Source organism: Tasmannia lanceolata, unplaced genomic scaffold (assembly GCF_043159265.1).
Source record: "Tasmannia lanceolata isolate RefF3 unplaced genomic scaffold, GAP_Taslan_0.1 ptg000018l, whole genome shotgun sequence".
Classification (NCBI taxonomy): Eukaryota; Viridiplantae; Streptophyta; class Magnoliopsida; order Canellales; family Winteraceae; genus Tasmannia; species Tasmannia lanceolata.
In genome coordinates, this window is record NW_027518695.1 from 56356818 (window position 1) to 56428906 (window position 72089).

Below are 72089 nucleotides of genomic sequence, written 5' to 3' on the forward strand. Positions count from 1 at the left end.
ATTCTACGAGGTAAGTTCCATGTAAATCCAAGTCTCTTCTCTCCTTATTGACTACTTACACCACTAATCTACTAGGTAGGTACCTACAACCAAACAGAGCCCTTCTTGTACACTTGAAAATTGGTGTGCACTTTCGGTCATGGCCGACAAGGAGCATCACACTATAGTAACGGACTTAATGAAAAGCAAGCTTGATTGTGGCCACACTACATAAAAGACAAAGAAGCTATAATTATTCTTCCTGATTTACGTGTTCTAGCCAACAAGACACCACACATTAGAAAAAAGTATAGATCGATCGAGAAGCTCCAAAGCAAGATTAGAACTCTAAGGCTCAATTTTGTATTTTGGGAACCGATTGTGAGTCGAAAACTGATTATTGGACTCAAATTTATGTTTAATTTTTAGTCCATTAATCAATTTTGGACCACAATCAGTACTCAAAATCCAACACAAACAGGACATAAGATAACAGCGAAGCTGACATTAGAAATGTATTGAGAGATGCAAACTATGAAACAACTAATTAATTCAACTAGAGTATAAGATTCAAAGTAGCGAGATGATAAATTTGTACCCCCCTAGGATAATTCGCACCCCTCTACTATGAATTGACGTCAAAAAGGGTAAAATAGAAGGTTATGTGCAAGACTTTAATGCTTTTTGACATCGATTCCCGTTAAAGGGGTGTGAATTATTCAAGAGGAGTGCAAAATTATCATCGCCCTTCAAATTATTTAGAAATATTGATAAGGATGAAGGTACATTCATCAATGGAGGTTCCAAGTGAGCACCACATGTGTTCATCTGATAGGATCCGTCAAACCGACCCCACCTTGATCAAATGACTTTAGCCTCTTCATTCTATTGGGCCTCATTTAGATTGTTTGTTTCAGATTTTGAGAATTGATTTGAGTCCAAAAACTGATTATCGGACTCAGAATGGAGTTAAAATTTTTAGTTCGATAATCAATTTTGGACTCAGTCAATTCTCAAAATCCAAAACAAAAGGTGCCTAAATTATTGATTTCATAAGACTTAATCTTATGGACAAGATGTGCAGTTTGCAAACGTTAAGAGAAAGAAATTGATAGAAGGTGGGTGTCTCTTAGGCTCTTTTTTAATGTGCAATGTTTATATGATAGGATCCATTGACCTAAAAAATTGTTGATTGGGATGGTCGTTTAGTGAAGAACCAGAGAAAGAAGCAACGGACTAACAAATCGTGATTTAAAAAAAAAAAGCCACTAAGATGGTTGCTTCTCTAGAACATGATAATAACTAAAAAGCCTCTGGTTTTTTTTAGCACAGAGACCCTCTTGCAGTGGGGAAAAACAAGTAATGGATCATTCTTTTGACTAAAATGGGTGTAAACAAATTTTACACAGGAAGAAAAGTAAGTTTGATTGTGACTGCCAGACCAAAAAGAAAAAGATGCAATAATTCATCTTTTAGATTTATGTGGCCAGCCAATATTAGGAGCTTCAAAACTAGTGCATGATCATGAGAGATTGGCCTCCCATCTTGTCGAATAGGGTGTGTGAAACTGGACTCAATCTCATCTAGTAGGGGCTGTGAAATGTGACACGACCTTTGCCAGTAGGGGCTATGAAACTGGACGTAACTATGCTGGACCGATCGCCAAGTGTCAAATCGTCCTTCACTTGGGAGGTGACAGTGGCTATAACTATGTCTAATGGGTATTTTTTTTTCCTTTTACACATAGTATCATGAAATCCTGTTGTTGTTTCAAATATTGTTTTCCATATTTTGGTAATGAAATGATTGTTGTCAAAGTAATTGTTGCTTTCCAAATGCTCTTGTTCATGATTTGTTATACACTTGATCCATCGAATATAGGATACATGCTTACCTTTCTCACTCCATCATATCTTACATTTCTCAGATTTCGAGGAGTAGCTTGGATTTTGCATTGCGGGAATTTGGGGGCAGTGAGGATTAGTCGATAGGGCTGATGTTAGGGACATTCTTTACTTTAGATTGGTAATTTATTCAGATAATGAGAAATACTTTTACTGATACAGTTATTGTTTATGGCGGACAGTTGTTGTTCGTGAATCGTGGAGACTTGTTCATTTGGAATAATTATGGTTTAATTTAGATTTCTATTAGATTATTGTGGATATTTTGTGCTATGCAGGTCAATGCACACAGCGGTGGGGCTGTGTGCGGGTGAGCGGCAATGAGCACTACAACATATAAATGTTTCTCTATTTGTATCTTGGTGCATTTTTTGGCTGAAATTCTACTGTGCATTATTTGATGAAACTTATAGGGAAATGTTATCCACGCTACTGTATTTTGATGAGGGCACTCCTCACTTTATTAGAAGTATGGTATGGCCCTCACCATAGGATGATCCAAACCGTCCATTAGATGGGCCACAGCCTAAATAGGTTGTGCCCCAAAAATCATTTCCATAGGTTGATCCTAACCCTCTATAGATCAGAGAGTTAGGATCAACCTATGGAAATATTGTTTAGGGCACAACCTATTTTGGCTGTGGCCCATCTAATGGACGATTTGGATGATCCTATGATGCGGGCCATACAGTACTTTTAATAAAGTGAGGAGTGCCCTCATCAAAATACCGTAGTGCTGATAACATTTCCCAACTTGTATTGTATTTTTGAAATTTCAAGCATATTTTCCGATGTCTACTCACATCTTAAGGTATGGCCTTTGCTACTGATCTTTGTCAAAGTTGCAGTTCTAAAAGCTAGGCCTAATATTCCCTTCAATAACATGCGCTTCCTTATTGGTGGAAGTGATGAGACCACCTACCATATTATGAGGGTCTCATATCACTTCCACTATTAAATGCACTACAAGTCTTCACCCATTCAACCCACACCGAATTCTGCACCACTGTTAGAAAATTTTAAGTCAGTTATTGACTCACCAAGTCGACTTGGTGTTGGCCATATTAAGTCAATAGAAAACTTCTCTTACATGTTTATAAGAAACTTGCTGCATCAATCATTGGCTCAACCGTATCTTTTACCATACTTGGTCTAAGTTGGAGTTTACAAAAATTGTTCCGAAGGGATGAAGTTGGGTGGCTAATTTACGCTTTTTTCCTATTGAATCCATCAGAAATATATCAAATTGCTGATTATGCAGATTGAACTGAGACTGATTTAGTTTATAATGAGCTTGAATAAGATTTCCTAGTCCTAAACCTTATAAAGCCTTCCCAATGTATTCTGGCTGTGGCTTCGTTTACTTGTCACCGTTTCCTTTTTCTTTAATTCTATCATTCTGAAATGTATGGCTCTTAACTGTGAAAGACTTCTCTTTTTATGATTTTCATTCTATGTTCTTACAACTGTTTCAAGTTCATCGGTACACATACAGGAATGATAACATGTTCTTACACTGAGTTTGATTATTGAGAGTTCTCCCCCTTTTGCTTCATATTCCTTTGTCATCCTTCAATTTAAAGAACCTGTGTACTACTTGGATATCAGCGGTTTACTTTTAAATTCTTGATAATCCTCTTATTGTTTCCCCTTCTTCACATGTTGTAATTTGTGAATTATGTATTTATTTATAGTTATTTTACCCTCATTTTTTGGTACTTACCGTTTGGGAGGTTGACCGAACAACACGACACCAACTTAGCTTTTGTCCGGTAGTCATCAACACCGGCATCATTAGAACTGTCGGCTAATGTTTTTCCTGAGGATTACTAGCGCACAACAAAAAAAGAAAAGAAAAGAAAAAAAACAATTAGGCGGCGTTCGACGTTCCTGAACGCAGACGACGGTCATCCCGCCTATATTTTACACTGCCAAGGGTCTTGAATGGCGGCCAAAGTATATGAAAATTATAAAAAAATAAATATAAAAATAAATGAGGGGCAGTCTGGCAATTCAGATTTTTGAAAAAAAAATACAATTAAAAGATGTGTAAATCCAAAATTGGGATACAATGAATTACCTGTAAGCAATCCACAAACAGCAAATCCTTTGGATGTGCGACCAATAATAACAACAATTACTAGCTGGGTCAAGCGATGAAGTATTCCTTACAAAAAAGAGTGGAGTTATCCACAAAACAGCAAATCCATTGGTTGTGGAACATTAAGTATATTTTACAGAAATGATGGTGCATTCACTATCAATATCATAAAATCTTGTGATTCTCACACTCGAAGAAATGAGGGGAAGGGGAAATTTGGGGCAGAATTTTTGGGGGGGGGGGGGGGGGGGGGGGAGAGGGCTGAAAAATAATGTGTTTAATGAAGAGGGGGAGGGGTATTTATAGGGAAGAGAATGCTTGGATTGCTAAAGATGGAGTTAAGGAAAAACAAGGGTCATGATTGAAAGATTGGAAATTAGCAATAGTGCAATGGTGGGGATCCAAAGAACCGTAATATTCTCTTTCCAATCTTGGGAATGTTTTTTTAAGGCAAGAGAAAAACGTCCAAATTCTTCTCTTTGTGACCAATGGAATGTCTTTCAATGGTAGAGATGAATTGCCAATATTTAGAAACAACTCCAATGAATGAGATTATGCCACTTGTGCCATATTTTCCTTTTTTTTTTTTATAAATTGAGAAAGAAAAGGAGATCAATTGGAAACTCCCATATTGGACGTGCATGTGAGTGGAGTGGAAAGAGCTTTGAATGAATGATTTCTTTGCAAAACTAGGAAAGCAATTAGGATAATGACAAGTGTTTCAACCAAATTTTGCAAATCAAGAATAATTGGGAACGTCCAAATGAGTAGTGAAAGCTGGAATTTTAGCAAGATTTGTACTCAATTGGAAAAAGACAAATGCCCTTTTTTAGCTTTAGGCAATTCTTTTGGCCAATGTGCTTGAAACACACATTTCCTCTCATTATACAAAATTAGCTCAAAATCTTTTAAAATATCAACCCAAAGCCTTGAAAATAGGAAAGTGGACATCATGGAACGTTTTCCCAAGCATGGGAAAACGTGTGGGAGGGGAGAGAGAAAGTGCGGAAAAAAACTCAAAAATGTCATTTTCTGAAGATTTTGGCGTCCGATTTCGATAATTTTTTCGCCTTTGGAATCCTTGATTTCTCCTCTTTCATTTAAGCCCAATATTGCCATAGAAATACTGATTTTGAAATTTTCGACCAATGAGAGCCGTCGATCTCCATCGGCAAATCGGTTTTCCAAAGATTGGGCAAATCGGTGATCCAAACGAACCAACCGATTCGATCAATCTTGGATCAACGATTAAACCCTTTAAACCAAGATATCAAAGCCAATTAAGACATTAAAATGTTTTGTTATCGATGATTTAATGGGATAATTTCGACGGATCTCATTCGTCCTGCCTTGATCCGTAACTTTTCACTAGATTTTCGCTTAATTAAAGTGACCCAATGTTTAATCCAAATTTGAGACCGACCTTGATGAATATTAATTTGAATAAATGATCACAAATCCTTGGTGAAGAAAGACACCTATGAAAATCAGCCCTCGATCTGACGATTTACGGAAATTGGATCTCGTAATGGAATCAGGGTCCGGGCTGTGAAGTGACCCTAGCTTATTTTGTCCCGATTGATGATCCGTAAAGTCAGATCGAGATATTAATGTCTTAAAACATATAAATCCATGATAGAGGGAATCTTATATGGATTTAACACTTTAAGCCACCAATCAGGGTATTTTTCCCATTTTTCGGATCTAATTGTCTTACCAGGTATATCTCTTTTATCATTTTGGTTTTCAGGGAATGTGAGGATGCATATTTTACCAGTGAAATTCTACGGATCAATATATTAGGTTATTGTTGGTTAAGGTGTAGCAAAATGAGGGTGTCTACACCTCTGTCTTTAGAAATTTTTCCAGTGTTTTAGATACTCTCAGACCTTAGCCCCTATTTGTTGCTAGGGCGATGAAGGTGTTAGCCCAAGCCCATCCATAGGGGACTCGTTTAGTCCAATTAGCACTTTCCTCATTTTTTTGTAGACTTGCTCAGTCTTTTGGATACCCTTCAACATTAGGAGTCTTATCATTGCAAGGGCAATGAAAGAGTCATCTAAAGCCCTCTTTTGGAGACAAGCTTCGTCTCATTAGAAAATCACCCTCATAGGAGACTACCTCTAGTCTCACAAGTTACACCCTTGCTAGTTGAAGACCAACTTGGTCTGGTAGTTGCCCATACCTTTTTTATCGTTGCAAGGGCAATGATAAGGTTACTTGGAGCCCCTCTCAGAGTTTAGGAGACTTGCCTAGTCTCGATGACACCCTTATTTGTCCTCTCTTCTATAGGATACATGGCATGTCTCATAAGCATCAGCTATTATTTTTCTCTTAAGAGACTAGCCTAGTCTCACTAGCATCTTTCTCCCCTTTTATAGAGCTACTGGTTTCGAGTCTGCCCTTAGCTAGAGTTAGCTAGATAGTCATTTTTAGCATAGGAGTCAGTCCTTCAGTTTCAGGAGTCTGTCCTATCATCATAGGGGTTAGGATTCTGTCCAACCTCTCATCAAGTCATGTGATTTTATCCACTCCTGCAAGGTATAGGATGTTGTCCAACCCTTGCTGTAAGCCCAAGGGTCTACTCTCCTATCTTGTTTTGATGATTCTAAACATAATTGATTGTGTTTTTGAATACTAATCAATTTGCTTCGAAGTGTTGTGTTTGAGATAAGATTGATCATTGAAGAAACCAACACACAACATGGTCATGCTTGGAGATATCCCATACAAGAGTCAAAGGAGCTAAGTGAAGCTCACCTCATCTCTCAAGCAAGCATACACAAGATGGAAGATCAATTGAAGACCAAGACTAAAGAGAAGTTGAAAGCTACATAGGTATCATTGTACATCCTTTCTCTTTAGATTTTCAAGTCAAGGCAAAGTGTTTTCAAAATGGTTTTCAAAGAACACTTAAGAACTTAAAATGCATTAGTGAATGGTTATGTGGTGGACCAACATGTTGGGACCCTCATAAACATTCCAAAATAACCATAGGAGTTGAGTTCCAAAAGCTAAAAATCAAATTTGCAATAAAAATCAAAAACTGCGGATTTTTAGGCTTCTCGGAACTCCGAGAATTTTTCTCGGAGCTCCGAGCTCGGAACTCCGAGAGTTCCCTCGGAACTCCGAGAAAAGGTCCAGTAGCATCTGGACACTTTCTCGGAACTCTGAGACAATTTCTCGGAACTCCGAGAAATGGTCCAGTAGAAATTTTATTTCTTCTGGCCGTTGTCTCGGAACTCCGAGAATATTTCTCGGAACTCCGAGAATATTTCTCGGAACTCCGAGAATTCTCGGAACTCCGAGAATGGTTCTCGGAACTCCGAGAACCTCGCGACAGACTAAAAAATAGCCGTTGGGATTCAAATTAATTATTGGTTTTTGATATTTCCACCCCCAAACGGTCATATTCTTTGGTGTGGTTATATATACAACATGTAGAGAAGTTTTTCACTCTCTCTTGATCTTTGAAAAACATCCTTAAGCATCAAAAACATTTGCAATTTATTTTAGCTTGAGTTTTTGTTTTTCATCCCAAACTTGCCTTTCACTTGTGAATCTTTTGAGTTTGGATATAGTACTGCTTTCACTTGCAAATCACCATCTTTGAAGAGCAATCAAGGGTCTACAAAGAGCATCAAGCTTTCAAGAAGAAGCCAAGCTATTCTCTTTCAAATCTAGTGTAGGTGGCTAGGGCATTCCCTTTTTAATTCCCTAGAGAGCAACCGCTTAGAACTCGGCGGAGAAGGAGAGTCTTTGTAAAGGTGTAAGGGCATCCTTGTTTAATATCCCTTGGATTTGTAACCGCCTCGGAGCCGGGCATCGTGGAGGTCTCCTATAGTGGAATCCCTCAAGTGCGACCTTGAGTAGAGTGGAGTAGGCCGTTGGCCGAACCACTATATATCGGTGTGTCAATTTCTCACTCTTGCATTTCCATTATTGTTTTGGTTTGGCATTTCACTTTGTTCTTTCAATTATATTTGCACTAACCAAATATTTATTTAAGTGAAGAAAAATTCCAATTAGGGTTTATAGATAATTTTCAAAAGGCCTAATATTGAGTTAAATTCAATTCACCCCCCCTCTTGAGTATTTCAATTGGTATCAGAGCCTCGTCTCTATTTTTTTTGAAAACCCTAACCGGTTTAGAGTAAAGATTCAAAAATGGCAAACTACCCTCAACATCATGAAGGTTATTCAAACACTAGGCCACCCTATTTTGATGGTACAAATTATGGTTTTTGGAAAACTAAAATGAAAATCTTTTTAACTCAAGACTATCAAATGTGGAGAGCAATTAATAATGAATATATCCTACCCACAAGAAATTTAAATGATTGGACCGAAGCCGAACAACAAGCTTCGAATTATAATGCCAAAGCCATGAATTCTCTCATTTGTGCTCTATCTCCCGGAGAATTCAATAGAGTATCAAATTTGAATTCGGCTAAGGAAATTTGGGACACTCTAGAAGTCACCCATGAAGGAACCAATCAAGTTAAAGAATCTAAAATGAACCATATTTTTCGGCAATACGAACTTTTTCAAATGACACCCGATGAAACAATTGCCGACATGTACACTAGATTCACCAACCTTGTAAATGGATTAAGGGGACTTGGAAAACAATTTTCCAATAGAGATTTAGTAACTAAAATTCTTAGGTCCCTACCTTTGTCTTGGGAATCCAAAACCTCCGCAATCACCGAAGCCAAGGACATGAACACTTTGAACCTAGATGAACTTATAGGGTCCTTGATCACACATGAAATGATTTTCAAAACAAAAGCACCCGAAATCGAAACTAAAATCGAAAAAGGAAAAGGAATTGCTTTTGCTTGTAATGTAGGTGAAAGTGAAGATGCAAAGGAAGACATCGAGGATGAAGTAGCTCTCCTAACAAGAAGGATCAAGTTCTTGCAAAGAAACATGGGAGGCATGAGAAATAGAAGGACCAATCCTCCATTCAAGAAGAAAGAAGAAGTTGGTGATGGATCTTCTCAACCCCGATGTTACGGTTGCAAGAAGCTTGGACACATTCGCCCGGATTGTCCACTCAACAATGAACCTACTTCAAACAACCGCTTCAAGAGAAGAGAAGGCAAGAAAGGAATGTCCGCCACATGGGATGAGGAGATTGAAAGCGAAGGCGAACAAAATGATGGGGAAGATTGCCTATTAGCAAGAAATGTGTGCTTCATGGCCTCAACAAACGACAACAATGAGGTAAACACTTTAAATGATGTCATTATCTTACAAGAAGTTTTAGATTCCTTACAAAGTGCAAATGATGAACTTGAAATTCAATTTGATAAAATTGCATCACTTGAAAATTCTCTTGCTAACATGACAAAAGAATTTGGTTGGTTAAAAAAGGATCATGAATTCTTAGATAATGAAAATGAAAAATGCAAAGTAGAGATTCATGAGCTAAATGCTACCATTAAGACTTTGAATGAAAATCGACAAAATCTTTCTATTGAAAATAACAAACTAAAGCATGAAAACGGTAAACTATCTTTTGAATATGATGAACTCAAGAAACTCTTTGAAAAATTTGAAAATAGTTCATTAAAATTGGATAAACTTGTAAATCTTCAAAGAATGTCAAGTGACAAAAGTGGACTTGGACATAGATGGAATACCACAATATCTAACTATAAAAACAAACTTGAAAAGACTTCCTCTAGTAGTACCAAAATTTGCTTTTATTGTGGATTGTTAGGTCATTATAAAGTTGCTTGCTTGCATGCTAAACAAGATAAGATCAAATTGAACTCTAAAGTGAAAACAAATGAACATAGCAAGATTAGGAAGATTTGGGTACCTAAGGGATCTCACTTGCCTATTCCTATGTAGGTATGCCTTAAAAGCCACAACAAGAGGAACACATGGTACCTTGATAGTGGATGCTCTAGACACATGACCGGAGATCTCACTCAATTCGCATCCCTATCACTCAAGGATGGTGGAGAAGTTACCTTTGGAGATGATAAGAAAGGAAAAGTCAAAGGTGAAGGCACCATAGGTAACTCTACCTCTCCCATACATGATGTACTCTTTGTTGATGGCTTGTCCCATAATCTTATTAGCATTAGTCAATTATGTGATAATGGTTTTGAAGTTGTCTTCAATCCCGACAAATGCATTGTTAAAAATAAGATAAATGGAGAAGTAAAATTCATAGGGTCTAGAGACAATAACATTTATACAATTGGACTAGATGATCTTAGACTCCAAAAAGTGACTTGTCTAAATGCCATTAGTGAGGATTCTTGGCTATGGCATAGGAGGTTGGGTCATGCCGGAATGGATCTCATTTCGACCCTCTCCTCAAAAGAAAGTGTTAGAGGATTGCCTAAGTTCAAATTCATCAAGGATCACATTTGTAGAACTTGTCAATTAGGAAAACAATTGAAAAGCTCTTTTGCACCTAAAAATATGATTTCAACTTCCTACCCTTTGGAGCTACTTCATATGGATCTTTTTGGACCAATGAAGACTAGTAGCCTAGGTGGAAAGAGGTACGTGTTTGTAGTTGTTGATGACTACTCACGATTCACATGGGTCATATTTCTAGGACATAAAGATGAAACTTATGAAAACTTCCTAACATTATGCAATCAAATTCAAAATGAAAAAGGTGTTGCCATCTCCCACATTAGAAGTGATCATGGAACGGAATTTGAAAATGTACACTTTGACACTTACTGTAATGAACATGGCATTAAACATAATTTTTCCGCACCTAGAACACCTCAACAAAATGGAGTAGTAGAAAGAAAGAATCGAACTCTCCAAGAAATGGCTAGAACAATGTTGCATGAAAATGATCTCCCTAGATATTTTTGGGCGGAAGCGGTTAGCACCGCTTGCTATATCATAAACAGGGTATACTTAAGGCCAATCTCTAAGAAAACACCTTATGAGCTTTGGAAAAACTTGAAACCAAATAAAAGTTATTTTAGAGTGTTTGGATGTAAATGCTTCATTTTGAACATTAGAGATAATTTACATAAATTTGATAAGAAGTCGGATGATGGAATATTCTTAGGGTATTCTTCTCATAGCAAAGCATATAGAGTATTTAATAGGAGAACCCTAGTAGTAGAAGAATCCATGCATGTGACATTTGATGAAAGAGAGCCAACACCTCAAGAAATGCCACATGATGAGGATGAACCCGTTGAACATATTTTTCCAAAATTGAGTGCTCCTCCTCATGCATCAACAAGTCATACATTACCTAGTGAGGAAGTAGAAAATGAAAATGATGACTCATTGCCTAGGGATAGGAGAACATTGGTAGATCATCCTGAATCCCAAATCTTAGGTGATGCCACATTGCCAGTAAGAACTAGATCTTACTATCGTAGTGTGAGTAACAATCTGGCGTTCCTATCCGAATTAGAACCAAAATCCATCAAGGAAGCTGAAAAGGATGAATATTGGTTGATGGCTATGCAAGAAGAGCTAAGTCAATTCGAAAGGAACAAAGTGTGGAGGCTAGTACCTAGACCTAGTGATCATCCAGTCATTGGCACGAGATGGGTGTATAGAAATAAATTGGATGAAAATGGAATTATCACTAGGAATAAAGCTAGGCTTGTAGCCCAAGGGTACAATCAGGAGGAAGGGATAGATTATGATGAGACATTTGCTCCTGTTGCCCGTATGGAGGCTATTAGGATACTTTTGGCATATGCATCTCATAAAGGATTTAAACTATATCAAATGGATGTCAAAAGTGCCTTCCTAAATGGCTATATCCAAGAGGAAGTGTATGTTGAGCAACCTCCAGGTTTTGAAGACTTCAAACATCCAAATCATGTCTTCAGGCTTGATAAAGCTTTATATGGATTAAAGCAAGCTCCTAGAGCTTGGTATGAGAGGCTTTGCACTTTCTTAGTTGAAAAGAGATTTGAGATGGGAAAGGTAGATAAAACCTTATTTATCAAAAGAGAAAATCATGATATCCTCCTTGTCCAAATCTATGTGGATGATACCATCTGTGGCTCAACTAATCAAAAATTGTGTGATGAATTTGCAACCTTAATGAAAAATGAATTTGAAATGAGCATGATGGGAGAGTTAACCTACTTCTTAGGACTTCAAATTAAACAATACAAAAATGGAATATTTTTAAATCAAGAAAAATATACAAAGGAGTTATTAAAGAAGTATGGCATGGATAGCAGTAAGACATCAAGAATTCCCATGAGTACTACTGCTAAGCTAGAAAAAGATGAATTTGGTAAATCTGTGGATCAGAAACTGTATAGGGGTATGATAGGTAGTTTGCTCTATTTGACAGCCAGCAGACCAGACATTATGTTTACTGTCTGTCTCTGTGCTCGATTTCAATCGGATCCTAAAGAATCTCACCTATCGGCAGTTAAGAAGATCTTCAAGTACTTAAAAGGAACCCAAAGTCTAGGACTGTGGTATGAAAGATCATCTTCCTTCACTCTCATCGGATATTCAGATGCAGACTTTGCTGGATGTAGAGTAGATAGGAAAAGCACTAGTGGGACTTGCCAATTCTTGGGTAAATCACTTGTTTCATGGTTTAGCAAGAAGCAAAATTCAGTAGCTCTGTCCACAACAGAAGCAGAATATGTGGCAGCTGGAGCTTGCTGTGCTCAAGTCCTATGGATGAAAAGCACATTGATGGACTATGCAATCAAAATGGAAAATATTCTCATCCAAGGTGACAATACTAGTGCTATAAGCTTAACAAAGAACCCCATACAACACTCAAGAACAAAACACATTGAGATTAGGCACCACTTCATCAGAGATCACTCACAAAAAGGGGATATTTGCTTAAAATATATCAACACTGAAGAACAATTAGCGGATATCTTTACAAAACCCCTTAGTGATGATAGAATTTGCTATATCCGAAGTGCCTTAAACATATGGAGTGCGGATCAAATCAAAGAAATTGCCAAATAAATACTTTGTGCCTTTAACCAGCTTATCTATATAGTATTTATATATATAAATCTTTGTTTGATAGTATCTGCATGAATGAGATGTCAAATTTTTAATCTTAAAAATCACTCAATTGATATTCTTAGCCTTCTTAGTTTTTCTAAGTTGGAGAGGTATCTTCACTTTAATTAAAATACCTAACATCTTGACATATGTCAACATCTCGATCATGAACAGGTATATGTGCATTACTTGGTTATATAATTTTATACCATAAGCATTGATTCAGGGGGAGTTATCCACTCCTATTTTTTTTTTACACCCTTTCTGTCGATGACAAAAGGGGGAGAAGTTTGAAATTGATTATCTATTCAATTGACTATATGCACCACTTGCTTATAACTTGTATCATTTATATGTGTGCATATATTGAGGGGGAGTTCTAGTATTCACTTGCCTACTATGTCACTCCACACACACCTCATAATCAATTTTGTTTGTCATCATCAAAAAGGGGGAGATTGTAAGCCCAAGGGTCTACTCTCCTATCTTGTTTTGATGATTCTAAACATAATTGATTGTGTTTTTGAATACTAATCAATTTGCTTCGAAGTGTTGTGTTTGAGATAGGATTGATCATTGAAGAAACCAACACACAACATGGTCATGCTTGGAGATATCCCATACAAGAGTCAAAGGAGCTAAGTGAAGCTCACCTCATCTCTCAAGCAAGCATACACAAGATGGAAGATCAATTGAAGACCAAGACTAAAGAGAAGTTGAAAGCTACATAGGTATCATTGTACATCCTTTCTCTTTAGATTTCCAAGTCAAGGCAAAGTGTTTTCAAAATGGTTTTCAAAGAACACTTAAGAACTTAAAATGCATTAGTAAATGGTTATGTGGTGGACCAACATGTTGGGACCCTCATAAACATTCCAAAATAACCATAGGAGTTGAGTTCCAAAAGCTAAAAATCAAATTTGCAATAAAAATCAAAAACTGCGGATTTTCAGGCTTCTCGGAACTCCGAGCTCGGAACTCCGAGAGTTCCCTCGGAACTCCGAGAAAAGGTCCAGTAGCATCTGGACACTTTCTCGGAACTCCGAGACAATTTCTCGGAACTCCGAGAAATGGTCCAGTAGAAATTTTATTTCTTCTGGCCGTTGTCTCGGAACTCCGAGAATATTTCTCGGAACTCCGAGAATTCTCGGAACTCCGAGAACCTCGCGACAGACTAAAAAATAGCCGTTGTGATTCAAATTAATTATTGGTTTTTGATATTTCCACCCCCAAACGGTCATATTCTTTGGTGTGGTTATATATACAACATGTAGAGAAGTTTTTCACTCTCTCTTGATCTTTGAAAAACATCCTTAAGCATCAAAAACATTTGCAATCCATTTTAGCTTGAGTTTTTGTTTTTCATCCCAAACTTGCCTTTCACTTGTGAATCTTTTGAGTTTGGATATAGTAGTGCTTTCACTTGCAAATCACCATCTTTGAAGAGCAATCAAGGGTCTACAAAGAGCATCAAGCTTTCAAGAAGAAGCCAAGCTATTCTCTTTCAAATCTAGTGTAGGTGGCTAGGGCATTCCCTTTTTAATTCCCTAGAGAGCAACCGCTTAGAACTCGGCGGAGAAGGAGAGTCTTTGTAAAGGTGTAAGGGCATCCTTGTTTAATATCCCTTGGATTTGTAACCGCCTCGGAGCCGGGCATCGTGGAGGTCTCCTATAGTGGAATCCCTCAAGTGCGACCTTGAGTAGAGTGGAGTAGGCCGTTGGCCGAACCACTATATATCGGTGTGTCAATTTCTCACTCTTGCATTTCCATTATTGTTTTGGTTTGGCATTTCACTTTGTTCTTTCAATTATATTTGCACTAACCAAATATTTATTTAAGTGAAGAAAAATTCCAATTAGGGTTTATAGATAATTTTCAAAAGGCCTAATATTGAGTTAAATTCAATTCACCCCCCCTCTTGAGTATTTCACTTGCAGAGTCGAGATTCTGTCTACCCCCCGCAAAGCATAGGATTCTGTCCAACCTTTGCGGGATATCAGGAGTATGTCCTACCCTTATGATGATAGAATTCTGTCCTCTTGAGTCAAAAACATCTAAAAAGTATAAAAATATTCAAAAAAGTCTTGAGTCATTAGGAGTGTAGTTAGGAAAATCTGTTCCGAACTACGTTGGCTTGATCCCTTTCCATATGGTACGTAGTGCAGCTTGGGATCTATATCCCAAGTCCGGCGAAACCTTTAAAAATAAACATTTCAAACCTTTAAAAAATACAAAAATTCTTCAAAACCTTTTCGAAAAGATCTTCCCCTAGAGTTGGGAGTCTGTCTTAGATATTTGGGGTGTCTTAGAGTTAGGAGTCTGTCCTGGTTATGTAGATGCTTTGTGTGTCTTGTCGTGTGAGTGTCCCTAGAGTTAGTAGGCCTCGAGTCGTGGTCGGTTAGACACTTAGTCGAGCCGATGGCTAAACTAGGAAGCACTTAGTTAACCTATGATTTTTCTTAGGACACACAGCCAAGTTACACATAGGATATAGGAACCACCTGCATTAGCTTAAGGCTAACCAACTTGCATTAGTTAGGGCATATAGGGAGTCCTAAAAATTACAATTCACTTGAACTTAAGCAATAGCACAAGAAGCTTTAAAAACTAGTCAGGTCTAGTTGATCGAGTCTAAGATAGCGGTCTTAGATGGTTAGGCATCGTAGTTTAGAATAGGTCACCGAAATATGTCGACTCTGATTCTTCCCGAGGCCAGGATACGTAGAGTAGTCGGGATGGATGGCCATCCTGGTCCGAGTCAAGTATCACATTAGAGTCTAGGATTTGTTGTGTCGAGTCGTCAGTGGAGTCGAGTTATGTTGTGTTGTGTGTTTTGTTGTGTTTTCTTACTTTCATGTACAGACCTTATATCTTTAGCTGTAGCATGCATGTGTTTGCCCATTAGAACTTAGACACCAATTAGGCATGACACTCATAACATAGCTATTCTTAGTTGATATTTCTTTCATTTCTTTTGTGTGTGCTTATTATTCATCTCCGAGATATGCATAATTAGATAGACGTCTTCTCGGAGATATTTGTTTCCATTTGACATGGCTTTCACCCAAAACTCTTCAAAATCAATAAATAAATGGCATAAGAGACCAGGTGCTTGCACTTGGGCGGGTGAGGTGCTCTTCGGACCTTCCAAATTCGTAACCAGGCATAAACCTTCTTTTATATCTCTGGTTATCCATTGCAACAGAGCATAGTATGGGATCCAAGGCCTACTTCATTGGATGGCGACTCTTCTTTGTTTAAGATACGTCTCAAATTCGGGCTAGTCCCCAAATCGAGAGGTATCTCACCTTTCATTGCCACTCATGCTGTGAGAGGCAACCTTTTTTAGAGTTCCTTGGTAGAGCTCTCCTTCACGTGGATGATCTAGAGACTCTCGGGGGCTCGTCCCCCGCCTCTCTCGAATCGGGGTCCATAGGCTGGCGACTCTGCTGAGGAGTTCTTGAAACATTGTCTAACTCTGTTAAAATGCCATTTTAATTAATTTTGAAGAAATTTGGGCTAGAATCAAGTAAAATGGGAACCTTTTCGTTAGAAGCGAGGGCATCAAATAGGTGCGTAAATAAAACAAGGGTTCACACACCACTCTCATTCCTGCATATATACTCTGTTTTGTGGTTACTTTCTGCTATGGTTTACTGTGGATATACTATCAGATTACTTTCGGAGAGATACTATAAGTAGGAGCAGTGAGGGCTATACCCGCCTTCTAGCGCCACCGCACCAGTAGTATCTCAACACTTGGACACTTTGTGTGTAAAACGGACATAGTTCGTATGCTGGGCGATAGTCACAGCGTACAAGTAACTATGCAACCGGCCAGGTGGACCTCGCAGACATTACTCTCTCTATATATTGCATTGTCCTTTTGTTTGCATTTAGGGACGAACATATGTGTTGCTTACACATATGGAGCCTAGAGTTAGGGGCCTTATCCTATCTTTAGACTAGGGCAGCTCACTTTATGTGGCTACAGACGCAGTCCTAGTACACTCACCAGTCTGTCATGAGTCAAGACCTCCTTGACTCCGCTATATTAGACTAAGGATGGTGCCCCTGGTTAGGATGTATATATGTATATATACCTATTTATATTGATTATTAGTTCAGGACCTTCATATTTAATGAGGTTTCCCTATCTAATTCAAATCAACTATATCAATCCAATTTTCAGATTTAGACCTAGCATGTGGCTCTTTCTTTGCCCCTCTTATGGCTATGGTTTATCTTTCGATCTATTGATGGTAAATTTGATCCTTAGACTCGGACCTACTCATCTTGTGAGGCTTCTTGGTCTAAGTTTACCTTTGATATCAATTCATTTCTCAAGATTTGGACCTGGTCAGTGGCTTCTATTTTGACACTCTTATGGCCATGGTCTATATTTTGTTTCGTTGATGATAAATTCAATCTTTGTATTTCTTGATTATTAGACCAGGACCTACTTCTTAGTAGGAACTTCTAGTCTAAGTTGATCAAATATTTTCCTCCATCATGCAGATCTGGTCCTTGACCCTACTTTGTCATTATTATGGCCATGGTCTATCATCCATTGACTATCCATTTGATCCGTGTTTATCATTTATCTTTTTACCCTTAGATCATATCGAGATCATTGGTGGAAAAGTTTGATCCTGCTTGTATCTGTGGGACCCGGATCCCGCGAGAGGGGTGGGGCGCGAGCCGCCTCGCACTCTCTCTCTTGGTCTCTCGTATCCACGCGATTGGCGTGTGCATTTTAATGTTGATTTGAATTAATCTTTCCTGTGAACTTGGGATCACTAAGGCAATCCGAATTCCACACGAAAGAGACTGACAGAGTCGCCACCTAGATGTGGGATCTAGGGCCCGTAATTAACCAGAAATCTAGACTCGCTACCTGGTTACGAGAATGGAAGGTATGGGGAGTTATCCGCCACATGCACCATTCCTGCCCGATAATCGGTCTTCGATTCCAAAAGCTAACTCTTTTAAATTTATTTTAAATGGCTCATTCGACTCTATGTTAATGTGCGAACTAAGTGACATGCATCCTATGATCTAATTTCAATGTGAATCCTAGATGTGTATCTTGATTTATTAATTTGTCTGGATTCATTCTAAGTGAAAGTTCTCCTAGAATTCTAATTTCATGGAAAGCCCTAAATGATTTGATTAAGCATTTACAAGAAAATTAATATCCAAAACACCATAATTTGTTGTGGTGCCGACTCGCGGGTGGTATGCCATCAGACATCCAAGCTGCCTACGTACCCAAGCCTCACTGGGATCAGAGTCGACGTAGTTCGGTGCACCTAAGCTAAGTTACATATGCCTAACTCAACTAAGACACCGACCTAGACGGGATTGACTGTTTCAACAGTTTTAGGAGAAGTTATTTAATTCAAGTTGAGGATTTTATTATCTTAGGATTTCATCTAAGATGCTATATGATTCTCATCTAAATGCAAATGGTCCCTTAGACTAATGCAGGTTTGCCTTACATCCTAGTTTACTAGGCTTGTCCTAGGGAAAGATTGGGTGACTAGTGTAACTAGACCTATGGCACGGTTGCTATACATAGCAAGCGTCCGTGATGAGACTGGACTCCTAACTCTAGGACTCTCTAAAACTTAGGACACGACACGACACCGGTGTTCCTAAATTGGGCTCTAAGGGTCCTTACGACGGAAACCGTGATCCAACGGTTCCGAAAGACACAAGACAAATCGATTTAAATTCTCGAGGTTAGTGAAAAAAAAAAAATGGAAGAGATGATGAAATAGTGTGAGGGAATGAGAAAGATAGAGAAAGGTGCGACTGAACTTGGGAGTGCCAAATTGCCTACGTACCCCACGATGGGGATCAAGCCACACGTAGTTCCGCTGGGGAGGTTGCTTGGATTTTGGAAAACAGGATTGGTATTTGGATCAGGAATCGGGTTTGTATTTGAGCATTGGACTTGAGATTCAGAAACATTGATTTAGCAATGGGATTTTGGAATTGGGAATTTGCATCAAAGAATTGAGCGTATAGGAATCATCAAGGGTTTGAATTTTGGGAATTCAAAATGGGCGGGCTTATGAGATTCGGTCAAATGGATTCAGACATGCGACTCAGATTGTGTTGGGATATGACTTGGTTAGGCAAAAGGGAGGAAGTTCTATTAGGTGTAAAAGGGCATTAGTAGAATAGGGGAATGACTCGGTTGTGACATGGAAGGCCGCAACTTGGTCGAATGCGACTCGGTTGCATTGGGATGGGTTGATTAAGGAATTGGATTGAGTCAACTAAGGGGAGAGTCCAATCGGTTAAAGAGGTTGAGCATACTCGACTAGAGAGTTGGGTCAACTCGACTAGGGAGGTTGGCTAGAGTTGACTCAGTTGAGCTGGGTTGGGATCCCACTTGGATGGATTGTATTGAGGCGATTTGACTTAAGCCGCAGGTGGCCTGGCTGGGTTAGATTTAATGTAACCAGATTTATGGATAAATGGTGTGCCTCAGTGAGTGGACAAAGGTATGGCTTGGGTTGATGTGACTCGGTTGAGTTGTGCTAGGGTCAGGTTAGGTGGGGTTAATGGTTGAGTTGGATTGGATTGGGTTAATGGTCAAGGTCAAGTGCGGGTTGACTTGGCTTAGACTGGATTGGAACTGGTTGAGCGTGGATTGGGGTGCGGCTTGAGGTTTGGGTGGTTGGAGTATCTTAGGAACCAATAGGGCAAAGCGGCTCTTAAGGGGAATGAATTAATTGGGCCGAATGGGCCCGATGGCCGGGTTAACTGGGTTGGCCGGGTCTATTGTAGGGGTGTATGAGGGTACTGTTGGGTGGATGAATGAAAGGCATGTGGTGTATGATGTGTGGCTATGGTTATAGGGTTTAAGGCTTATGGGTATGGGTTTAGGTGTGGTTAATGGTTAGGTTGGATTGGGTTAATGGTTAGGGTCAAGTGAGTCGGGTCTAAGTTAGGAGCAAACCCGAGACTAGCCATGGTCTAACTAGGAGGAAGCAGGGTACAAACCAGGGTGCGGACCAGGGTGCACCAGGGTGCGAACCAGCAGGGAACCAGGGTGCGAACCAGCAGGGGAACCAGGGTGCAACCAGCAGGGAACCTGGGTGCAACCAGCAGCGAACCTGGGTGCAACCAGGGTCTAACCAGAGTGCGAACCATCAGGGAACCAGGGTGCGAACCAGCAGGGGAACCAGGGTGCAACCAGCAGGGTACAAACCAGGGTGCGGACCAGGGTGCACCAGGGTGCACCAGGGTGCGAACCAGCAGGGAACCAGGGTGCAACCCGCAGGGGAACCATGGTGCAACCAGCAGGGAACCTGGGTGCAACCAGCAGCGAACCTGGGTGCAACCAGGGTCTAACCAGAGTGCGAACCAGCAGGGAACCATGGTGTGAACCAGTATCGAACCTGGGTGCAAACAGCAACGAACCTGGGTGCAACCAGGGTCTAACCAGAGTGCGAACCAGCAGGGAACCAGGGTGCGAACCAGTATCGAACCTGGGTGCAACCAGCAACGAACCTGGGTGCAACCAGGGTCTAACCAGAGGCTAACCAGGGGGAACCAGGGTGTGAACCATTAGGGAAAAATAAAAATGAAGATAAGATGGGTTAAGAGAAGAGGGAAACATGTATAACTTCAAAGTCTACCATCAAGAAGAATGAGTAAAGATTGATCCTAGATGCTTCCTAACATGGTTTTTCTTTTAAAGTAAAAGATATGCATGAAAACAGACCCTACATAGAATTGAAATAAATGCCTACCTCTTTGAAAACCCACTTTGTGTTTGATTTTTCTTTGATCTTAATTCCTTGAAGATGATTCCTTGCTTGATAATGACTGCTTTTGATATATATCACCCAACGTATCACCCGATCCGGCAAGGATGGCCGAACCCTTGAAGAGATGAGGGAGAGGGATGAATTTTCTAAGAGAGGGATTCTTTTTCTTCTTTTTCTTGGATGGTGGGATGAGAGGGTATTTATAGGAGAATGGGATAGGAGGTTAGGTGAGGTTAGGTGAGGTTAGGTAAGGTTAGGTGAGGTTAGGTAAGGTTAGGTGAGGTTAGGTGAGGTTAGGTGAGGTTTGGGTGGTTAGGATGAGAGGAGAGGTTAGGTGAGGTTAGGTGAGGTTTGGATGGTTAGGATGAGAGGAGAGGTTAGGTGGTTTTGGATGGTGAGACCCAGGTCAAGATCTGTCATTGATCTAACGATTTACGGAAATCGGGTCTCGGAATGGAATCAGGGTCCGGGCTATGAAGTGACCCTAGCTTATTTTGTCCCGATTGATGATCCGTAAAGTCAGATCAAGATATTAATGACCTAAAACATATAAATCAATAATAGAGGGGGTTCTCACATGGATTTAACACACTAAATTCACTAATCAGGGTATTTTTCAATTTTTCGGATCTAATCATCTCACCAGGTACATCTCTTTATCATTTTGTTTTTTTTCAAAAAATTTGAGGATGGATCAATATATTAGGTTATTGTTGGTTAAAGTAAAGCAAAATGTGGGTGTCTACAGATGCCCCTCTTTGGTAGAGACGACGTAGTCATCGAATACCAAAGTCAAAATGACAGAACCATTTTGCGTAGCTTTAATCGACAAAGGACCCCCTAAACACAATGCAACCTAATATAATGCAAGACCTTAGATGAAATCCTAGAATTGGAATGCAATAAAACAAACCCGCTGCGGTGCCGCTGGCAACGAGAGAAATGGGATACCATTTTCAAATGGATTTTCGGAGGGAAAGGAATATCGCTTTTGAACAGCTTCAGAGGAAATGAGACGTCATTTTCAAATGGTCTCAGAGAATAATGGATGACTTTTGAAAGATTCTTAATGAAAATGCAGCATCATTTTTGAATGGGCTTGGGCAAGATGAAATACCGTATTTATACGGATTCCAAGGAAATGAGACATCATAGTTGTATGATGTTCAAAGGGTATAAGAGACCATAGTTGTATGGATTCGAAGAGAATGAAATACCGTATTTGTACGGATTCCAAGGAAATGAGACATCATAGTTGTATGATGTTCAAAGGGGATAAGAGACCATAGTTGTATGAACTCGAAGAAAATGAAATACCGTATTTGTACGGATTCCAAGGAAATGAGACATCATAGTTGTATGATGTTCAAAGGGGATAAGAGACCATAGTCGTATGGACTCGGAGAGTGAAATACCGTATTTGTACGGACTCCAAGGAAGCGAGATATCATATTTGTGTGATGTTCAGAGAGAAAATATCTTTTTCCAAATGGATTCAGAGAGATATGATGATTTGAGCTTTGAGAGAAATCGAAATTTCCAATTAACAACTTTAGAAGCAAAGGATTTAATAACACTATGCAGCAAAAGAACTTCAGGGCTTAAATATGGGATGCCACTTCATTAGCAATCTGCCTCAGTTTGAGGCATTCTAACCTTCTTCTATTCGTTAACCAGAGATTATTCTTTCAAAGATCTTCGTCATTCGTGACAGCGTCACCTTTTTCCAAGTTCCTCAGAACCTGTTAATGAACCTGCCTTCAGAGTGATTGCACCCTACAACAATTCTAAAAATAATTTTTTTTTTTTTTAAATAGAACTACAGACACTTGTAATAAAAACACAAAATAAGAAAGATTACTCCAGTAATCTCGTGATGCTTCTGACTTATCAGTATTTTCTTTTGGGTTAGACTAGCCTCTTTTAAAGAACGTTTCTCCATTGATAAACATCTTCACTTATTTTTAATACAGTGATACCTCATATATCTTTCTATCAACTTTCAGATTGCTTCAAAATTAATGCCCCTAGTTTCGAGAATCATTGTGTATTAGCTTCGCCTGACCTACCGCGAGTTCAGAGGTAGATGTAATTCTTCTGGCGTGAACCCCATCTTACCACGACCAAGTCTTCCTTTTTTGGATTTTCAACTTGGTGGACCGCTCGGCCTTAACTTTTGCCTGAATCGCCTTTTCAGGTTTTCGACTCAGCGGGCCACCCCCTTACCTTTTGCCTAAGCCGCCCTTTCAGGTTTTCAACTTAGCAGGGGAATGATCCTAAATTTTGCCTAGATCGCCTTTTCAGGTTTTTCAATCTAGCGGATCTTCAAGCTCCATTTCTTTTCTTTTTTATTATTTTTTTTTATCTTCTTTTCTTTTTACTTGAACACCAAAAGGACTTTATAGGTGAGGTAGGGCTTTTCAAAGAATGGCTTAAGGTTTTGCAAGGGTCTCGACCGAACCTATGAACAGGTTGCCTACGTATCCCAGTGTAGGAATCAGATCATGCGTAGTTCAGGGCGAATGCCCCTAGTATATTGGGATTTGAAGGAAAATTTTATTTAGGCTCAAAAGGGTTTGCAAAAGGTTATAAATTTTTTGATTTTTGGTTATGAATTTGGGATTTATTCGGCCAAAGGACGGCCTTCTGATGTTCAAGCATAGAACCTCTTGAGTTGATCAAGATTTGTTGGTTCTGGCAATATTTCTCCATTTAAATTACGGAGCTTGACGGCTTTTCCGGGTAAGATTTGGTCCACAATGTATGGTCCTGACCAATTTGGTTTGAACTTGCCCCTTGGGTCAAACATTGGTGCTCGATTCTCTTTTAGAACAAGATTGCCTTCTTCTAAATCTCTGACCTTAACCTTTTTATTAAAAGCACGGGCTATTCTGCGCTGATAACCTTGCACATGGTAAAGCGCCTTTAATCTCTTCTCGTCTAGCATGTTCAACTCTTTATACCTGGCATCTGCCCATTCATTTTCTGGTAACTTGACTTCAGTCAATACTCGGAGCGAAGGTACACGGATCTCAACAGGTAGCACTGCTTCCATCCCGTAAACAAGAGAGTAAGGGGTTGCCCCAGTTGAAGCCCTAATTGATGTTCTGTAAGCCCACAAGGCGTATGGTAACTTATTCGACCAATCTTTATAAGTTTCTGACATTTTGCTAATGATAGTCTTGACATTTTTGTTTGCAGCTTCTACCGCTCCATTTGTCTGCGGACGATAAGGCGAGGATTTATGATGCTTAATCTTGAACTCTTCGCAAAGAGAGATTACTTCCTTCTTGAAATGAGATCCATTATCTGAGATAAGTTCATGGGGAATTCCATATCTGCAAATTATGTTGGTGCGTATGAATTTAGCAACTGATGAGGATGTAAGCTTTGCATAAGAAGCGGCCTCAACCCACTTGGTGAAGTAATCAATAGCAACGAGTATGTACTCGTGACCATTAGACGACTTGGGAGAAATCTTGCCAATGATGTCAATTCCCCATACCGAAAACGGCCAAGGAGAGGTAAGAGAATGCAATTCGGTGGGTGGTACATGGATGAGATTCGCATGTATCTGACATTTATAGCATCTCTTCACAAATGTGTGACAATCTGCTTCTAATGTCGGCCAATAATACCCCAGACGTAGGATCTTCCTTGCCAACATCTTCCCATTCATATGAGGCCCACACACCCCTTCATGAATATCTGCGAGAATTTCTTCTGCCTGATCTTCAGTGACACATAAGAGTTGAATTCCATCGAAAGACCGTCGATACAACTCTCCTCCACAAATGACGAAATTAGCTGCCAATCTCTGCAAAGTCCTTATTTCTTTACTCGACGCCTCATTGGGATGCCCCTGGCCTGAGATGTAGTTCTTTATGTCTGTATACCATGGCTTTCCATCGGGACATCTTGCAGCTATTTCTATAGCATCAACATATGCAGGAGCCCATTGCTCTTGAACCGTGATGGGCCTCATCTTCATATTGTGAGGTATGTCAATCATGGAAGCTAACGTTGCTAAGGCATCGGCGAATCTATTCTTCAACCTTGGCAAATAACTGAAAGTGACGCGTTGAAATTGCTTAGCGAGAATATCCAAGTATTCATGATATGGCAATAGCTTTTCTTCTTTGGTTCTTGTAGACACCCCATTTTGTTTTGTTTTAATCAACAAATAAATTAGTGTGTTAAATCCATGTGAGAACCCCCTCTATCATTGATTTATATGTTTTAGGTCATTAATATCTTGATCTGACTTTACGGATCATCAATCGGGACAAAATAAGCTAGGGTCACTTCATAGCCCGGACCCTGATTCCATTCCGAGACCCGATTTCCGTAAATCGTTAGATCAATGGCAGATCATGACCTGGGTCTAACCATCCAAAACCACCTAACCTCTCCTCTCATCCTAACCATTCAAACCTCACCTAACCTCACCTAACCTCTCCTCCCATCATAACCATCCAAACCTCACCTAACCTCACCTAACCTCACCTAACATCACCTAACCTCACCTAACCTTACCTAACCTCACCTAACCTCACCTAACCTCCTATCCCATTCTCCTATAAATACCCTCTCATCTCACCAAAGAAAAGGAGGAAAAAAAGAGAAAAGAGGAGAGAACCCCTCTCTTAGAAAATTCAAGCCCTCTCTCTAGACCAAATCCCTCTTCTCCATAAGTTTGCATGGAATATCGTCTACAAAAAGGTATGTCTTTTGGAATTTTATTTTCTTTTCTATATTTGTAGGATTGAGTGTTGTTTTGCGTATATTTTGGTTGATGTCATGTTTAATTTTGTACTAGTTTGGCCTTGGTCATGTTCTCACTTATGCTAAATATAATTAATGTGTTAGGGTCATTAGAACCTATTTGCGATGGGATGTTGAAATCATTAGCTTGTTAGGGAATTTAGATTTCTTTTGGGAAAACAATTCATTAAAAATTTTGAACATTTACAAGAAAGAAAACTTGAATTTTACATGAATTATCAAAACCCATTTAATTTGGCTTACAAAACCTCCATCTTTCAATTGATAACAACAGCCCCCACTCCAATTTGATAACAACAGCCCCCACTCAATCTCAAGAACCCAATATCCATACCCCACCTTGCCAAGTAGATAAAAACAACCCCTTTTTCAAACATCCCATTTGAATCTAATCTCAGGCCCATTCAAGCCATTTTTCATATTCACCGTCTTTTAATCACTAAAAAAATAAGAACTATCAAAAGAAAACATGGGGGTGCCAATATCATTCCCGTCATAGTGCTAGCTGTTAGACTTTAAACAGATTTTTCGACCTCTAAACAACAGAATCGTGGGAAATGGTTAACTACAAAGTCGTAGATATTTTCGTGCCGTTTCCAACGAGTATTCGTGCTAGATCAGACAGCGAGCGGTTAAAAAGTTAAGTCCAAAATGGTTGCGGCACACCTTTAGGCATTTCCAGTTTAATGTTGCTGTCCTTTTGTTTGCAACACAAATTCGAACCTCTAAATCACAGATTTACAAACAATGGAGAACTACAAAGTTGTAGCCCTATAAAAGATCTTTCCAACGCATGTTTGTACGTTGAATTTGGCCAAGCGGTTAAAGAGTTACGACAGTTTTAGTGGGCTGCATTTGTCAGATCTTTTAATGGTCAATGGTTTGTCGAATTTGTGCAATTGTCAAAACTTGGTTGTGTTAACGTCATTTTCCAAACCAAAATCGAAAGACATTAATCTAAAGTACATCCAACCTAAAATTAACAAAACTAAAATTCACCCATTTAAAATCCACTGATAAAAATCCGTTAAAAGCCATTAACCAAAAGACCACTAAAAATTTCAAATGAAACTAAAACCTTCTAAATAAACAACTTTAAAAGCTACCAAACACACTAAATACCTTCAGATAATAAAAGCTTCAAGAAAACTCTAAAAGTTTCCACAAACCCAAAAGAATTCGAGATTCCCAAGAGCCGGTGGATTCAAAATTCCTTTAGGAACCCTTAGAGCCCAATTTAGGAACACTGGTGTCGTGTCGTGTCGTGTCCTAAGTTTTAGGGAGTCCTAGGTTTTAGGGAGTCCTAGAGTCAGGAGTCCAGCCTCATCACGGACGCTTGCTATGTATAGCAACCGTGCCATAGGTCTAGTTACACTAGTCACCCAATCTTTCCCTAGGACAAGCCTAGTAAACTAGGATGTAAGGCAAACCTGCATTAGTCTAAGGGACCATTTGCATTTAGATGAGAATCATATAGCATCTTAGATGAAATCCTAAGATAATAAAATCTTCAACTTGAATTAAATAACTTCTCCTAAAACTGTTGAAACAGTCAATCCCGTCTAGGTCGGTGTCTTAGTTGAGTTAGGCATATGTAACTTAGCTTAGGTGCACCGAACTACGTCGACTCTGATCCCAGTGAGGCTTGGGTACGTAGGCAGCTTGGATGTCTGATGGCATACCACCCGCGAGTCGGCACCACAAACAAATTGTGGTGTTTTGTATATTAATTTTCTTGTAAATGCTTAATCAAATCACTTAGGACTTTCTATGAAATTAGAATTTTAGGAGAACTTTCACTTAGATTGAATCCAGACAAATTAATAAATCAAGATACACATTTAGGATTCACATTGAAATTAGATCATAGGATGCATGTCACTTAGTTCGCACATTAACATAGAGTTGAATGAGCCATTTAAAATAAATTTAAAAGAGTTAGCTTTTGGAATCGAAGACCGATTATCGGGCAAGAATGGTGCATGTGGTGGATAACTCCCCATACCTTCCATTCTCGTAACCAGGTAGCGAGTCTAGATTTCTGGTTAATTACGGGTCCTAGATCCCACATCTAGGTGGCGACTCTGTCAGTCTCTTTCGTGTGGAATTCGGATTGCCTTAGTGATCCCAAGTTCACAGGAAAGATTAATTCAAATCAATAATAAAATGCACACGCCAATCGCGTGGATACGAGAGACCAAGAGAGAGAGAGCGGCGGCTCGCGCCCCACGTCCCTCTCGCGGGATCAGGGTACCACAGTCTGGCGACTCTGCTGGGGACCACCTAACTTCATTAAAATTTCAAAAGATAATTCATTTGAATTTAATTTAACTGGCTCATAAAAACTCTATACTTGTTAGATTAGTTTGTCTCGTTTTATTTTCTCATCACATTTTACTCGAACTTAATTTAACAAAACCTGAAGGCATCATAGATTGCGCGAACTTATTGCACACACTTACATCACTTGCATCTAAACCCTTGCATTTCACATGCACACACGTCCTATTTTAGGAACCCGGAGTGTTATCTAGCATGGTTGACTGGGATTTCATCACCTGGTGCCTCTGTGCTAGAGAAGCATTCCACCCTTAGCCTAGTACCTTTATGGTGCGTAAACGGATCTCTTGTTCACGTACTGATACGCCGGACACTGGTACAGTATATCGAACATGGATTCGCGCTAAGGGGACTCTTGGCCTTACCCCTAGATTAACCCACACATGCATGCAGTATACGAACACATGTGCACCACATGTGTGAGCCTAGTTTAGGATATCTTACCCATTTGTGTCTAGATTAGGCCGTAGTCCATCTTCCAATGGCTACGATCGGTCCTAGGTACACAAACAAAGTCATGAGTCGAGATCCTCTCTCCACTCCGCTAGATTAGGATTAGGGTTGATGCCTTCAGGTAACACTGTTAAAATGTGCGAAGACTAAAAACTTTTCCTTTGGGGTTAGGATATAAATCCCATCATTTCCAAAGATCTCATAGGATTAGTTATTCTTAATCTACCCGTTGAAAGTAATCCTATGCAATCTCACATTTTGATCATGTGTCTATCATTCGTCTCTTGTGGGATTCGATTGTGTCTTCATTGGCGGAAATTGTGTCTCAATCATTTGATCATGCAATCTTGATGATCCAATCTTGCCTGTACCCTTGGTCTCTTCCTCCTCTAGGGGATACCTTTTTCAAGAATATTTCTGCTGAATCCTTCAGAGTTTACTCTCATAATCCTTGAACGAGGGGCATTCCCCGCGTGCTGTCATGTCATCATTGCTGTGTGTATTTGTTTTGAGGAACCATCATTTTACCTCTCGTTCCTTATCTAGTCGTATCATAATTATCATGTCAATCATAGAAAGGAGAAATTCCCTGAATTTCAAGCTCGCATCTCGTGTTTATTGTTCCTATGTCAGGATTGCTCACTGCTGAAAATCCAGGAAAGCTTCTTGGGTTTGAATCTATTCGTGGCCAGTGAAGAAGCTAATTCCCCATTTTCTTTGGAAGTCTCTCTATCCACTTTTTCCTACCGATGGCCGATTCTATGGAAAATTTTCAGCTCTTTCATGTCACAGAAACCCTGGCCCAGCTCGTCCAACTGATGAAGGAATTGAAGGAAGAAAATCAATTCATCAAAGCTCAACTTACTGAGAAATTTGGTCCAACCACTGTTGTCTCTAAGGGCAAAAATCCGAGCCTCTCCATGGTTATGGGTTTGGAAGAACTAATTGTGAATCTCTCTAGACAAATGGCTGCGCTAACAGAAGAAGTTCATCAGATGAAGCAACAAATGCAAACCTGGTATTGTCAGTCCCAAAGTTCGAAGCATTTCGCTGACAAAAATACCAAAGTCCAAGGTGTTGTTACCAGAAACTCTATCTCTCAGCACCAGCAGGATTTTATTGGGCCCTTAATTCTTGAATATAACCAAGAGCCACCATCTGAGACTACTAAAAGAGAATTCACTGACTTGCCGATCTCGCGACCTGATGCTTTGAAATGGTTGCTCAAGGAAAGAATGATAACACTATTGGAATCAGAGCCTGTTCCTAATCCTCTTCCCAGTCCTGGGACCTTCCAAATGAAAGAATTTTGTGATTATCATTTACGTCATGGTCATGCAACTGATAAATGCCTCAGCTTGAAATATGATATTCAAGACCTTATAGACATGGGGCTCCTCGACCCTCAAAATCTTTTGTCAAGCGGCGAAGCTTCATCCTTTCCTGATGACCACAAACCGTGGTTTGAGCAAATGAAGAGAAAGTCTCACGATAATCACGACCAGCAATGTACAGTGATGAGCCCGGTCTCCATAGGTCAGGAAATCAAAGTGGCCACAATACATGGGGTTTATAACAGAGGCAATTTTACTTCGAAAAAAATCAAGGAGTTACAAAACCCTATGGTATTCAAATACAATCAGTTAACGGCAACACCTAAGCAAGCGCTCAAGAAGGAATTTACCCCTCTCCCATTTCCACCATCAGTCATTTTGCAGCAAGGGTTAGCTTCAGGTCACATTACCCTACCCGGCATTAGGGCTCCTCCTAATCCTTTACCAGCAAATTGGAGAATGGACCAGTATTGTGAATACCATAGAGGCCCTGGCCACCTTACTGATAATTGCATTGCCTTAAAATTCAGGATCCAAAAGTTGATTGATGAAAAAAAAATTAGCCTACCCGAATCATGCAGTACTGCCGCCAGCCGATCGCAATGCTTAGATAACTGAGGGTTCAAAGAAGCACAGGCCCGGTTGCCATGAAAAGAATCAGAAGTTGAAAGTACCACTTATGAGCCAGCTTTCGCCGAGCCTCCGGAGCTAGACAGTTGCGGCAGTTAAAGTTTTAGTCGTTTACTATTTTATGTTGAGTCAGTCATCATGGTCAGTGCAATTGTTGAGTCCGGTTTTACAGTTCAAGGTTAATGCCTAGTCCAGGCAAGTTATCGTTTGCTTTTCTCTTTATTCAGAGTTGTGAATCCTGAGCATGTTCAGGATAGGTCGTCAGATGTAACAGCCTTTCCTTTAAATAAAATTTCAAGTTTCAATAGTTCACTTGTGTCTGTTTCTTAAGTATGCTTCTGATCTTAAAGTAAGACTCCCTCCTCAAATGAGGACAAAATTGACGAAACTCCACTTGAGTCACAGCAATTACTTGAACAAGAGGAGGAGCGCCAATCTCAGCCTTTCAAAGATGAAATTGAAGTGGTAAACACTGGCACTAAAACCTTGATCCAGTAAATGCCGATTGAAAATACATTACCCTCTAAAGAGTGTGAAGAATTGATAAAATTATTTCAAGAATAAGAAGATTGTCTAGAAAAGCTACAACCGATACCAGGGGCAAGACATAGATGGAAAGCTCAAAGAAAATGAAGAAAGTGAGAAGATATATGCTATACAAGGGGCATAGAGTGGAAACAACTTTCATATTTCCAATCAATGACCTTGGTTCTCAAATTCATAAAGCCAACAAATTCAAGATGAAAAGTTCAAAAGCAAACAATGAAAAGTGATCATCAGATATCGAGAGTACGAATCCATAGATGGAGGATGTCAAAGAACAAGTTTCGCTCTATGAAAGTCAAAAGCACGTATTAGAATCTTGAAAGAAGAAGATCCATTATCTCTTACCTGGAAATGCCGTCAAACTCCGCGAAAAAAAAAACAAAAGAGAAAAAAAAAATAATCAGTACCAGAGGGACTCTAGTAACCTAGATCGATTCCCAATCTGAACATCGAAAGGCCTCCTTTGGCCGATTAAATCCCAAAATCAAAACCCAATGTCAAAAGAATACCGATTTGCAAACCCTTCGAGCCTAAATCAAATTTTCTTGAAAACCCATCAAACTTGGGGCATTCCCCCGAACTACGCGAGACCTGATCCCTATACTGGGGTACGTAGGCAACTAGGTTGAACCGAGTTCGGTCGATTCAAAAAGGAAAAGAAATTCAATCCTTTCAAAAATAAAAGAGAGGGACAAGTTCCAAAAGAAGAGAAGTTAATTGTTCCAGAAAGAAAAGAAAAAAGGAAAAAAAAATCAAACAATTTATCTTCAAACTAGGGGCATTCGCCCTGAACTACACACGACCTGATTCCTACCTTGGGATATGTAGGCGACCTGTTCACAGGTTCGGTCGAAATCTTTGTTGAGCCTTAAGCCATTCTTTGAAAAGCCCTATCCTACCTATAAAAGTCCTTCTGGTGTTCAGAACTAATGAGCTAGGTCCTGAGATACAATAAAAAAATGAAATGATGATGAATAAGAAAAATAACGGAGTTTGAAGATCTGCTAGACTGAAAACCTGAAAGGGCGGTCTAGGCAAAATTTAAGATCATTCCCCTGCTAAGTTGAAAACCCGAAAGGGCGGCTTAGGCAAAAGCTAAGGGGATAGCCTGCTGGATCGAAAACCTAGAAAGGTGGTTCAGGCAAAAGTTAAGGCTAGCGCGGTCCGCCAAGTTAAAAACCCTGAAGAGGTGACTTGGTCACGGTAAGAGAATCAGTATAAGAAGGCAACAGCCGGTATCAAGACTGAAGATCAACTGAAGTTCAAGCAAATTCAAGTGATATCCTCAAAACTGGGGGCATTGGAGCTAAGCAATCCTAGGAGTTGTAATTAAATCATTGAGGCATTACTGTTTTAAGGAAAAAGTCCAGTGTTTACCAATTGAAAAAAATATTCCTTGAAAGGATAGACTTACCAAATAAAACGTTAACTAAGTCAGAAGCATTACTGTGTCTGTCAGTGTAGTTAATCAATCGTTGTTATTCTATGTTCACTCCTTTAGAGCTCCTCAATCCTTTGAGTAGTGCCTTTTATCTAAGTTTTCTATTTAAAAAGAGTCAATCGTCATCCATATGTCTAAATGATGCAACTGTCTCGGTGAAGGAGGCCCGGCTTCGCCAGCTCCCTGCGATTGTACCTGAAAGAGCTTGAGAATCCAGTCAAACAGCTTCATTTCAAAGATGATCAACTCAGAAGAGTTCAGAAGTAGAAACATCAGAAAGCCCAGCTTCCGTAAAAAGATCATGCCTCAAAAAGGCATCTTAAGCTTGGAAGAGCCTCAGATGCAATGATGGTCGAGCCAATTTCTCAGAAAGATGAACCATTAAAATTCAGAATTTCCTTCCAGTTAGTTAAATACTATCCTGGTCAAGAAATGTTTATCTAAACACCTATCAAGAGGCAAGTCCCACTTTTCCATGATTATATCCAAGAGAGCCGTTGTTCTAGATTACTAATTTTAAGTGTCTTGTTCAAGGTTTCAGTTATCCAAATCCCCAAAGACAAGACCAGCAGTCTCTTTGAGAAAAATCTTGTTGAAGTTTAATAAAAGTGTTTCTAATCCATTCTTGTTAGTAATGGTTCTTCGGTTTGCCGTTTCATCATTCGTCACGGTTTGCCGTTTCATCATTCGTCAAAGTCCTAGTTTCCGATATCTTTGTCAAGCACGATCTGTAACATCCCCGATTTCATTAAGTTCAAAAAATCAAAAATTCATCAAATCCAATCCTATGTCAAATTCAAGTTCATGAAAAATCTCTAAATTCTTCATTGTTGAATTCATCAATCAAAGCTATCTTGTTTCCTTGAGCCCGTTTGTGAACGGTGCCTCATTTTCTGAGTCCATTTGTGAATGGTCTCGTGTTCTCCTTGAGCCCGTTTGTGAACGGCGCCTCATTTCTGAAGTTCATTTGTAAATGGTCTCATGTTCCCCTTCATCCCGTTTGTGAACGGTGTCTCATTTTCTGAAGTTCATTTGTAAATTGTCTCATATCCTCTTCAAGCCCGTTTGTGAACGGTGCCTCATTTTCTGAGTCCATTTGTTTATGGTCTCATGTCCTCCTTGAGCCCGTTTGTGGACGGTGCCTCATTTCTGAAAAATCAAAAATTCATCAAATCCAATCCTATGTCAAATTCAAGTTCATGAAAAAACTCTAAATTCTTCGTTGTTGAGTTCATCAATCAAAGCTATCTTGTTTCTTTGAGCCCGTTTGTGAACGGTGCCTCATTTCTCGAGTCCATTTGTAAATGGTCCCGTCTTCTCCTTGAACCCGTTTGTAAACGGTGTCCCATTTTCTGAGTCCATTTGTGAATGGTCTCGTGTTCTCCTTGAGCCCGTTTGTGAACGGTGCCTCATTTCTCGAGTCCATTTGTGAATGGTCTCGTGTTCTCCTTGAGCCCGTTTGTGAACGGCGCCTCATTTCTCGAGTTCATTTGTGAATGGTCTCGTCTTCTCCTTGAACCCGTTTGTAAACGGTGTCCCATTTTCTGAGTCCATTTGTGAATGGTCTCGTGTTCTCCTTGAGCCCGTTTGTGAACGGCGCCTCATTTCTCGAGTTCATTTGTGAATGGTCTCGTGTTCTCCTTGAGCCCGTTTGTGAACGGCGCCTCATTTCTCGAGTTCATTTGTGAATGGTCTCATCTTCTCCTTGAGCCCGTTTGCGGACGGTACCTCATTTCCCAAAAATAAAAATTCATCAAATCCAATCCCCGATTCAAACAAATCCAATCTTACGTCAAATTCAAGTTCATGAAAAATCTCATGTCCTCTTTGAGCCCTTCTGTGAAAGGTGCCTCATTTCTCGAGGCCGTTTGTGAATGGTCTCGTCTTCTCCTTGAGCCCGTTTGCGGACGGTACCTCATTTCCCAAAAATAAAAAATTCATCAAAACCAATCCCCGATTCAAACAAACTCAATCTTACGTCAAATTCAAGTTCATGAAAAATCTCATGCCCTCTTTGAGCCCGTTTGTGAACGGTGCCTCTTTTCTCGAGACCATTTGGGGATGGTCTCGTCTTCTCCTTGAACCCGTTTGTGAACATGTTTCTCATTCTCTGAGTCCATTTGTGAATGGTCTCATGTCCTCTTTGAGCCCGTTTGTGAACGGTGCCTCTTTTCTCGAGGCCATTTGTGAATGGTCTCATCTTCTCCTTGAGCCCGTTTGCGGACGGTACCTCATTTTCCAAAAATAAAAAAATTTATCAAATCCAAATCCTTAATTAAAAAATAAAAATAAAAATCCATTCCTACGTCAAATTCAAGTTCATAAAAAAATCCCTAAATTCTTCGAGCCCGTTTGTGAACGGTGCCTCATTTCTCGAGTCCATTTGTGAATGGTCTCGTCTTCTCTTCGAACCCGTTTGTGAACAGGTGTCTCATTCTCTGAGTCCATTTGTGAATGGTCTCATCTTCTCCTTGAGCCCGTTTGTGAACGGTGCCTCATTTTCTGAGTCCATTTGTGAATGGTCTCGTGTCCTCTTTGAGCCCGTTTGTGAACGGTGCCTCATTTCTCGAGTCCATTTGTGAATGGTCTTGTCTTCTCCTTGAGCCCGTTTGTGAACGGTGCCTCATTTCTCGAATCCATTTGTGAATGGTCTCGTCTTCTCCTTGAGCCTGTTTGTGAATGGTGCCTCATTTCTCGAGTCCATTTGTGAATGGTCTTGTCTTATCCTTGAGCCCGTTTGTGAATGGTGCCTCTTTTCTCGAATCCATTTGTGAATGGTATCGTCCTCCTTGAGCCCGTTTGTGAACGGTGCCTCATTTCTCGAGTCCATTTGTGAATGGTCTTGTCTTCTCCTTGAGCCCGTTTGTGAACGGTGCCTCTTTTCTCGAATCCATTTGTGAATGGTATCGTCCTCCTTGAGCCCGTTTGTGAACGGTGCCTCATTTCTCGAGTCCATTTGTGAATGGTCTTGTCTTCTCCTTGAGCCCGTTTGTGAACGGTGCCTCTTTTCTCGAGTCCATTTGTGAATGGTTTTCTATCCTCCTTGAGGCCGTTTGTGAACGGTGCCTCATTATCCAAGTCCATTTGGGAATGCTTCTTATCCTCGTTGAACCCGCTTGTGAGCGGCGTCTCATCTCCTTCTAAAAACTGTTTGAGAGCGATCTTTGTCCTTTCCCTTCAGAATCCATTCGAAAATGATATCTCATTCTCTAATTGCCCGTTTGTGAACGGCGCCGCATCGAGTTTTTATTATTATTCAAGTTCTAGGGTTTCATCTAAGGTTTTGCATTATGTTAAGGTGCGTTGTGTCTAGAGAGTCCTTTGTCGATTAAAACTACGCAAAATGGTTCTGTCATTTTTAACTTTGGTATTCAATGACTACGTCATCTCTACCAAAGAGGGGCATCTGTAGACACCCCATTTTGTTTTGTTTTAATCAACAAATAAATTAGTGTGTTAAATCCATGTGAGAACCCCCTCTATCATTGATTTATATGTTTTAGGTCATTAATATCTTGATCTGACTTTACGGATCATCAATCGGGACAAAATAAGCTAGGGTCACTTCATAGCCCGGACCCTGATTCCATTCCGAGACCCGATTTCCGTAAATCGTTAGATCAATGGCAGATCATGACCTGGGTCTAACCATCCAAAACCACCTAACCTCTCCTCTCATCCTAACCATTCAAACCTCACCTAACCTCACCTAACCTCTCCTCCCATCATAACCATCCAAACCTCACCTAACCTCACCTAACCTCACCTAACATCACCTAACCTCACCTAACCTTACCTAACCTCACCTAACCTCACCTAACCTCCTATCCCATTCTCCTATAAATACCCTCTCATCTCACCAAAGAAAAGGAGGAAAAAAAGAGAAAAGAGGAGAGAACCCCTCTCTTAGAAAATTCAAGCCCTCTCTCTAGACCAAATCCCTCTTCTCCATAAGTTTGCATGGAATATCGTCTACAAAAAGGTATGTCTTTTGGAATTTTATTTTCTTTTCTATATTTGTAGGATTGAGTGTTGTTTTGCGTATATTTTGGTTGATGTCATGTTTAATTTTGTACTAGTTTGGCCTTGGTCATGTTCTCACTTATGCTAAATATAATTAATGTGTTAGGGTCATTAGAACCTATTTGCGATGGGATGTTGAAATCATTAGCTTGTTAGGGAATTTAGATTTCTTTTGGGAAAACAATTCATTAAAAATTTTGAACATTTACAAGAAAGAAAACTTGAATTTTACATGAATTATCAAAACCCATTTAATTTGGCTTACAAAACCTCCATCTTTCAATTGATAACAACAGCCCCCACTCCAATTTGATAACAACAGCCCCCACTCAATCTCAAGAACCCAATATCCATACCCCACCTTGCCAAGTAGATAAAAACAACCCCTTTTTCAAACATCCCATTTGAATCTAATCTCAGGCCCATTCAAGCCATTTTTCATATTCACCGTCTTTTAATCACTAAAAAAATAAGAACTATCAAAAGAAAACATGGGGGTGCCAATATCATTCCCGTCATAGTGCTAGCTGTTAGACTTTAAACAGATTTTTCGACCTCTAAACAACAGAATCGTGGGAAATGGTTAACTACAAAGTCGTAGATATTTTCGTGCCGTTTCCAACGAGTATTCGTGCTAGATCAGACAGCGAGCGGTTAAAAAGTTAAGTCCAAAATGGTTGCGGCACACCTTTAGGCATTTCCAGTTTAATGTTGCTGTCCTTTTGTTTGCAACACAAATTCGAACCTCTAAATCACAGATTTACAAACAATGGAGAACTACAAAGTTGTAGCCCTATAAAAGATCTTTCCAACGCATGTTTGTACGTTGAATTTGGCCAAGCGGTTAAAGAGTTACGACAGTTTTAGTGGGCTGCATTTGTCAGATCTTTTAATGGTCAATGGTTTGTCGAATTTGTGCAATTGTCAAAACTTGGTTGTGTTAACGTCATTTTCCAAACCAAAATCGAAAGACATTAATCTAAAGTACATCCAACCTAAAATTAACAAAACTAAAATTCACCCATTTAAAATCCACTGATAAAAATCCGTTAAAAGCCATTAACCAAAAGACCACTAAAAATTTCAAATGAAACTAAAACCTTCTAAATAAACAACTTTAAAAGCTACCAAACACACTAAATACCTTCAGATAATAAAAGCTTCAAGAAAACTCTAAAAGTTTCCACAAACCCAAAAGAATTCGAGATTCCCAAGAGCCGGTGGATTCAAAATTCCTTTAGGAACCCTTAGAGCCCAATTTAGGAACACTGGTGTCGTGTCGTGTCGTGTCCTAAGTTTTAGGGAGTCCTAGGTTTTAGGGAGTCCTAGAGTCAGGAGTCCAGCCTCATCACGGACGCTTGCTATGTATAGCAACCGTGCCATAGGTCTAGTTACACTAGTCACCCAATCTTTCCCTAGGACAAGCCTAGTAAACTAGGATGTAAGGCAAACCTGCATTAGTCTAAGGGACCATTTGCATTTAGATGAGAATCATATAGCATCTTAGATGAAATCCTAAGATAATAAAATCTTCAACTTGAATTAAATAACTTCTCCTAAAACTGTTGAAACAGTCAATCCCGTCTAGGTCGGTGTCTTAGTTGAGTTAGGCATATGTAACTTAGCTTAGGTGCACCGAACTACGTCGACTCTGATCCCAGTGAGGCTTGGGTACGTAGGCAGCTTGGATGTCTGATGGCATACCACCCGCGAGTCGGCACCACAAACAAATTGTGGTGTTTTGTATATTAATTTTCTTGTAAATGCTTAATCAAATCACTTAGGACTTTCTATGAAATTAGAATTTTAGGAGAACTTTCACTTAGATTGAATCCAGACAAATTAATAAATCAAGATACACATTTAGGATTCACATTGAAATTAGATCATAGGATGCATGTCACTTAGTTCGCACATTAACATAGAGTTGAATGAGCCATTTAAAATAAATTTAAAAGAGTTAGCTTTTGGAATCGAAGACCGATTATCGGGCAAGAATGGTGCATGTGGTGGATAACTCCCCATACCTTCCATTCTCGTAACCAGGTAGCGAGTCTAGATTTCTGGTTAATTACGGGTCCTAGATCCCACATCTAGGTGGCGACTCTGTCAGTCTCTTTCGTGTGGAATTCGGATTGCCTTAGTGATCCCAAGTTCACAGGAAAGATTAATTCAAATCAATAATAAAATGCACACGCCAATCGCGTGGATACGAGAGACCAAGAGAGAGAGAGCGGCGGCTCGCGCCCCACGTCCCTCTCGCGGGATCAGGGTACCACAGTTCTCCACTCTCCTTGAGTTTGGCAAATGATTAGCTTCGAATCTCCATATACGTCAAGATTCTCTATGCCTAAGGCCAATGCAGCCTCAAGCCCAACAATGCATGCTTCATATTCTGCCATATTGTTGGTGCAATTGAATTGTAACTTAACGGCAACGGGGACATGCTCATTTCGAGGCGACACAAGCAATGCCCCTACTCCTTGTCCTGTTTGGTTTGCTGCTCCATCAAAATAGAGGGTCCAACCAGTTTCTGGATACTCATCTTCAACCATCATGATCTCTTCATCTGGGAACATCGGCTTGAAATGCTGACTTTCTTCTCGGGGTGCTTCCGCCAATTGTTCAGCAATGGCTCGGCCCTTTACTGATTTTTGGGTTACATGAGTGATGTCAAATTCAGACAACAATAATAACCATCTGGCAGTCCTGCCTGTCAGGGCTGGTTTTTCAAAGAGATACTTCAGAGGATCCATCCTCGACAAAAGCAGGACCTTATGTGATAAAAGGTAATGCCTGAGTCGCTGAGTGGCCCAAACCAAGGCTAAGCAGGTTTTTTCTAGGACAGTATACTTTTGTTCATACTCCAACATCTTCTTGCTAAGATAATACACAGCCTTTTCATGCTTGGTTTCTGGATCTTGTTGTGCTAACATACAACCCATTGTGGTTTCTGTTACTGACAAGTAAAGCAGCAATGGATGCCCCGGTATCACTGGTGCTACTATCGGTGGCTCAGACAAACTTTGCTTTATCTTTTCAAAGGCCTGCTGACATTCCTCTGTCCATTCTTTGGAAGAGTTCTTCTTTAAGAGCTTAAAGATAGGTTCACAAGTTGATGTCAGATGAGCGATGAATCGCCTTAGGAACTGTATCCTTCCTAGGAATCCCCGAATTTCCTTCTCGGTTCTAGGCGGTGGCATCTCCTGGATAGCCTTAATCTTCTGAGGATCTACCTCTACACCCCTTTGACTCACCATAAATCCAAGCAACTTACCGGAGGTAACCCCGAACACACACTTGCTAGGATTCAGGCGAAGCTGGTATTTGAGAATTCTTTCAAAGAACTTCTTAAGGTTCGGGATATGATCTTTCCTTTCCTTGGCTTTTACAATCATATCATCGACATAAACTTCGACTTCTCTATGTATCATGTCATGGAGCAAGGCTGTAGCTGCTCTTTGGTATGTCGCACCGGCATTCTTAAGACCAAATGGCATTACCCGATAGCAATATGTCCCCCATTGTGTAATGAACGAGGTCTTAGCCATGTCCTCGGGTGCCATCTTAATTTGATTGTAGCCCGAGAAACCATCCATAAAAGATAGTAATTCATGCCCGGCCGTATTGTCCACCAAGATATCGATATGTGGTAGAGGGAAATCATCTTTTGGACTTGCCTTGTTCAAATCCCTGAAATCTACACACATTCTCACCTTTCCATCTTTCTTCGGTACAGGTACTATATTTGCGAGCCATTCTGGATATTCCACCACTTGCAGAAATCCAGCATTCAACTGCTTAGTAACCTCTTCTTCTACTTTCAGGACCCACTCAGGCTTCATTCTCCTTAGCTTCTGCTTTTTAGGTTTAATCCCAGGCAATAAAGGTAGCTTGTGCTGAACAATGTCTTCGCTCAACCCGGGCATATCTTTGTAGGACCAGGCAAAAACTTCTTTATATTCCTTAAGTAGGTTTATTAATTCATCGCGCTCTTCAGAGGATAGAGTATTTCCAATTCGTATTTCCTGTATTAAATCTTCTGTTCCGATGTTTATAATTTCGATTTCATCTTTAAGAGGCTGGGCTCGGCGCTCCTCCTCTTGTTTGAGCATATGCTGCAATTCAAGGGGAGTTTCGTCGATCCCCCCTTCCTCATCTGAGGAGGGAGTGTTATCATTATTATTAAAGTCAGAAGCAAACACAGAGACATACTGAGAATCAGATTTCATTGAATTGAAAGAAGTTACATCATTATCATTGGACTCATCCTGAACAGGTTCAGGATTCACATAGTAAATAAACTCAGAAAATGACTCGCCTGGACTAGGCACTGACACTGATTCACTCGACTTGACTAGACTTGACTTAGCAATAAAATAAGATGGAAAAACATCAGAACTCCAGTTTGAAAGATTTTCTGTTGCAGGTGCAATCTGACTCTGAGGTTCAGTAAAGGTATCATTACTCTGAATAACTGCCACTAGCATATCTTCACAATCTGTCTCTTCTTGTTCTTCAGAATAGTAATCAACATCAGGCACATTTTCTTCAAACAAAGATTCCAGCACATCTGGCTCAAGGTAGACTAACCAGTCCTCAACAGTTTTCTCAACATAATATATCGGCGGTTCTGTTTCTGGGAGAGCAAGGCCACTGAATATTTCAAAACCGGGTATCATGATCCCTGTCACTGAGTCATACCATGGTTCAGAAAACCCATAGTATGGAAACGTCTCACCTTCTTTGATAAAATGACCATTCATTGATAAGGGATATGGAGCCATTAGGAGTACCCTTCCGGTGCGGCGGATTTCTTCCTTCAATTTCAACAATTTTTCCATGGCTTCCTCCTCCTCTTCAGTAGGTACATATCCAAGACCGAAAATTCCATGGTTTGCTTTGATTGGGCGCCAGTGAGATGCCTTGCTTGGATCACGGCCCAAATTCATACCAGGGAAGTAGTTCATTTTTCTCATCATCTTGGCCACCACAGAACTGATGGCGAACGGCAAACACAACTCCTCCCGAGAGGCATCCTTGTAAGAGATAACAGCAACCTCGAATGCGAAACCATTCAAGTTGTAGTCATCTGCTTTTGCAACTGGAAGGATTAAAGTTTCTCCTGTTATTTGCCCTATTTCTGGCTCTTCATCACCTCTGACAGTGAACAACTTCCCATCTTTAATGAACTTCAATTTTTGGTGAAGGGTTGAAGCGACAGCACCTTCCTTATGTAACCAGGGACGTCCTAGAAGCATATTGAACGAGGCTTTGATATCAATAACTTGAAACTCAACCTCAAATTCTTGACCGCCCATAACGATCTTGGTGGTGAGGACTCCGACCACATTTCTTCGGGTATTGTCATATGCGAGGATACCAAGGGTTGATTCGGCAAAATCAGTGGGACCGAAACCCAAGGTAATGGCAGTTCTTAATGGACACACATTCAACGCGGATCCGTTATCTACCAACACAGATGATACTTTCTTGCCTCCACAAACAATAGTGACATGAAGAGCTCTAGCATGATTCCGACCTTGAGGAGGCAGCTCTTGATCTGAGAAACTAATGGCCCTGGTGGCCTGGGTTAGAGCAACAACTTCAGCCAGTTGCTCCGGAGATATCTCTGAGGATACCTGTGTTGTATTCAATTCTTTTAACACAGCCTCTCTGTGTTTCTTTGATGCTATCAATAATCCCCATACAGATATAACAGCCTGAGTTTTCTTTAACTGCTGCACAACTTCATCATCTGGATCTTTCACATATTGCGGCTCCTCTCCTCGAGCCAATGCCCCTGGATTTTCGACTCTCAATTCAACAGGTTTGAAAATTCTTCCGCCCCTTGTCACATGTCTGACTTCATCCAATTCAGGCTCATCATAAGTGATAATTTGAGGGACTTGTGGCTCATAGGTGATTACCAAGGGAGGTACAGACTCTCTTAGGTGTGATTCATCACAGAATATGATTTGGGGTTCAGAGATGGGTTCTAAGGCACATATGAGGGTAAGAGGGTCAAACTCAGGATCTCCTATGGTTATGGCATTAACGGCAGCAGGAGGATTTGCATGACCAGGTAATGGGTTTTGGGTGACATTGGGTCTTGGCTGGAATGCAATGACTTTCTCATCAATGAGTTTCTGGATTCTAAATTTCAAGGCAATGCAGTTGTCAGTAAGATGACCAGGACCTCTGTGGTACTCACAGTGTAGGTCAGCTCGCCAACTTGCAGGTAGAGTATTGGGGGGAGGCCGGATGGCAGGTAAGGTTATGCGACCTGAAGCAAGACACTGCTTAAGCACCTCTGAAGATGGAATGGGAAGAGGGGTAAATTCTACCCGGGTTTGTTGCCGAGGTGCGGTTGCGGTTTGAGCATAGTCCATTACTAAAGGTTCTTGGGACCTAGAGGATTGAGCATTGGAACGGGAAATACTATTGACTTGGGCTGGAGGGGACTTTTTGAAATCTCTGGGGTTTGGGTTGCTACGGTTGAATACACCTTGAGCCATAGCCTCCTCTATCTGGGTGCCAGCCACGATGAAGTGTTTGAAGTCTGGATAGTATTGCAAAGACATGTGATACTGGAGCTGGGGGGAAATATTTTTCATGATTATCTGGACTTGTTCTTCCTCAGACGGGCGCTCCATCATCTGAGCTGCTATTCTCCTCCATCTTTTCACAAAAATCAAAAAGGATTCCCTCAAGTCTTGCTTTGTTCTCTCTAAATCCTTTCTGGTGATTTCTGTCCCATCATCATATTTGAATTGCCTGATGAACTGCTCGCCGATATCCTTCCATGTCCTGTAACGAGTCTTGTCCAAGACCATGAACCATCTCCTCGCAACCTTGGTTAGGGAAACTGGGAACAATTGAGCCATTTGCTCAGAAGATAACCCTTGAGGCTGACACATGATGGTGAACATTTGCAAATGTGTGATTGGACAACCCACACCATCATATTTGTCGAAATCGGGCATTTGAAAATTGGCAGGAAGGCGAATTTCGGGAAATAAAGTAAGATCACTGGGATTGAAACCACCCTGGTCTTGAAACTGAATGTCTTGAACTTTCCTGGTAAGAGTCTCTAATTTCTCCATAACAGACTTATCAACCATGGACTGAGAAGGCCTACTGTGATTCTCGCTGTACTGCTCTTTTTCTAAGTCTTCTTCGACTTTATCAGGGATATTGATGAACACTGTTTGGGCAGGTGCTACTGGAGTAGCTGCTTGGCGCATAGGCCCTTTATCCTTGGACAACGACGGTCCCAACTTTTCAGAAAGCTGAGCCTTGATAACTCGGTTTTCTTCTTTGAGTTCTTGAAGCTGTTGGAGAATCAAGGTAAGAGTATCGGTAATAGCAGCGGGTGGAAGACCATCTTGGTTGTCTGCCATTGGTGAGGATGAGGACGGGAAAGAAGGAGATGCTGGGGTTCTTAGAGAAGGTGGCGGAGAAACAGATTTCCTCTCTAACCGCGAAGAGACCCGAACCCAAGGAGTATTAGGGTTAGCTATGATGTTTATTGCCCTGTAATATCCGAAAGACATATTTTAAAATCAGAGAGAAGAATAGACGATGATGCACACATAGACAAAGATAATGAAAGAGAAGGATGGACTTTATTGATCAATCATTAAAATTTGAGTACATGGTTCAATCTTTCAAAGATAAACATGGAACTAAGCATTCTTTTTAGACTTCTTCTTCGGACGACAATCTTCCTCAACTGACTCCTTTAAAGGTTTGATGATTCTTGCATCCCAAGCAGATGAAACAGCTTTGACAATCTTGGGCTTGAGACCCTCAGGCGGATAGAAATGATGAAGGGGAGGCACAATGGATTGCTCCCTTCCATACTGACGCTGAATCCTGGCAGGAACATAAAAGGAAGTCTTTTTGAGACCAAGAAGGCGAACGTAGTTAGCTTCTCCGGTGTTGAAGACAGCTTCTTGGATTCCGGGAATTTGCCAATAAATCTGATCTTCTTGGCGAGAATTTAACCATTCAACCCAATCGCTTTTATGATCGAAAGAAACATCATGACGCCATTCACTGAAGGTGTATAACGTATGATCAAAATGGACAGGAGCTGCAATTTTTAGCTTGTGGCATAACCACACTTGAAGTAATGCAGGACATCCTGAGAAAGACCCAACGAAAGAGCGAATATAAGAGCTTGGACCTGAACTGGCACGAAGGTGAGCCATATCATCCAATCCATTGAAAGTTTCTGCAAGCATAGTAGGAATTGGATTGGCGCCACGATCCATTTGATCAACGAGGTCCAGAAGAACAGCTGACGCAAAGCGAGAAGGCTGGACAGTGAGGAACCTAGCAAAGGAGCAGAATCTCAAAGCGCGCCGTCGAGCTTTTTGAATATCAACAGCACCAATGTATCCAACAGGAGGGTAAATGTCAATCAGTCGCTGCATGGACACTTCTTGGCCTTTCATGAAAGAGTTCATGGATTCATCTGGATTATCCATCAAGCAAAGGAACAAAGGACGATAATCTGGAACACAGGATGGCTTCACTAGAGGGCCATCCACAGGATATTCCAATAAGGCACACCATTCTTCAAAGGTGGGACACATTTCTTGGTTGCCAAAACGGAAGACATGATGATCGGGATCCCAACACTCTGATGCGGCATAGAGTAATCCCCAATCGAGCTTGATGGTTGCCACGTAGCCGAAGAGATTTTTCTCTTGTTCACTTATGGCGTAGATATGGGATTCTCTTAATGTACCACGGATCCAATCAAGAATTGTACGAGTAGACATAGTGCCCGTAAGCCAAGAGAAGGGATATAAGAATGATCAGGATTACATGAACACGAGATTGGGATAAGTTCCTGCCAGTACAAGGAAAGTATGAATACATGATCGAATCACACGATAGAAGAATGAAAGGCATACGATCGAAAGATTAGATGAGATAGCATAAGATTGCTTTCAACGGATAGATCAAGAATGACTAATCCTATGAGATCTTTGGAAATGATAGGATTTATATCCTAACCCCTAAAGGAAATTTTTTTTTTTTAATCTCGCACATTTTAACAGTGTGACCTGAAGGCATCAACCCTAATCCTAATCAAGCGGAGTGGAGAGAGGATCTCGACTCATGACTTTGTTCGTGTACCTAGGACCGATCGTAGCCATTGGAAGATGGTCTACGGCCTAATCTAGACACAAATAGGCAGGATATCCTAAACTAGGCTCACACACGTGATGCACATGTGTTCGTATACTACATGCATGTGTGGGTTAATCTAGGGGTAAGGCCAAGAGTTCCCTTAGCGCGAATCCCTGTTCGATATACTGTACCAGTGTCCGGCGTATCAGTACGTGAACAAGAGATCCGTTTACGTACCATAAAGGTACCAGGCTAAGGGTGGAATGCTTCTCTAGCACAGAGGCACCAGGTGATGAAATCCCAGTCAACCATGCTAGATAACACTCCGGGTTCCTAAAATAGGACGTGTGTGCACGTGAGATGCAAGGGTTTAGATGCAAGTGATGTAAGTGTGTGCAATAAGTTCGCGCGATCTATGATGCCTTCAGGTTTTGTTAGATTAAGTTTGAGTAAAATGTGATGAGAAAATAAAACAAGACAAACTAATCTGACAAGTATACAAGAGATAGAGTTCTTATGAGCCAGTTAAATTAAATTCAAATGAATTATCTTTTGGAATTTTAATGAAGTTAGGTGATCCCCAGCAGAGTCGCCAGACTGTGGGACCCGGATCCCGCGAGAGGGGTGGGGCGCGAGCCGCCTCGCACTCTCTCTCTTGGTCTCTCGTATCCACGCGATTGGCGTGTGCATTTTAATGTTGATTTGAATTAATCTTTCCTGTGAACTTGGGATCACTAAGGCAATCCGAATTCCACACGAAAGAGACTGACAGAGTCGCCACCTAGATGTGGGATCTAGGGCCCGTAATTAACCAGAAATCTAGACTCGCTACCTGGTTACGAGAATGGAAGGTATGGGGAGTTATCCGCCACATGCACCATTCCTGCCCGATAATCGGTCTTCGATTCCAAAAGCTAACTCTTTTAAATTTATTTTAAATGGCTCATTCGACTCTATGTTAATGTGCGAACTAAGTGACATGCATCCTATGATCTAATTTCAATGTGAATCCTAGATGTGTATCTTGATTTATTAATTTGTCTGGATTCATTCTAAGTGAAAGTTCTCCTAGAATTCTAATTTCATGGAAAGCCCTAAATGATTTGATTAAGCATTTACAAGAAAATTAATATCCAAAACACCATAATTTGTTGTGGTGCCGACTCGCGGGTGGTATGCCATCAGACATCCAAGCTGCCTACGTACCCAAGCCTCACTGGGATCAGAGTCGACGTAGTTCGGTGCACCTAAGCTAAGTTACATATGCCTAACTCAACTAAGACACCGACCTAGACGGGATTGACTGTTTCAACAGTTTTAGGAGAAGTTATTTAATTCAAGTTGAGGATTTTATTATCTTAGGATTTCATCTAAGATGCTATATGATTCTCATCTAAATGCAAATGGTCCCTTAGACTAATGCAGGTTTGCCTTACATCCTAGTTTACTAGGCTTGTCCTAGGGAAAGATTGGGTGACTAGTGTAACTAGACCTATGGCACGGTTGCTATACATAGCAAGCGTCCGTGATGAGACTGGACTCCTAACTCTAGGACTCTCTAAAACTTAGGACACGACACGACACCGGTGTTCCTAAATTGGGCTCTAAGGGTCCTTACGACGGAAACCGTGATCCAACGGTTCCGAAAGACACAAGACAAATCGATTTAAATTCTCGAGGTTAGTGAAAAAAAAAAAAATGGAAGAGATGATGAAATAGTGTGAGGGAATGAGAAAGATAGAGAAAGGTGCGACTGAACTTGGGAGTGCCAAATTGCCTACGTACCCCACGATGGGGATCAAGCCACACGTAGTTCCGCTGGGGAGGTTGCTTGGATTTTGGAAAACAGGATTGGTATTTGGATCAGGAATCGGGTTTGTATTTGAGCATTGGACTTGAGATTCAGAAACATTGATTTAGCAATGGGATTTTGGAATTGGGAATTTGCATCAAAGAATTGAGCGTATAGGAATCATCAAGGGTTTGAATTTTGGGAATTCAAAATGGGCGGGCTTATGAGATTCGGTCAAATGGATTCAGACATGCGACTCAGATTGTGTTGGGATATGACTTGGTTAGGCAAAAGGGAGGAAGTTCTATTAGGTGTAAAAGGGCATTAGTAGAATAGGGGAATGACTCGGTTGTGACATGGAAGGCCGCAACTTGGTCGAATGCGACTCGGTTGCATTGGGATGGGTTGATTAAGGAATTGGATTGAGTCAACTAAGGGGAGAGTCCAATCGGTTAAAGAGGTTGAGCATACTCGACTAGAGAGTTGGGTCAACTCGACTAGGGAGGTTGGCTAGAGTTGACTCAGTTGAGCTGGGTTGGGATCCCACTTGGATGGATTGTATTGAGGCGATTTGACTTAAGCCGCAGGTGGCCTGGCTGGGTTAGATTTAATGTAACCAGATTTATGGATAAATGGTGTGCCTCAGTGAGTGGACAAAGGTATGGCTTGGGTTGATGTGACTCGGTTGAGTTGTGCTAGGGTCAGGTTAGGTGGGGTTAATGGTTGAGTTGGATTGGATTGGGTTAATGGTCAAGGTCAAGTGCGGGTTGACTTGGCTTAGACTGGATTGGAACTGGTTGAGCGTGGATTGGGGTGCGGCTTGAGGTTTGGGTGGTTGGAGTATCTTAGGAACCAATAGGGCAAAGCGGCTCTTAAGGGGAATGAATTAATTGGGCCGAATGGGCCCGATGGCCGGGTTAACTGGGTTGGCCGGGTCTATTGTAGGGGTGTATGAGGGTACTGTTGGGTGGATGAATGAAAGGCATGTGGTGTATGATGTGTGGCTATGGTTATAGGGTTTAAGGCTTATGGGTATGGGTTTAGGTGTGGTTAATGGTTAGGTTGGATTGGGTTAATGGTTAGGGTCAAGTGAGTCGGGTCTAAGTTAGGAGCAAACCCGAGACTAGCCATGGTCTAACTAGGAGGAAGCAGGGTACAAACCAGGGTGCGGACCAGGGTGCACCAGGGTGCGAACCAGCAGGGAACCAGGGTGCGAACCAGCAGGGGAACCAGGGTGCAACCAGCAGGGAACCTGGGTGCAACCAGCAGCGAACCTGGGTGCAACCAGGGTCTAACCAGAGTGCGAACCATCAGGGAACCAGGGTGCGAACCAGCAGGGGAACCAGGGTGCAACCAGCAGGGTACAAACCAGGGTGCGGACCAGGGTGCACCAGGGTGCACCAGGGTGCGAACCAGCAGGGAACCAGGGTGCAACCCGCAGGGGAACCATGGTGCAACCAGCAGGGAACCTGGGTGCAACCAGCAGCGAACCTGGGTGCAACCAGGGTCTAACCAGAGTGCGAACCAGCAGGGAACCAGGGTGTGAACCAGTATCGAACCTGGGTGCAAACAGCAACGAACCTGGGTGCAACCAGGGTCTAACCAGAGTGCGAACCAGCAGGGAACCAGGGTGCGAACCAGTATCGAACCTGGGTGCAACCAGCAACGAACCTGGGTGCAACCAGGGTCTAACCAGAGGCTAACCAGGGGGAACCAGGGTGTGAACCATTAGGGAAAAATAAAAATGAAGATAAGATGGGTTAAGAGAAGAGGGAAACATGTATAACTTCAAAGTCTACCATCAAGAAGAATGAGTAAAGATTGATCCTAGATGCTTCCTAACATGGTTTTTTCTTTTAAAGTAAAAGATATGCATGAAAACAGACCCTACATAGAATTGAAATAAATGCCTACCTCTTTGAAAACCCACTTTGTGTTTGATTTTTCTTTGATCTTAATTCCTTGAAGATGATTCCTTGCTTGATAATGACTGCTTTTGATATATATCACCCAACGTATCACCCGATCCGGCAAGGATGGCCGAACCCTTGAAGAGATGAGGGAGAGGGATGAATTTTCTAAGAGAGGGATTCTTTTTCTTCTTTTTCTTGGATGGTGGGATGAGAGGGTATTTATAGGAGAATGGGATAGGAGGTTAGGTGAGGTTAGGTGAGGTTAGGTAAGGTTAGGTGAGGTTAGGTAAGGTTAGGTGAGGTTAGGTGAGGTTAGGTGAGGTTTGGGTGGTTAGGATGAGAGGAGAGGTTAGGTGAGGTTAGGTGAGGTTTGGATGGTTAGGATGAGAGGAGAGGTTAGGTGGTTTTGGATGGTGAGACCCAGGTCAAGATCTGTCATTGATCTAACGATTTACGGAAATCGGGTCTCGGAATGGAATCAGGGTCCGGGCTATGAAGTGACCCTAGCTTATTTTGTCCCGATTGATGATCCGTAAAGTCAGATCAAGATATTAATGACCTAAAACATATAAATCAATAATAGAGGGGGTTCTCACATGGATTTAACACACTAAATTCACTAATCAGGGTATTTTTCAATTTTTCGGATCTAATCATCTCACCAGGTACATCTCTTTATCATTTTGTTTTTTTTCAAAAAATTTGAGGATGGATCAATATATTAGGTTATTGTTGGTTAAAGTAAAGCAAAATGTGGGTGTCTACAGTATCCTACCTGTATCCTTTAAGTATATGATTTATTGTCAATACCTTTCCTTTTGTAACTCAATATTTAGGGTTGACCCTATTCTTATCTTATTTACCTCCTTTGATTATCAGGTGAACCATCATGCCTAATGATAAATTGAAGAAGTGGATGAATGATGAAAGAAGATATTGCCTTGTAGAAAATCATGCTAGCCATAATCTTAATGTACTCCAAAGCTTACCCTACATCAAAGTAGATTGGAATTTCCTCAATGCAGCCGTTGAATTTTGGCAACCCGGTCTTCACGTATTTCGCTTTGGCATGCAAGAAATGTGTCCAATCATTGAGGACTGATGTCATTTGTTAGGCTATGATTGCAAGGGTACCCTAGTCAGACTTGAATCGAAATTGGATTATAACACTAGTTTCAAGAAACTGTTTCCCACATCACCTAAGCCTGTCAGTTTCTTTTTAAATGATAAGGGTTTGTCAGTTCCCCAATTGGTCAAAGTCTTTTTTTGATTTAGGGAAGTGCACTCGAGAGCATCAAACCAGTCGCATTTATGCCCTAGTTCTTTGTGTTTAATCCCAGGTGGCTCCTTTTTCACCAGGGTGACAATACTTCCCCTGCGCTCTTCGATTTTGTTGACCAAATCTCTCGAGAAAGTAATCTAGTGCCAACTATCCTTGCCGAAACCCTTAATGGATTGAACGATATTGCCAATAAACTTTCTACTTCTTTCAAGGGTTCTCCTGTTCTTTTATATGTCTGGCTTTGTTTGAAACTTCGAATCTTCATATGTCCAACACACCATGAAATCATTTTATCCAAGCATAGGTCGTGGGAACATAAGACTTTCAAATTTACCAAATCGGAGTAGACTGATTGGTTAAGTTCCCGTCAAAACGACCAGATTACTTGGAGGTTTTTCCTTGGTCATTGGGGAATAATCAGAACCAAAGCCAGTAGGGGTGTTCAGTTTCTTAGTTTAGAGAAAACTTCTTTCTATATTCCAGATCGTATCTGTAGACACCCCATTTTGTTTTGTTTTAATCAACAAATAAATTAGTGTGTTAAATCCATGTGAGAACCCCCTCTATCATTGATTTATATGTTTTAGGTCATTAATATCTTGATCTGACTTTACGGATCATCAATCGGGACAAAATAAGCTAGGGTCACTTCATAGCCCGGACCCTGATTCCATTCCGAGACCCGATTTCCGTAAATCGTTAGATCAATGGCAGATCATGACCTGGGTCTAACCATCCAAAACCACCTAACCTCTCCTCTCATCCTAACCATTCAAACCTCACCTAACCTCACCTAACCTCTCCTCCCATCATAACCATCCAAACCTCACCTAACCTCACCTAACCTCACCTAACATCACCTAACCTCACCTAACCTTACCTAACCTCACCTAACCTCACCTAACCTCCTATCCCATTCTCCTATAAATACCCTCTCATCTCACCAAAGAAAAGGAGGAAAAAAAAAGAAAAGAGGAGAGAACCCCTCTCTTAGAAAATTCAAGCCCTCTCTCTAGACCAAATCCCTCTTCTCCATAAGTTTGCATGGAATATCGTCTACAAAAAGGTATGTCTTTTGGAATTTTATTTTCTTTTCTATATTTGTAGGATTGAGTGTTGTTTTGCGTATATTTTGGTTGATGTCATGTTTAATTTTGTACTAGTTTGGCCTTGGTCATGTTCTCACTTATGCTAAATATAATTAATGTGTTAGGGTCATTAGAACCTATTTGCGATGGGATGTTGAAATCATTGGCGTGTTAGGGAATTTAGATTTCTTTTGGGAAAACAATTCATTAAAAATTTTGAACATTTACAAGAAAGAAAACTTGAATTTTACATGAATTATCAAAACCCATTTAATTTGGCTTACAAAACCTCCATCTTTCAATTGATAACAACAGCCCCCACTCCAATTTGATAACAACAGCCCCCACTCAATCTCAAGAACCCAATATCCATACCCCACCTTGCCAAGTAGATAAAAACAACCCCTTTTTCAAACATCCCATTTGAATCTAATCTCAGGCCCATTCAAGCCATTTTTCATATTCACCGTCTTTTAATCACTAAAAAAATAAGAACTATCAAAAGAAAACATGGGGGTGCCAATATCATTCCCGTCATAGTGCTAGCTGTTAGACTTTAAACAGATTTTTCAACCTCTAAACAACAGAATCGTGGGAAATGGTTAACTACAAAGTAGTAGATATTTTCGTGCCGTTTCCAACGAGTATTCGTGCTAGATCAGACAGCGAGCGGTTAAAAAGTTAAGTCCAAAATGGTTGCGGCACACCTTTAGGCATTTCCAGTTTAATGTTGCTGTCCTTTTGTTTGCAACACAAATTCGAACCTCTAAATCACAGATTTACAAACAATGGAGAACTACAAAGTTGTAGCCCTATAAAAGATCTTTCCAACGCATGTTTGTACGTTGAATTTGGCCAAGCGGTTAAAGAGTTACGACAGTTTTAGTGGGCTGCATTTGTCAGATCTTTTAATGGTCAATGGTTTGTCGAATTTGTGCAATTGTCAAAACTTGGTTGTGTTAACGTCATTTTCCAAACCAAAATCGAAAGACATTAATCTAAAGTACATCCAACCTAAAATTAACAAAACTAAAATTCACCCATTTAAAATCCACTGATAAAAATCCGTTAAAAGCCATTAACCAAAAGACCACTAAAAATTTCAAATGAAACTAAAACCTTCTAAATAAACAACTTTAAAAGCTACCAAACACACTAAATACCTTGAGATAATAAAAGCTTCAAGAAAACTCTAAAAGTTTCCACAAACCCAAAAGAATTCGAGATTCCCAAGAGCCGGTGGATTCAAAATTCCTTTAGGAACCCTTAGAGCCCAATTTAGGAACACTGGTGTCGTGTCGTGTCGTGTCCTAAGTTTTAGGGAGTCCTAGGTTTTAGGGAGTCCTAGAGTCAGGAGTCCAGCCTCATCACGGACGTTTGCTATGTATAGCAACCGTGCCATAGGTTTAGTTACACTAGTCACCCGATCTTTTCCATAGGACAAGCCTAGTAAACTAGGATGTAGGCTAACCTGCATTAGTCTAAGGGACAACTTGCATTTAGATAAGAATCATATAGCATCTTCGATGAAATCCTAAGATAATAAAATCCTCAACTTGAATTAAATAACTTCTCTTAAAACTGTTGAAACAGTCAATCCCGTCTAGGTCGGTGTCTTAGTTGAGTTAGGCATATGTAACTTAGCTTAGGTGCACCGAACTACGTCGACTCTGATCCCAGTGAGGCTTGGGTACGTAGGCAGCTTGGATGTCTGATGGCATACCACCCGCGAGTCGGCACCACAAACAAATTGTGGTGTTTTGTATATTAATTTTCTTGTAAATGCTTAATCAAATCACTTAGGACTTTCCATGAAATTAGAATTTTAGGAGAACTTTCACATAGATTGAATCCAGACAAATTAATAAATCAAGATACACATTTAGGATTCACATTGAAATTAGATCATAGGATGCATGTCACTTAGTTCGCACATTAACATAGAGTTGAATGAGCCATTTAAAATAAATTTAAAAGAGTTAGCTTTTGGAATCGAAGACCGATTATCGGGCAAGAATGGTGCATGTGGTGGATAACTCCCCATACCTTCCATTCTCGTAACCAGGTAGCGAGTCTAGATTTCTGGTTAATTACGGGTCCTAGATCCCACATCTAGGTGGCGACTCTGTCAGTCTCTTTCGTGTGGAATTCGGATTGCCTTAGTGATCCCAAGTTCACATAAAAGACGAATTCAAATCAATATTAAAATGCACACGCCAATCGCGTGGATACGAGAGACCAAGAGAGAGAGAGCGGCGGCTCGCGCCCCACACCCCTCTCGCGGGATCAGGGTACCACAGTCTGGCGACTCTGCTGGGGACCACCTAACTTCATTAAAATTTCAAAAGATAATTCATTTGAATTTAATTTAACTGGCTCATAAAAACTCTATACTTGTTAGATTAGTTTGTCTTGTTTTATTTTCTCATCACATTTTACTCGAACTTAACCTAACAAAACCTGAGGGCATCATAGATTGCGCAAACATATTGCACACACTTACATCACTTGCATCTAAACTCTTGCATCTCACGTGCACACACGTCCTATTTTAGGAACCCGGAGTGTTATCTAGCATGGTTGACTGGGATTTCATCACCTGGTGCCTCTGTGCTAGAGAAGCATTCCACCCTTAGCCTAGTACCTTTATGGTACGTAAACGGATCTCTTGTTCACGTACTGATACGCCGGACACTGGTACAGTATATCGAACAGGGATTCGCGCTAAGGGAACTCTTGGCCTTACCCCTAGATTAACCCACACATGCATGTAGTATACGAACACATGTGCATCATGTGTGTGAGCCTAGTTTAGGATATCCTACCCATTGGTGTCTAGATTAGGCCGTGGTCCATCTTCCAATGGTCACGATCGGTCCTTAGATACACGAACAAAGTCATGAGTCGAGATTCTCTCTCCACTCCGATAGATTAGGATTAGGGTTGATGCCTTCAGGTAACACTGATAAAATGTGAAAAAAAAAAAAAAAAAAAAAAAAAAAAAAAAAAATTTCCCTTTGGGTTAGGATATAAATCCCATAATTTTCAAAGATCTCATAGGATTAGTCATTCATGATCTATCCGTTGAAAGCAATCTTATGCTATCTCATCTAATCTTTTGATCGTGCGTCTTTCGTTCTTCTGTCATACGATTCGATCGTATCTTCATGCCATCCCCTAACTGGCAGATGCAGAATCTCACAATCTTTCGATTATGCGTTCTCATGATCTGATCATGCCTGGTCCAGATAATCCAATCTTGCTTGTACCCCTGGTCTGTTCCTCCTCTAGGGGCTACCTTTTTCAAGATTATTTTGCTAAGTCCTTCAGAGTTCACTCTCAGAATCATTGAGCTAGGGGCATTTCCCTATGCGAATCAGTCATCATTGTCCAAAATTGAAAGTATCAGCCATGATGATGTTCAGAACGAACCAGCCTTCGCCGAGCCTTCAAAGCCAAACAGTTGCAGCAGTTAAAGTTTTAGTCACTTACTATTTTATGTTGAGTCAGTCATCATGGTCAGTATAATTGTTGAGTCCGGTCTTACAGTTAAAGGTCAATGCCTAGTCCAGGCAAGTTATCTTATGTTTCTCTTTCTTATTTAGAGTTGTGAATCGTGAGCATGTTCAGGATAGGTCGTCTGATGTAATAGCTTTTCTTTAAATAAAATTTCAGTCAGTTCCAAAAAGTTCACTTGTGTCTGTTCTTAAGTGTGCTTCTGATCTTAAAATAAGACTCCCTCCTCAAATGAGGACAAAATTGACGAAACTCCACTTGAGTCACAGCAATTACTTGAACGAGAGGAGGAGCGCCAATCCCAACCTTTCAAAGATGAAATTGAAATGATAAACACTGGCACTGAAACTTTGATTCAGTGAATGCCGATTGAAAATACATTACCCTCTAAAGAGTGTGAAGAATTGATAAAATTATTTCAAGAATAAGAAGATTGTCTAGAAAAGCTACAACCGATACCAGGGGCAAGACATAGATGGAAAGCTCAAAGAAAATGAAGAAAGTGAGAAGATATATGCTATACAAGGGGCATAGAGTGGAAACAACTTTCATATTTCCAATCAATGACCTTGGTTCTCAAATTCATAAAGCCAACAAATTCAAGATGAAAAGTTCAAAAGCAAACAATGAAAAGTGATCATCAGATATCGAGAGTACGAATCCATAGATGGAGGATGTCAAAGAACAAGTTTCGCTCTATGAAAGTCAAAAGCACGTATTAGAATCTTGAAAGAAGAAGATCCATTATCTCTTACCTGGAAATGCCGTCAAACTCCGCGAAAAAAAAAAAAACAAAAGAGAAAAAAAAATAATCAGTACCAGAGGGACTCTAGTAACCTAGATCGATTCCCAATCTGAACATCGAAAGGCCTCCTTTGGCCGATTAAATCCCAAAATCAAAACCCAATGTCAAAAGAATACCGATTTGCAAACCCTTCGAGCCTAAATCAAATTTTCTTGAAAACCCATCAAACTTGGGGCATTCCCCCGAACTACGCGAGACCTGATCCCTATACTGGGGTACGTAGGCAACTCGGTTGAACCGAGTTCGGTCGATTCAAAAAGGAAAAGAAATTCAATCCTTTCAAAAAAAAAAAAGAGAGGGACAAGTTCCAAAAGAAGAGAAGTTAATTGTTCCAGAAAGAAAAGAAAAAAGAAAAAAAAATCAAACAATTTATCTTCAAACTAGGGGCATTCGCCCTGAACTACACACGACCTGATTCCTACCTTGGGATATGTAGGCGACCTGTTCACAGGTTCGGTCGAAATCTTTGTTGAGCCTTAAGCCATTCTTTGAAAAGCCCTATCCTACCTATAAAAGTCCTTCTGGTGTTCAGAACTAATGAGCTAGGTCCTGAGATACAATAAAAAAATGAAATGATGATGAATAAGAAAAATAACGGAGTTTGAAGATCTGCTAGACTGAAAACCTGAAAGGGCGGTCTAGGCAAAATTTAAGATCATTCCCCTGCTAAGTTGAAAACCCGAAAGGGCGGCTTAGGCAAAAGCTAAGGGGATAGCCTGCTGGATCGAAAACCTAGAAAGGTGGTTCAGGCAAAAGTTAAGGCTAGCGCGGTCCGCCAAGTTAAAAACCCTGAAGAGGTGACTTGGTCACGGTAAGAGAATCAGTATAACAAGGCAACAGCCGGTATCAAGACTGAAGATCAACTGAAGTTCAAGCAAATTCAAGTGATATCCTCAAAACTGGGGGCATTGAAGCTAAGCAATCTTAGGGGTCGTAATTAAATTCTTGAGGCATTACTGTTTCGAGGAAGAAGTCCGGTGTTTACCAATTGAAAAACTATTCCTTGAAAGGATAGACTTACCAAACAAAACATTAACTAAGTCAGAAGCATCACTATGTTTGTCAGTATAGTCAGTCAATCTTTATTATTCTAAGTTCACTCCTTCAGGGCTGCTCAATCCTTTGAGTAGTGCCTTTCATCTAAGTTTTCTCTTTAGAAAGAGTCAATTGTCGTTCCTATGTCCAAATGATGTAACTGTCTTGGTGAAGGAGGCCAGGCCTAGGCAGCTCCCTGCAATTATACCTGAAAGAGCTCGAGAATTTAGTCAAACAACTTCATTTCAAAGAAGATCAGCTCAGAAAAATTCAGAAGTAGAAACATCAGAAAGCCCAGCTTCCGTAAAAAGATCATACCCCAGGAAGGCACCTTAAGCTTGGAAGAACCTCAGATGCAATGGTGGTTGAGCCAATTTCTCAGAAAGATGAACCATTCAAATTCATAATTCCCTTCCGGTTAGTTATCCTGGTCAAGAAATGTTTATCTAAACACCTGTCAAGAAGCAGATCCCGCTTTTCCATGTTAATATCCAAGAGAGTCGTTGTTCTAAATTACCAATCTCAAATGTCTTGTTCAAGGTTTCAGTTATCAAAATCCCCAGAAGACAAGACCAGCAGTCTCTTTGAGAAAAATCTTGTTGAAGTTTCATAAAAATGTTCCTAATCCATTCTTGCTAGTAATGGTTCTTCGTTCCAAAGGTTTGCCGTTTCATCATTCGTCAAAGTCCTAGTTTCCAACATCTTTGTCGGGCACGATCCATAATATCCCCGATTTCATTGAGTTCAAAAAAATAAAAAATTCATCAAATCCAATCTTACGTCAAATTCAAGTTCATGGAAAATCTCTAAATTCTTCGAGCCCGTTTGTGAACGGTACCTCTTTTCTCGAGCCCATTTGCAAATGGCCTCGTCTTCTCCTTGAGCCCGTTTGTGAACGGTGCCTCATCTCTCGAGTCCATTTGTGAATGGTTTCGTCTTCTCCTTGAGCCCATTTGTGAACGGTGCCTCATTTTCTGAGTTCATTTATGAATGGTCTCATGTCCTCCTTGAGCCCGTTTGTGGACGGTGCCTCATTTCTCAAAAAATCAAAAATTCATCAAATCCAATCCCCAATTCAAAAAATCCAATCCTACGTCAAATTCAAATTCATAAAAATCTCTAAATTTTTCATTGTTGAATTCATCAATCAAAGCTATCTTGTGTCGTCGAGCCCGTTTGTGAACGGTGCCTCATTTCTCGAGCCCATTTGTGAATGGTCTCGTCTTCTCCTTGAGCCCGTTTGCGGACGGTACCTCATTTCCCAAAAATAAAAATTCATCAAATCCAATCCCCGATTCAAACAAATCCAATCTTACGTCAAATTCAAGTTCATGAAAAATCTCATGTCCTCTTTGAGCCCTTCTGTGAAAGGTGCCTCATTTCTCGAGGCCGTTTGTGAATGGTCTCGTCTTCTCCTTGAGCCCGTTTGCGGACGGTACCTCATTTCCCAAAAATAAAAAATTCATCAAAACCAATCCCCGATTCAAACAAACCCAATCTTACGTCAAATTCAAGTTCATGAAAAATCTCATGCCCTCTTTGAGCCCGTTTGTGAACGGTGCCTCTTTTCTCGAGGCCATTTGGGGATGGTCTCGTCTTCTCCTTGAACCCGTTTGTGAACATGTTTCTCATTCTCTGAGTCCATTTGTGAATGGTCTCATGTCCTCTTTGAGCCCGTTTGTGAACGGTGCCTCTTTTCTCGAGGCCATTTGTGAATGGTCTCATCTTCTCCTTGAGCCCGTTTGCGGACGGTAGCTCATTTTCCAAAAATAAAAAAATTTATCAAATCCAAATCCTTAATTAAAAAATAAAAATAAAAATCCATTCCTACGTCAAATTCAAGTTCATAAAAAAATCCCTAAATTCTTCGAGCCCGTTTGTGAACGGTGCCTCATTTCTCGAGTCCATTTGTGAATGGTCTCGTCTTCTCTTCGAACCCGTTTGTGAACAGGTGTCTCATTCTCTGAGTCCATTTGTGAATGGTCTCATCTTCTCCTTGAGCCCGTTTGTGAACGGTGCCTCATTTTCTGAGTCCATTTGTGAATGGTCTCGTGTCCTCTTTGAGCCCGTTTGTGAACGGTGCCTCATTTCTCGAGTCCATTTGTGAATGGTCTTGTCTTCTCCTTGAGCCCGTTTGTGAACGGTGCCTCATTTCTCGAATCCATTTGTGAATGGTCTCGTCTTCTCCTTGAGCCTGTTTGTGAATGGTGCCTCATTTCTCGAGTCCATTTGTGAATGGTCTTGTCTTATCCTTGAGCCCGTTTGTGAATGGTGCCTCTTTTCTCGAATCCATTTGTGAATGGTATCGTCCTCCTTGAGCCCGTTTGTGAACGGTGCCTCATTTCTCGAGTCCATTTGTGAATGGTCTTGTCTTCTCCTTGAGCCCGTTTGTGAACGGTGCCTCTTTTCTCGAATCCATTTGTGAATGGTATCGTCCTCCTTGAGCCCGTTTGTGAACGGTGCCTCATTTCTCGAGTCCATTTGTGAATGGTCTTGTCTTCTCCTTGAGCCCGTTTGTGAACGGTGCCTCTTTTCTCGAGTCCATTTGTGAATGGTTTTCTATCCTCCTTGAGGCCGTTTGTGAACGGTGCCTCATTATCCAAGTCCATTTGGGAATGCTTCTTATCCTCGTTGAACCCGCTTGTGAGCGGCGTCTCATCTCCTTCTAAAAACTGTTTGAGAGCGATCTTTGTCCTTTCCCTTCAGAATCCATTCGAAAATGATATCTCATTCTCTAATTGCCCGTTTGTGAACGGCGCCGCATCGAGTTTTTATTATTATTCAAGTTCTAGGGTTTCATCTAAGGTTTTGCATTATGTTAAGGTGCGTTGTGTCTAGAGAGTCCTTTGTCGATTAAAACTACGCAAAATGGTTCTGTCATTTTTAACTTTGGTATTCAATGACTACGTCATCTCTACCAAAGAGGGGCATCTGTAGACACCCCATTTTGTTTTGTTTTAATCAACAAATAAATTAGTGTGTTAAATCCATGTGAGAACCCCCTCTATCATTGATTTATATGTTTTAGGTCATTAATATCTTGATCTGACTTTACGGATCATCAATCGGGACAAAATAAGCTAGGGTCACTTCATAGCCCGGACCCTGATTCCATTCCGAGACCCGATTTCCGTAAATCGTTAGATCAATGGCAGATCATGACCTGGGTCTAACCATCCAAAACCACCTAACCTCTCCTCTCATCCTAACCATTCAAACCTCACCTAACCTCACCTAACCTCTCCTCCCATCATAACCATCCAAACCTCACCTAACCTCACCTAACCTCACCTAACATCACCTAACCTCACCTAACCTTACCTAACCTCACCTAACCTCACCTAACCTCCTATCCCATTCTCCTATAAATACCCTCTCATCTCACCAAAGAAAAGGAGGAAAAAAAAAGAAAAGAGGAGAGAACCCCTCTCTTAGAAAATTCAAGCCCTCTCTCTAGACCAAATCCCTCTTCTCCATAAGTTTGCATGGAATATCGTCTACAAAAAGGTATGTCTTTTGGAATTTTATTTTCTTTTCTATATTTGTAGGATTGAGTGTTGTTTTGCGTATATTTTGGTTGATGTCATGTTTAATTTTGTACTAGTTTGGCCTTGGTCATGTTCTCACTTATGCTAAATATAATTAATGTGTTAGGGTCATTAGAACCTATTTGCGATGGGATGTTGAAATCATTGGCGTGTTAGGGAATTTAGATTTCTTTTGGGAAAACAATTCATTAAAAATTTTGAACATTTACAAGAAAGAAAACTTGAATTTTACATGAATTATCAAAACCCATTTAATTTGGCTTACAAAACCTCCATCTTTCAATTGATAACAACAGCCCCCACTCCAATTTGATAACAACAGCCCCCACTCAATCTCAAGAACCCAATATCCATACCCCACCTTGCCAAGTAGATAAAAACAACCCCTTTTTCAAACATCCCATTTGAATCTAATCTCAGGCCCATTCAAGCCATTTTTCATATTCACCGTCTTTTAATCACTAAAAAAATAAGAACTATCAAAAGAAAACATGGGGGTGCCAATATCATTCCCGTCATAGTGCTAGCTGTTAGACTTTAAACAGATTTTTCAACCTCTAAACAACAGAATCGTGGGAAATGGTTAACTACAAAGTAGTAGATATTTTCGTGCCGTTTCCAACGAGTATTCGTGCTAGATCAGACAGCGAGCGGTTAAAAAGTTAAGTCCAAAATGGTTGCGGCACACCTTTAGGCATTTCCAGTTTAATGTTGCTGTCCTTTTGTTTGCAACACAAATTCGAACCTCTAAATCACAGATTTACAAACAATGGAGAACTACAAAGTTGTAGCCCTATAAAAGATCTTTCCAACGCATGTTTGTACGTTGAATTTGGCCAAGCGGTTAAAGAGTTACGACAGTTTTAGTGGGCTGCATTTGTCAGATCTTTTAATGGTCAATGGTTTGTCGAATTTGTGCAATTGTCAAAACTTGGTTGTGTTAACGTCATTTTCCAAACCAAAATCGAAAGACATTAATCTAAAGTACATCCAACCTAAAATTAACAAAACTAAAATTCACCCATTTAAAATCCACTGATAAAAATCCGTTAAAAGCCATTAACCAAAAGACCACTAAAAATTTCAAATGAAACTAAAACCTTCTAAATAAACAACTTTAAAAGCTACCAAACACACTAAATACCTTGAGATAATAAAAGCTTCAAGAAAACTCTAAAAGTTTCCACAAACCCAAAAGAATTCGAGATTCCCAAGAGCCGGTGGATTCAAAATTCCTTTAGGAACCCTTAGAGCCCAATTTAGGAACACTGGTGTCGTGTCGTGTCGTGTCCTAAGTTTTAGGGAGTCCTAGGTTTTAGGGAGTCCTAGAGTCAGGAGTCCAGCCTCATCACGGACGTTTGCTATGTATAGCAACCGTGCCATAGGTTTAGTTACACTAGTCACCCGATCTTTTCCATAGGACAAGCCTAGTAAACTAGGATGTAGGCTAACCTGCATTAGTCTAAGGGACAACTTGCATTTAGATAAGAATCATATAGCATCTTCGATGAAATCCTAAGATAATAAAATCCTCAACTTGAATTAAATAACTTCTCTTAAAACTGTTGAAACAGTCAATCCCGTCTAGGTCGGTGTCTTAGTTGAGTTAGGCATATGTAACTTAGCTTAGGTGCACCGAACTACGTCGACTCTGATCCCAGTGAGGCTTGGGTACGTAGGCAGCTTGGATGTCTGATGGCATACCACCCGCGAGTCGGCACCACAAACAAATTGTGGTGTTTTGTATATTAATTTTCTTGTAAATGCTTAATCAAATCACTTAGGACTTTCCATGAAATTAGAATTTTAGGAGAACTTTCACATAGATTGAATCCAGACAAATTAATAAATCAAGATACACATTTAGGATTCACATTGAAATTAGATCATAGGATGCATGTCACTTAGTTCGCACATTAACATAGAGTTGAATGAGCCATTTAAAATAAATTTAAAAGAGTTAGCTTTTGGAATCGAAGACCGATTATCGGGCAAGAATGGTGCATGTGGTGGATAACTCCCCATACCTTCCATTCTCGTAACCAGGTAGCGAGTCTAGATTTCTGGTTAATTACGGGTCCTAGATCCCACATCTAGGTGGCGACTCTGTCAGTCTCTTTCGTGTGGAATTCGGATTGCCTTAGTGATCCCAAGTTCACATAAAAGACGAATTCAAATCAATATTAAAATGCACACGCCAATCGCGTGGATACGAGAGACCAAGAGAGAGAGAGCGGCGGCTCGCGCCCCACACCCCTCTCGCGGGATCAGGGTACCACAGTATCTTCCGTCAATACGGAGGACTCCAGACCGAATGTCCATGTTTGAGTTTTAAAACCAAGTATTACCGTCCGACACCAGTCCATCCCTTTGAAAATTCTAATTGTCATCTTGCCAAAAGCATTTGTGAAGATTGGGTGCATAAATCTGAAGATCTTTTGCATAGTATTCGAGATAGAACTCCTAGAGGGACAATTGGAGCAACAACACCTAGAGGAGGGCTCCGGGGTACGAGGAGGCGTGCCGTTTTATCTGGCGGCTGTCCCGGGAAGCGGCAGCGTAGTTAGGGAGGTTGCGTTGTCTCGAGGCGCCAGGATTTCCTTTAAGGAATGACCCTGGTGCCTTTTTTTTTGTGGGAGGTTGCGTTGTCTCGAAGCGGCAGCGTCGGGACGCCGTTCGTGTGGCGCGCCCTCCTATCTTTGCGGAGGATGTGCCAAGTCGACTGGAGGGGGCGGCTATGACCAAACTTCTTTTGGAACGAGTGGTGCTTCCTCCGCAGAGCTTCCAGGCGTGAGGAGAGCTGTTTAAGCCTGACTGGAAGATCGGCGTCGAGGATAGCGTTCTTGCGAATCCCCGGGTTGGGGTGGAGCTGGGGGTGACGACCGCCCTTCCTGGCGACGAGGCTGAGTTGGAGGGCTATGATCGCAGGGCCCTTGGGGCTCAGTATTTTCAATCGACATCTTGCGTAAGTGCCGGGCGGCCGGTTTTCTGTTCGTACGTTTCTCTTTTTGGTCATTTGGAGAACGTACGTTGGAAATTTTCTGATAGGTTGCTTTTTGCAGTCCCAGAGCTACGCCAGGAGGATGGTGCAGTGCCTGGTCGAGGATGAGGCTGAGATAAGTGCCTTTGCGGAACAAAACCGGCGGCTAAGTGAGGATTTGGACAGAGCCCGGGCGGAGAGAGCGACCTTTGATGATACTGTCGCTCTGCTTCGGGAAGACCTCCGGAAAACCATGGAGGGGAGAAGTCGTGAGTCGGAAAAATTGGCGGTGGCCCGGCGAACGCATGCCCGGGAGCTGCGAAGGCGCGGGAGGAGTGGCGTGGCTCAGAGGAGTTCCTTAAGGCTGCGGCTGCGTTCAGCGTGGATGTTGAGATTGATGCTTTTGCCGAATGCCGGCGGCGTGTCCACGAGGTTGATCCTTCCTTTCCCCTGGACAAATTGATGCACGAGGCTGAGGTCGATCCTCCGTCGGTATCAGCAGAAGCACCGGAGCTGGCCGATGAGGAGGTGGCTGCTCTGGTGGATCCTGTAGTTACCGAGACTTCTGAGGGGGCTTAGTGATGCCAGGATGTCTTTTGGGTCTTATATTTTACTTTTGCTTGTGGGTCTGTAATAACTTTTGAATTCTCCTTCTTGTTCTCTTCTTTTCTGCTTTCTTCTTTTTTCTTTATATACAAGGTGCGCTCCGGGTTATTCAAGCTTTTTGAATTTTATTCTGGTCGTCGAGAATGTTCCTGGTGCACCCCGTGGGGTGTCTTTTTTGTGGAAGGACTATCTTCCCCTCGAGTGATCAGTTCGGGGTTAATGGGTCCCGCCTGCCCTTTTAGGGGGAGTCTCTTCTTCATGGGGAGCGTTTTAGGGTATTCTCGGGGGGATCGGCCCCGATGCTACCTCTCTCTCGCTCCCTGTCTTCTTTCGGGTCCCTCTTTTATCATGGGCCGGAAAGTGGGGATGCGTATGTTTTTAAGTAGAAACGTTATTCCATTGATTAGTTTAAGGAGAAAGATACATCTTTGCTTCTAAAGACACAAAAAGAAACAAACAAACATTTGTCATGCTTTTAAAGAAAGACACGGAGCTTACCCTGTTCTTTTACTGGTAAAATTTTTGGAGGTTGTCCATGCTCCAACTTCGAGGGACTGGGGTCCCGTCGAGACGTTCTAGCTGGTAGGCCCCGGGGCGTAGTGCTCGAACGACCCTGTATGGTCCTTCCCATTTAGGTGCGAGTTTTCTGGTGTTACGGGGGTCAGATACTGCCGTACACCGTAGTACGAGGTCTCCGGGTTTTACCGAGCGCTTCCTTACCCGGGCGTTGTAGTACCGCGCCACCTTTTGCTGGTAGGAGGCGGTTCCGAGAAGGGCTTGTTCTCTTTTTTCGAGCACGAGATCGAGGGTGTTCCGGAGGAGCTCGGAATTTCCCTGTTCGTCATAATTCGCGGTGCGGAAGCTAGGGAGGCCAATTTCCAACGGAATGACCGCTTCGGCCCCGAAGGTCAAACTAAAAGGGGATTCTCCAGTCGCGGACCGCGGCGTCGTTCGATAGGCCCATAGGATGCTAGGCAGCACTTCTACCCAGTCTTTCCCAGCTTCTCCTAATCGCTTCTTGAGGCTCTGAAGCAATATCCTGTTAGTTACCTCTACCTGCCCATTGGCCTGTGGGTGTGCTACGGAGGCGAAACGGTGTTCGATGCTTAGGTTATCGCAGAATTTGCCAAATTCGGCGCTTGCGAACTGGGGACCGTTGTCCGTTACAAGTGTCTTTGGAATGCCGAAGCGGCAAACCACGTCGTGGTAGAAGAACTTCTCTGTTGCTTTCGAATTGGGTTTTCCACGGCTTTGACCTCGACCCATTTGGTGAAGTAGTCGATGGCGACGTACAACATGGTATGCCCCCCGGGGGCTTTCGGGAAGGGTCCGAGTAGATCCATGCCCCACATGGCAAAAGGCAGGGGTCCTGCTATCCCGGTGTATGGTGTGGCCGGTTGGTGGGGGTTAGTTGCGTACCTTTGGCATGGGCTGCATTTTTTGACGAACTCCTTGGCGTCCCTGAGGATCGTAGGCCAGAAGTAGCCGTGCCTTACGATTTTCTGAGCCAGGGTCCTTCCGCCCCCGTGGTCTCCGCAGATCCCTTCATGTACTTCTCGCAGGGCGTAGTCTGATTCGGAGGGCACCAGGCATCGGAGGTACGGCCATGTGTATGACCGTTTGTAGAGCCTGGGTCCGTGGACCACGTAGTGGGCTGCTCTAGCAGTTAGGCGCCGGGCTTCCAGCTTGTCTGCGGGTAGTATACCGTCTTTCAGGTATCGTATGATGGGGTCCATCCAGTTTGGTCCCGATGGGATTTCCAAGACTTGCACCTCGTCGATGCTGGGGTGGGGCAGTATTTCTGTGAGCACGGTACCGAAGTCATGGGTCTCTTCGGCGGCCATCCTTGATAATGCGTATGCTCGGTTGTTCATGTTCCGTGGTACTTGGAGGATCTCATTCTGGGGCCCTTGGCTTCGTATACGCCGTTCACTTGGTTGACGACGAGCTGGGAATCGCTATGGACTTTCAACTTTCCTGCGCCGAGCTCCGCGGCTAGACTTAGTCCTGCCAGCAAGGCTTCGTATTCAGCCTCGTTGTTGGAAGCTTTCAAATCTAACCTGAGGGCGTATTCCAGTGTGAATCCTTCTGGGCCGTGGAGGACCACCCCCGCCTCGTGCCCTTTTTGGCCTGCTGAGCCGTCAACGTGCAGGGTCCAATGAACCTCGTCGCTTTGTTCCGCCACGTTTTCGCTAGCCGTCTGTTTGGGGGGGCCGTCGCCATTTTCCGTCGTTGCTGGTTCTTCGGCCAGGGCCGTGGATTCTACTATAAAGTCAGCGAGGGCCTGGGATTTGATGGCTGGTCTGGGGCGGACTTGTATGTCGAACTCTCCCAACTCGACGGCCCAGCTGACCATCCTACCCGAGGTCTCTGGTTTCTGGAGAATTTTCCTCAGGGGTTGGTCGGTGAGAAGCACAATGGGGTGGGCCTAGAAGTAGGGGCGGAGCTTTCGACCGGCGCTGACGACTGCGAGGGCAAATTTCTCTATGTTCAGGTACCGGATTTCTGCACCGTGGAGAGTCTTGCTCACGTAGTACACCGGTGTTCCTTTTTGTCGCTTTGTTTGGCCAACACCGCACTCACTGCCGTGGGGCTGACGGCCAGGTATAAAAATAGCTCTTCCCCCAGCTCGGGCTTGGCGAGTACGGGCGGTGTCTGAAGGTATTGCTTCAAGGAGTTGAAGGCCTCTTGGCAGGCCGGGGTCCATTCGAACTCCCGTATGTTTTTTAATTGTTTGAAGAAAGGTTGGCATCTTTCTGCCGATTTGGGCATGAATCGGCCGAGGGCCGTGATTCGACCTGCAAGCCTCTGTACTTCTACCGCTGTTGCCGGGGGTTCCATATCTAGGATGGCTTGGATCTTTTCGGGGTTGGCCTCGATCCCTCTCTGGCTGACCATGAAACCCAAGAATTTTCCGGAAGTTACCCCGAAGGTGCATTTCGCGGGGTTGAGCTTCATTCGGGCTCGTCGTAGGGTGCTGAAAGTTTCCTGAAGGTCGGAGATGTGTTTGGAGGCTTCCAGACTTTTCACCAGCATATCGTCGACATACACCTCTATGTTTCTTCCGATTTGTGCTTGGAACAGCTTATTTACGAGCCGCTGGTAGGTGGCGCTCGCGTTTTTTAAACCGAAGGGCATAACAGTATAGCAGTAGACGCCCTGGTCGGTGATGAACGCCGTTTTCGGGATGTCTGGCTCGTGCATTTTGACTTGATTGTAGCCTGAGAACGCATCCAAGAAGGTGAGAAGTTTGTGTCCGGATGTGGCGTCGATGAGTTGGTCTATGCGCGGCAGGGGGTAGGGGTCCTTTGGGCAGGCCCTGTTGAGGTCTGTGAAGTCTATACAGGCCCGCCAACCTCCGCTAGCTTTCTTGACCATGACGACGTTCGACAGCCACTCGGGGTACCGGATTTCTTTGATGAACCCGGCTTGTAGTAGTTTTTCCACTTCGGCCTTTATGTGAGTTTGACGCTCTATCGCAAAGTTCCTTTTTCTCTGCCGGACGGGTTTAAGGGCTGGGTTCACATTTAACTTGTGAACGGCCAGTTCCTTGGGTATCGCGGGCATGTCCTTAGCGGACCATGCGAACATGTCTTGGTTTGTTCTGAGGAAGTCGATCATTTGGTCTCGCAGGGGGCCTTTTAGCAGGGAGCTGATCCGGACTTGTCTCTCCGGCTGATCTTTGGCTAGGGGGATGGAGTCTAGCTCCTCGGCGGGCTCTCCTTTGATTGTACCGGCCCGCTGCCGGGGATCTTCGCTATCGATCGTGAAATTTTTGGCCGGGACGTTGGTTCCTCTCAGGCTTGCGGCGTAGCACTGGCGTGCTATCATCTGCTGTCCCCGGACCTCCCCTACCCCGGTCGGAGTGGGGAATTTCATCTTGAGGTGGGGGGTGGAGACTACTGCTCCCAAATCTCTTAGAGCAGGGCGTCCAATGATGGTGCTGTAAGTGAATGGTATATCTACGACCAGGAAGGTGGTCAGGATGGTTTTTTGGAGGGGGTATGTCCCGAAGGTTACGGGTAAGTCGATCTTGCCGTCGACCCGTACGGACGCGCCGGAGAAACCGTAGATAGAGTATTCCGCGGGTCCCAGCCTTTCTCTGCCCAGTTTCATTTCTTCAAAAGTCTCGAGGTGTAGCACGTTGACGGAACTTCCTGTGTCTACCAGGATTTTTCCTATATCGAAGTTGGCGATGACCAGTCTGATGACCAGTGCGTCGTCGTGCGGGACTTGCAGCCCGTCGAGGTCTTCGTTGGAAAAAGTGATGATCTGGTCTTGGACGGGTGGATCCGTTCGGGCCTTTTTGGAAGGCATATCCATGGAGAATATTCGTTCCGCGTATGCCCGCCGGCCGGCGGTTGTCGGCCCTCCCGCTGCTGGCCCGCCCGTGATGATATTATTTTCCCGATAATGGTGGGCGGCTGTTCGCGGGCCTGCGGTTGCTCGGGGGGCTCCTCTTTCCGAGGGCGCTGGTGGCGGTGCGCGTCGCGTCTGCTTCGGGATCGTCGTCTGCTCCTTGAGCGATGCCTGCTAGGGGATCGATGTCGGCTTGTGGATCGACGACGGTTGTTGGACCGGCGTCCATTGGGTGACCGATGCCTACCTCTGGGCTCGTTGGAGGGGCGCTGGGCCTCGCGCGAGCTTTCGTCAGGGCTCCTGAGATATTGATTTAGGTGCCCTTCTTCGGCCAACTTTTCCAGTTGGAGGCGGAGGTGGAAACAATGGTCAGTTTCGTGGCCGTGGTCCCCGTGGAATTCGCAGAATTTCCGGGCGGACCTCTTCTTTGGGTCTGTGGCCATTCTCTTGGGGGGGGGGGTCAGGAGACCCTGATCTCTGATGGCCAGTAGAACGTGGGAGAGGGGGAACTTTAGCGGGGCGGTTCCCAGTCTCTCGAAGACGGGGACGGGGTTTCTGCCCGCCTGCCTCTCGTCGGCACGTGGCCTTATGGGCCTTCGGCCGTCGTTTTTCCTTTCATCGGGGCCGGGCTGATTCTGCTCTCGAGCGCAGGCTTCTTCTGCTCGTACGAACTTATCAGCCTTGGATTCAAGTTCCTGTAGGTCCCGTGGTGGCTTGAGGGTGAGGTGCAGCTTGAGATTCGGATCGGTGGTGGCATGCTTTAGTGTGGCGACCGCGATTTGGACGTCCATGTTAGAAAGTTGGGCTAATTCGGCGTTGAATTTCAACATGAAGTCCCTCAGGGTCTCGTTTCTTCCTTGCCGGAGGGCTAAGAGGGCATCCGCTGGATCATGGCGGAGGCGGTTGTTGGCGAATCTTGCGCTGAACTTCCTCCCAAATTCGTGGAAGGATGCTATGGAGTCGGGCTCCAATCTCATGTACCAGTCGTTGGCGGTTTTCCTTAGTAGGGACGCGAAGGCTCTGCACATAAATCCGTCCGACGCGCCTCGGACCGTCATTACCCTTTTGAAGGTTTGGAGGAACTCGAGGGGGTCTGTGCTTCCATCGTACAGACCGAAGCGGGAGAGATCTATGCCTGCTTCTGCTGGGGTTTTTAAGACCTCCGAGGTGAATGGGGATGCCGTCTCCCTTTCCCATTCATCGAGGATGCCGTAGGCGTACGGCTTTTTCATTTCTAGCTTTACCTCCCGGATCTGTCTTTGTAGGTCAGCTATCAGGTCCACGCCGGGCGGTGGTGCTGAGGTGGCCACTTCTTCCGCCCGAGCCAGGGGCGGTTTTTGGAGGCGGGTAGCTTGGACAGGGGGAGCGCGGCTGTTTGTAGCCTGCCTCCCGCTGTCTCGTTGGTGTCCCCTAGTTGCGGGGGGCAGAGGGCTATTTGCTGATGGGGACGGCGTCCGGCGAGTCGGTGCTCGCTTTCGCCGGGGATGGCATTCCCCTGGTTGTTCCTCGTTGCCTTCGTCATAGGCCTCTGTCTGGTCCTGCGTTATTGGGGGCCTCTCCGAGGCTGGAGGAGGCAACCGTTGGAGTAGTTCTCGGCGAAGTTCATTGAACATCTCCATGGTGGGGACCATCTGCGGCGTGCTAGAAGAGGGCTGGGGTCGGCCCGAGGGCGGTGAGTTGGGTTCTTGGGAGGTTGAGGTGCTGGTTCGTGCGCGTTGAACCTGGCTTCGGGTCATTACCCCTATTTCTTGCTGTTGGGTGTGGTTTCTCATCGCCATAAGGCGTTCAGTACTCAACGAGGTCCCACAGATGGCGCCAATATGATGGCGTCTGAATCTGGGTTTGCGATCGCGCGGTCGGTAGAGGGCCTCCGCGGGGTCTGCAATCACAAATAAAGGGGGTCCGGGGTGGGTCCCGGACAACCACTTCGACACCCAAGTCAGATCTTTTGACCAATCAATATAAAGGACAGCGAGAAGAGGAAGGGGTTTGATCAGGGTTACCAGGTTCAGAACGCGGGTTCTTTTTTGGGTGGGGGTGAGTGGGTCGGAGGGGACTAGCAGGGAGAGTGGGATCAAGTCCCTAATCTCCTCTGTTGTTGCCTCGCCTCTGTTTCCGGTGGCTTTCGTGGAGCTGAGGATGGGGGGGAACATTTTTGAGGATGTGCGGATCCCTTTGTTCTTTTCTTCCTCCCCTTTTAAAGGGAGGCGGGAGGACCTTTTCATCATTATGGAAAGAGAACTATCTTTTGTGAGATTGGGCCGTTTCCCTGCTTCCCCGGCGCGCGTGCTTTGCCGGCGCGCTTGCTTTTCCGGTTGCTTTCCTTCCATATTGTGATGATGAGGGTTGGATGGTGGGGGAAACGACACGTGTCGCGACCGTATGGTCTTGCCATTTTCCCACACCTTCCTTCATGATGATCTGCTTTATCTGTGCATGGGCGACACGTGGCGACATCTGGGGGCGACGCCGTATTTGTACCCTATCAGCCACCACACCATTTTTTTGAGAAAGTGATATCTGCTACATTCCTTTGGTCTTCCCTTCTATGAATTATGATCTCCATTTCATGTTAATTACATTTCCAATTCAAATAGAGAAAGAACGAGAATGGGATATTTCCCTCTTCCATTTACCTTCTCTGATTCATGTAAGCCCTTCATTGGTTGTGGGAAATCATGGCTACCTTTATGGAATAAGAGGAGCTTGTGCTTCGAAATTATATTTCGCTGGGTTAGGTGGATCAATGGCCATGTAAAGAATCCATTTTACTCAAAAAAAAAAAAAATCATTTTTCGTCAATTTAACTTTAATAAAATTATAATTATCATACAGTTTTTTAATACAATTTTTAAATATATTTTATAAAATGATTATAATTATACCCTTACATACTTAACACAATGAAAACTTGTGAACTTCAATTTCTCACATTTTCTTTTGGATATAAATCCCGTGCGTTGCACGGTTGGTCCCACTAGTCTACTATAATAAGCCGGGATGAAAAGAGAGAGTTTTTTCGATTTTTTTGAAAAATCCGTGAGAATTACACTTCACATTTCTTGACTTTTTTTAACAAATGCCCCCATTCAACTCATATAATTGCAATCCTACCCCCCCTCCTTTATGCTTTTAACAAAGGCACCCATTAGATCATATAATTTCAATCCTACCCCTCATTTATGCTTTTAACAAAGGCACCCATTAGAGCCGTATAATTTCGATCTTACCCCCCTCCTTTATGGTTTTTTAATTAAAAAACTATAGGGTGATCTTGACCGTCCGATTTAAGATAAGAGGAATTATGGAAACATCTATAGATTAGAGGGTTAGGATCGGCCTATGGAAATGACTTTTGGGGCACAACCTATTTATGTTGTGTTCCATCACATGGACGGTTTGGATCAACCTATCACGTGGTCCGTACCGTTCTTTGTCGGCCCGTGCATCGCACGGGTTTTTTACTAGTATCTACTATAATAAGCCGGAAGCCTTTTTTACTGTTCACCCCTGCCGCGTGTCATCGTCCCTTCCTCCCCTAGCTGCTTTTTGTCTGCTTCTTTACGGTTCAGCCCTCCAACAAATTTTGATTTCCCTCTTTAACAGGAGTTGTTTTTTGGCTTGGGAGATAGGTTTTGCCCCGAAAAGCAGAAGACATACCCATTTCATCGTACTTTTTTAGGTAATTGTCA

The 72089-nt window shown here is 42.1% G+C and overlaps 2 protein-coding genes across 2 annotated transcripts; one reads left to right on the forward strand and one right to left on the reverse strand.

Annotated features, from left to right (window-relative positions):
- Positions 1 to 25386: 25386 nt before the first annotated feature.
- Positions 25387 to 30623, forward strand: LOC143851740 (uncharacterized). Its single transcript, XM_077361231.1, has 2 exons — positions 25387 to 25496; positions 28986 to 30623. Exon 2 carries the CDS (start codon positions 29102 to 29104, stop codon positions 30302 to 30304), a length of 1203 nt encoding a protein of 400 aa, XP_077217346.1. The 5' UTR covers positions 25387 to 25496; positions 28986 to 29101; the 3' UTR covers positions 30305 to 30623.
- Positions 30624 to 43991: 13368 nt separating this feature from the next.
- Positions 43992 to 49383, reverse strand: LOC143849308 (uncharacterized). Its single transcript, XM_077358296.1, has 2 exons — positions 49180 to 49383; positions 43992 to 45189 (listed from the first exon to the last, which is right to left on the reverse strand). Exon 2 carries the CDS (start codon positions 45116 to 45118, stop codon positions 44015 to 44017), a length of 1104 nt encoding a protein of 367 aa, XP_077214411.1. The 5' UTR covers positions 45119 to 45189; positions 49180 to 49383; the 3' UTR covers positions 43992 to 44014.
- Positions 49384 to 72089: the final 22706 nt, after the last annotated feature.

Bases quoted from the DNA above. Each gene is read 5' to 3' on its own strand.
- LOC143851740 (XM_077361231.1), top strand. From the start codon at position 29,102: ATGGCCGATTCTATGGAAAATTTTCAGCTCTTTCATGTCACAGAAACC.
- LOC143849308 (XM_077358296.1), bottom strand. From the start codon at position 45,118: ATGTCTACTCGTACAATTCTTGATTGGATCCGTGGTACATTAAGAGAA.